The following is a 72089-nucleotide window of genomic DNA, read 5'->3' as shown; positions in this document are numbered from 1 at the left end:
AGCCCAACTGCTCTAAGTCCTTCCCCTTCTTCGGAATAAGCGTTATTGTAGCCTCATTGAGTGTTGCTGGTATATTACCAAATTTTTCCTTATGTCTCCTTCCGTAATTTCTATTCCTAAGGAATTCTGATCGCTCTCCGACAGTGTTGGTAATTGACATGCATTTAGGAACTGTTTTAGGCCTCAGGTGCATGTGCCTGGGAGCTGTATAGAACTTCATAATATTGGCGAAATGCATTATTAAAATCATTGTGCGAAGTGACAGGCGTGTCAGTGCCTGATCTTATCTTATGAATAGCCCTATCACTTTCCCTTTTCCGCAGTTGTCTCGCCAACAGTTTGTGAGGTTTATCCCCAAATTCAAAAAAATTCTGTTTAGTGAAATTAAAGGCTTTAGAATTTTTTTCCGAGAGAAGTGTATTGAGCTGATCTTTGAGGGCTGATATTTTATTGTATTTCTCTGCGGAAGGCTGGGCTGCATTTTCTGCATCTAAATTTTGTATCTGCCTCTAGATCTGTCTGCTTTTGATTGTTGCGTTTCTTTTGTGAGGACTGATATGAAATAATGTATCCTCTAATATAGGCTTTGAAAGACTCCCATAAAAGAACTGGGGAGATGTCATCTTTATCATTTGCTTCAAAAAATACTTCCATCTTGGTCTCCAAATATTCACAGAATTGTTTTCTTGTTAGCAATTGTGGATCAAGCCTCCAGGATCTAAAATTTCTCCTCAGCTCAAGCAGCTTCAGTGATACAGAGACCGGACAGTGGTCTGAAATTATTATGTTGTGGTATTTAACATTATTTACCCCAGATAGCAGTTTGCTGTCTAGCAGAAAAAAATCAATTCTGGAGTACACATTTTGAGCTCGAGACTGAAACGAATACTCTCTGCCAGTTGCATTCAAAATTCTCCACACATCCACCAAATTGGTATTTTTAATAAATGAATTCAAAAAATTGGAAGCATTAGATTGGGGTGACCTCTGATTGGATGATCTGTCCAAATAGGTATCTAAAACCAGATTAAAATCCCCACCGATAATGAGATTTGTGCTTGAAATATCTGGGATCAGACTAAAGGTCTTTCTAAAAAATTCTGGGTCATCCCAATTTGGTCCATATACATTCAGTAATGTAATTGGTATGGAGTGTATCTCTCCTGCAACCATAATATATCTCCCATCTTTGTCAGCTATTATAGATTTGTGTAGAAAGGGAACATTTTTACTAATTATTATGGCTACTCCCCTTGCTTTGGCTGTAAATTTGGAATGGTATACTTGACTTATGCATCTGGCTCTAATTTTATTGTGTGCTTCATTTGTCAGATGTGTCTCTTGTAAAAAAATTACATCCGCTTGGATCTGCCTCAGTTGAGATAGTACCTTCCCTCGCTTTACGGGTTCATTAATTCCATTTACATTCCACGAGCAAAACGTTAGATCTCCCCCCGTTCTCATGTCTCCCCCTACCATGTCAGTATGTGTAGTCATGACGACACATCTGCTCCAACTGTGATCCCTGATGTGACATCTCTATTTCAATGTATTTTGACCCAAGCAGCACTTTTACCCACCCTGCCCTTGACCCGATACGCACCGTAAAGAAAACCCAGACAAAAAGAAAAAGCCAGTCAACCTACAAGAAAAACTGTTCTTGATCATTACCCTCCTACTCCTAACTGTATAACTGTGTTACAACCAAACCTTATTAAACTCTGGCTATATTGATTCCAACGGGGAATATTCATATTCAAATGATCAGAAAAACCTTGGAAGAACCTTAGGACACAGTATTTAGTTCCTCTCCTGAAGCCATCAGTTCATGTGCCTATGAAAATGAAGAATTATTCATAAATACATATATATATATATATATATATATACATACACATGCATACCTACACATATATATACACACAGACAGCATCACATGAAATGGGGAGAGGTTCTGACCCAGTCGTTGGCTCATCAAGAGAGCCGTTGAGACCTCCATAACTAACATATATGTGCAACAGGACCACTCTATGTGACCTTTAAAGTCGAGATGAATACATCAAATACAAATACATTTCATGGGTATTTTTTATTGTGCAATCAGTTATAACTAAACAAAAGCTTTACTATAATTTATAAATACATGTAGAGGCATGGACATACTCTCATGCTTCAGGGAATCCAAAAATAATGTTTCAAATCAAAGTTTCTTGAAAGGCCCCTGCAGTTATTTACTGTCTGTCAGTTTTTTTGTTTGTTTTTTACTGTGTAATCTGTGTTTGGCTGGTTTGGAATATGATGGTCAGTATAATTATTAATATTATAATAACAACAGGAATTGATGCAGTCTGTCACCTGAGTCAGTTTAAGGTGTCGTTGAAATGTTCTAGTTTTGTTTTCGTGTATGCTTTCGCACATCATTTTTTCTCGTCAGCAAGCAGTTGAGAGTTTACAAGCAGTGGTGCTGAGTGAGCATAGGAGAAAGTGTGTGCTCAGGAGAAATTAATACAAAATGGATTGTGATGAAAACCCGACCCAAACTTGTGCCGAAAAAAGGTTTGCATCTGGCTTGCTGCTTGCGATCGCTGGCTTTCAGCAGAGTTGTCAAATCCACCAGACTCCTCTGTTAAATGATGAGATTTGAGACATTTCCTTTGCTAATTGTTGTAGATGAAGTCTCTTTTAAGTCAGTTTAAGGTCTGAACACAAAAGCCTGACAACCCAATTTAAATCAGGTGTGTTGGAGCAGAGAAACCTCTAAAACATGAACCAGCAGAGTTGAGTATGTGGGTTCCACCCATGAAAAACTTGCCAAATCTTCTCTGTCAATGCCAAACAGATTATTGTGCTATTGTTTGGTGTCAGAAACAGGAATTTGGTCTTGTGAATGATTTACAAACAACCTATGTCCATAGTGGAAATCCGTGATTTTAAATCACAGCACACAGGAGAAGCTGATCCTCTGCTGCCTCCATCACTAAGTTCAAGTTAGTCATTTTGTGATTTCACTATTAGAAATCCTTTGTTTACCGCTGACACAAGCTTACCACATGAGGCAGCATTGGACCAGCAACTCATGTGTCCCCATGGGCTAAAATGTTTATTTTCTCTATGGACTTTAAAACCAATCCAATTTTATTTATAAACACATTCTTAACTACATAGAGAGCGCTAAATTGCGTGCGGAAGCCTAAAGACTGCGCCTGCTGCTGGTTTGCATTTTGCGTGTGACCTACTTAGATTGACACCGCAATTGACTGCAGGCGCAGAAGTGGTTAAGACCGCCCTATTTAAATGAGGATTTTGCGCTAGTCAAGGGTTGTCACCACGGAAGCGCAAAATGATATTTACAGCCACTGAACAGAAAGTACAGCTGACGTTCTGCGATGAGCAGATAACTGAGATCGAGTGATGACATCCTTGAAGGGGCCGTACCTATGTTCTCCAGGTCCATAGGACATCCTGCGTCGGTGTGACGGACAGCTCCATCATTGCCTAACATATCAAACTAGAAAACTATGGATGTTTCCGTAAAAAAACAAAAAACAAAAGGTGCCGCATTCTCCTCCTGACTCACCTGCAGATCACTGAGAGCTGCCAGGGAGCGCTCTGCTGTTTCTCTAAAGATTACACATAGGTCTGTTAATAATAATACATTTAATAAAATCAATCTAATAATAAATCAATTATTGTGATTATTTATTGCATTTAAATGTGCCTGGAACTGTGGAAACCTGCCTGTGAGGTTTTGGCGACGTTTGTGCACCGCTCAGCCAAACTACCACTGCGCTTTTTGCATACGCAAAGCTTTAGTAAATCAGGCCCTAAGTGTTTTGTATGTGAGGAGGAGGATTTTTAAATTGAATTCTAAGCTGTATGGAGAGCCAATGTAGAGAAGCCAACACTGGAGTTATATGATCTCTCTTTCTAGTTCCTGTCAGAACTCATGCTGCAGCATTTTGAATTAACTGAAGGGTTCTAACAGACTTGTTGGAACATCCTGATAATAAGGCATTACAGTAATCTAGTCTAGATGTAAAAGGCATGAACTCGTTTTACAGCGTCCTTTAATTAGTAATTTTCATAATGTTCCGCAGCTGGAAGAAGGCTGTTGTGGAAATTAGTTTTATGTGTGAATCAAATGACATGTCCTGGTCAAAAATAACTCCAAGATTCCTCACAGTGGAACTGGAAGCCATGGTAATGTCATCTACAGTGACAATGTGGTCAGAGAGTTTTTCTCTAAGATGTAAGTATAATGATCTCAGTATTTTATGAGTTTAAAAGTAGAAAGTTACAGGTCATCCAGGACTTAATGTCTCTGAGACATTCCTGGAATTGAACAACCTTATTTATTTCATCCGGCCTTATTGTTAAATATAACTCTGTGTCATCTTCATAACAATGAAAGTGTTGTGCTTTCTAATAATGTTCCCTAAAGGAAGCATATATAAAGTAAAAAGCATAGGCCCGAGCACTGAGCTCTGTGGCACTCAACACAATTAACTTTTGTTTGTAATGAAACATTATCATTTACATGAACAAACTGCTCCAGTCTCTGCAGTAGAATATCATGATCAATGGTGTCAAATGCAGCACTAAGATCTAACAGGGTATTAAAGAGACTAGACTATTATCTGAGGCCAAAACAAGGTTGTTACGAACTTTAACTAGTGCTGTTGCCAGGATGTAACCTGACTGGAAATCAGGCCATTAATGCACAAATATTCACATAATTGATTAGCAACTGCCTTTTCTAAGATTTTAGAAACTAAGGGAAGATTAGATAAAGTGCGGTAATCTTAGCTTGATCAATTTCACACACACTCACACACAAAAAAATAAACTACATTATAATTTTTTTTTTTAAAGATAGATAGACGAGAAATGTAAGCTGTCTTTTCAATTTTATTAATCCAGAAAGTGGTTTGATAAACATGTTTAACTTTAAATAGGCTTTAAAATTGTGTGTTTTTGTTATTGTTTTTATTCTTCTACAGACTTCCAGGGGTCCGTTTCACAAAGCAGGTTCAACAAACTCTGAGTCTAGTCTAACCCTGAACTCTGAGTTGATCTACTCTGAGATAGAGAAACTCAAGGTTTGCGGAGAAAAACCTGGTCCCGACCAGGTTAGTTTCAAAGAGCATGTGAAACTAACCCTCATTTCAGGGTTAACAGACTCAGAGTTTTCACTAAACCTGCTTTGTGAAACGGACCCCAGGTGTCCGACTTTCCACGCTCACACATCCGATGATTGTCGTTTTTGGTTGGTTGTGTTTACTTCTTCAGTTTGCGCAGCACCTCCTTGGTCAACTGTTTACTGTAGCGGTTGATCTTCTGGTGCCCTGGCATCCATCCCAGCAGCATTCGATGGAAATCCGTCCATGCAAATGCAAACATCTCCCTCCACTCTCTCTCCAGGGCGGCAAAGTCCACCTCCTTTTTCACAGCTAATTTCAGTTCTGTGAAATAGTAGTCAAGTAAGCCTTGGGCCTTCTTCTCACACTCCCTTTCGTCCATGCAGCTTCCTAAAAAATACACCACATCTTTCATTCCACAGCCCCCACCGACATACTGAAAATCTACGGCAGCTACTTCCTGTCCACTCTGGGAAAAACAGAAGTTGGCCAACTTGGCATCTCCATGAACGATGGTCTTAAAACGACATTCGTTGAGAACCCTGTCAATGTCGCCTGCTGCTGCTTTGAGCTGTGAGTCGTCCATGGCCTCCAGCTCATCTGGACGAGTCTCCAGGTGCCAGTAGGTGCCGACAGGCCACAGTCCCTCTGGTTCCACACCCAGGAAGAGAGCGTGGAAGTGAGCAAGCCAGCTGAGGCAAGCCCTCATTTCCCGGTCCTTTATACTGGTTCTACAAGACGGAAAATAAATAAATAAATAATCCAGCCCAAAATCCTGTGTCTCACATCTTCATGAAGACTAATTTATGAGTTGGGCCAAGTTTAGCAATTCTTTAATAATGTGCTCTGGCTGATTATCATCTATTTATCTGCTAATTATTAAAATGTATGATTTCTTGTTAGAAACTTGATAGCTGATGCATTGTCACCAAAACTTTTTTTTAAAATTTCATCCAAAGGTTTATTATCTCAGTTTCATGATGACCCATTTCATGTATTTGATGATTACACTGAAGTGCAGACACAAATGCAGATTGGAGAGACAGATTATTAGTGTTGTTTAATAACTGGAAATTGGAGTTTCAATTTCTTTGTTATGCTTATTGTATCAGATGGCAGGGGAAAAGGAAAATCAGAGAAATATATGGGTCAAAAATATCTGCATCAATTGTTGGCCATCAGCTGCACTAATTTCCAAAAATCAGCATCGGTGTTGGCCATAGAAAAATTGTTGAGCTTGACTTGAAATGGAAAAACAAATGAAAATGAAACATCAGATCATGACTGCCACTCCTTCACTTAAGCATCCATTTCATTTTCATTCTCTTCCAAAACACTGCATTTTTTTACATATGCTATATCAGCATTGAGTGTGTTTACACACTCAATGCTGATATAGTCCTTTTTATTCTGACATCCAAAGTAAAATTAGTGGTGGAGACACGTGTGTTGGGTTTAAATAAAGGCCAAAAGCTTGGAAAAGCTGGGATTTTTCGACACTGTTCTAGAGCTTTATCTGTTAATAAGGATAATAAAAATAAGTCCTCAGCGTGTAAATATTTATTTAAAATCAGCTATTAACAACCTGAGAGAGTTTATTGCACTACACTGTAGTGACTACTGTGTTTACGATTTAGTGACATTCACTGTCATCTAGTGGTTAGACTGCAGAGTGCAACAATGTTGTGTTACTTTGTTTTACCCATCACTCAAACATCTAGGTGTATTTTCTTCAGTTTTCTGTTGTTTTTATTTCACTATGAGCACAATTTTTTCCCTCTTTCCTTCACATTTTTTCATAGTTAAAAAAATGAAACGCTTTATAAACATGAGGTAGAAACAACCAGAAACATTGCAAGTTTTCCCAAGTATTTCAACATCATACCTCCTCCTGTCATATCCAGCAACATCCAGATCCTCCAGCACTATCAGCATCTCATCTCCATGGGAACAGGCAGCCAGGCAGGCAGGGATGCGGCAGTTTGGACTGGTGGAATAGTTCTGGTACCAGTGTGTCTCCACCTGGTAGGATCTGACTTTACGCATGTGTGACCGGTCCGTGTTCCAGCCACCCGGGTGCTTAGCCTCCTGTGGAAACTTGACGTGTTTGACGACCACAGAGGGCCGCTCGCAGCCCCCCAAGTGTAACCTCACTATCTCCCCATAACCGCTCCACAGGGACTGGATCTTTGCTCCAACACGCAAGGATGAGGCCCCACACGCCTGCAGGATGAGATCCTGGTACTCCTGCTTCATTTTTTCCAGGTCAGTGCTGAAGAAAGAGGAGGCACAGAGTCAGTTCCAGTCAGGCACCATCAGGCATTCATGACCTTGTTATTATTGAGGATGATCAAATAGAGAGACAGACAGAAGGTTTATTTGAAAGTATCTCTCTATTATTTCAAGGAACATCCGTCTGTTACTCGCTTAATTGTCATAACAGGTGCATCATCTCAGACAGAGGAACGATTGAAGGCAACCACTTGAATGTGCTTTGTTAAAAGAACGCACCAGTGTGTGCGGTGTCAAATATTATGACACAAGAAATGTAAGAGACATCTGCCAAATGACCAGTAACCAGTAACGGAATTAACCAAGCCAGGGAGATTAAGGAAACAAAAGTTTTTACAAAGAAAAAAGAAACTTGAATAATTTTGTCGATTGGACACAAGCCATAAACTCTGCTGATAAAATTAAAAATTGCACGGTAAGATTATTATCATGTTTAATGAAGGTTAAGTTTACATCACTGCCTTTTTTCCCCATACTTCATAGATTAGAGGTTGATGGATTGAAACTGTGAAGTAGAGTGGCACCGATTAATGTACTTATTGATTATTAACCGGTTGCTAAATGAATCTGCATTTTTTTTCCTTCTTTGAGTTAAAATAAATGAATAATCTAAAATAATCAGCTTCTTGAATGTGAATATTTTCTGGTTTCTTTGCTCCACATAACAAAATCATGAATCAAATAACCCATCGATGAATCCAGAAAATAAGCCGCTGATTAATCTGTTATCAAAACAATTGTTGCAGCCATACTGTGCATTTTGAAGAATATCTCTCCAAATATGTTAATGACACAAAACTTCTGTGACAACAGCAATGATTAATCAAATATAAATTGATTACTAAATTAATCTCCAACTGTTTTGATAATCAATTAATTGGTTTGAGTGTTTTTTTTGTTTGGGTTTCAACAACTAAAATAAGCTCCATGACCTTTTAGCTTCTCAGCTGTGAATATTTGTGAACATTTTATTGTTCCATGTAACAAACAAATCATGAAAATCAACAACGATTTTTTTTTTTTTTGTTCTTAAATGTGAATATTTTCTGGTTTATTTGCTCCACACGACGAGTACATTAAAACTGAATAAGTTTGGTTTGTAAACAAAACAAAATATTTGAGAAAACCACCATCATTTCTCAAGCTTGGGAGACACAAATCAACATTTATGGACATTTGCTGACATCTTATGGACCAAACTTGGCACTCGATTGAGTGAGAAAATAAAATAATAGTCGCTATGCTTCCGTATGCTAATTTGTGCTCTATCCGTCCGTAATACCTGTCTGAATCCAGGCTTGTTCGGTGTCATCTGAAAGAGGAGACAGGCAAAACAAAACATGGCACAGGTCTGAGGGCAACCAGTTAGCCAGTCCGTTTTCTCATACCAGCTCCTGGAGAAAGAACGAGTGTAATTCCCTCTGTCTTTCGTTGCGAGAGTTTTCTTCTTTTGCACTGCGAGGGTGTGTCTATGTGCGTGTCTCACTCATGAATGTATGATAAAATCTAGATAGAGCACCGCCCATTGAGCTTCGTTAACTCCTGTGGAGCTGCTCATAGACACAACAATAACAATAATGATCTTTATTATGTCTATTGGAACTTCCGCTATTATTTCCGGGTTGTGGAGAAGTGAGCACCCTAGCGCATGTGCAGTAAGGGTGCTCCCATAATGCCTCTCGGCGTTATATATCCCAGAAAGCATTTCGCCGGAACATTTTTTTTTAAATTATTTTTATTTATTTATTTATTTATCATTTAAAGTACAAACTCTCAATGAGAACAACAATAACAACAATACACATGAAAAACCTAACAGTCGGGGAATCATGAAACAAAAAGGTAAATGGTAAATAAATCAAGACAAATAAATAATATACAATTTCTCAGGCAATACACATTCGACATTAAAAAAGAGCAGCAAAAGATAAATTAAATTCAAATATAGTTTAGAAGAGAAGGAGACGAGAAATACTTATACTTAATTTTTCAGCATACTTGTTGTTTGTCTTTTTAAGGGATGAAAAGAATAACTTAAACTCATTTATGAAACATGAAAAGGAAGGTTTAGATTTCCTCCATTTTGCACAATGGATATGATATTTACCCAAGAGTATAATAACGTTAATCGTGTCAGAAACAGCCACAGTAAGATGATCTAAATAAAAGAGAATATCATATAATTTAAGAGGCAGTACATCATTATTTTTTAAAGCAATCCAATTATATATGTCACACCAAAAAAGATGTGAAGTGGGACACAGAAAAAACATATGCTCTAGTGTTTCATCTTCTTCATTACAAAAAGCACATTTTTCCACCTCATAACCAAATCTTTTCTTGAGAAATTCTGCCACAGGATAAATTTTGTTTATAACTTTAAAGTGTGTTTCTTTTACTTTAGGTGAAATAGGCCATTTGATAAATTTGGAGTGTGCTTTGTCTAATGTGTTTGAATGAACAGAATCAGATTCCTGCAAAATTACCCTTCTGTCATAACCGTGAAACATTTTAGCTTTCAATAAACTTGTAATAAATTTGTTATTACATTTTTTTTCAGTCAGATTACAAGGTCCCAAAATTAACTTTGGTAGAACTGATGGAGCATTATTGTACAGCATAACATTTTTTATCAAATCAATCAGAGGCAGTGGCATACTATTACATAACTTGGAATATTCTCTTTGAGAACAGTTTAAATTGTATTTTTCTGTAAATTCTGTGTAGCTTAAAATGACACCATCATCGTCCATTAGATCAGTTATATACACAATGTCTTTCTTAAACCAATCACTTTTAAAGATTGATTTTCGATTCTGTGTTATTACTCTGTTGTTCCACAAAATTGAGTTATGGGGGGAGAAATTGTGGGTAAATATCATTTTCCAAAAGTGCAGTTTCGGGATCTTATTCACCTCAAAATCACATTTCAAAACAAAGTCCAAACCTCCCAGTTTTTCAAACAAGGACCTAGGAATGTGAAACCACATGGAGTTCGGCTGAGACAGGCAAGATTTTATCCAATTAATTCTAAAAGTACCAACCATTGATTGAAAATCTGGAGCTTTGATGCCACCTTTGTCATACTCCTTTACAAGCTGGGACCTTTTAATGTAGTGGGTTTTATTTCTCCATAAAAATTGGAAAATAACTGTGTTTGCTTTATTCAAGTTTTTGGAGGAAATGTAGAGGGAGTAGCAGGGATAGATCAGTTTGGAGATACCTTCAGCTTTAGATAGAATGGTTCTACCAAAAATAGTTAGGTCTCTGGTTAACCAGCGGCTGAGTGATTTCTTCATGTCCATAATACGGTTAGAAATATTGGTGTCATCTCTTCTGATTAAGTTTTTTGATATCGTAATGCCTAGATATTTAATTTCTGATTCAACCCTAATTGAGGCAATAGAGGAGTCAGAGCTTGTGTGAATAGGGAATAGTTCACATTTTTTTATATTAAGGGCTAATCCTGATGCTTTAGAAAAGGATGAGATGATGCTAAGTGTTTTGTCTACCATCGATTTATCTTTTAGGAAGATGGATGTATCATCCGCAAATTGACTTATTTTAAACTCTTTGTTAAAAATGGATATTCCTTTTATGTCATTTGAATTATTGATTAATAATGTTAACAGTTGTGTTGCCAAAATAAAAAGTTTTGGGGAAATAGGGCAATTCTGCCGAATTCCACTTAGCACTTTAAAACTCGGAGTCATTCCTGGGTTCAAGGAGACCATACTACTGATGTCAGTGTATAGCATTTTAACAATGTCACAGAATTTACTCCCAAATCCTAAGAACTGTAATGTTTTCAACAAAAAAGAATGTTCAATGGAATCAAAAGCCTTAAAGAAGTCTAAAAACAAAACATAACTTTCAGTTGTAATATACTCTCTATAATCCACCAAATCAAGAATCAGTCTAATATGATTGTGTATGCTTCTACCTTTCATAAAGGCTGACTGACACTCATCGACTAGTTTTGATAATCCCATATCCAATCTGTTTGAGTATACATGAGCAAGCAATTTGTAGTCATTACATAATAAGGTAATGGGTCTCCAATTATCCAACAATAATTTATCCTTCTTAGGTTTTGGAATTAAAGTGATAACACCCCTTTTCATGGTAGGAGACAAATGACCAGATGAAATGCATTCCAAGAGTGCATTATAAAACAGTACTCTAATGTCACTCCAAAAATGGACATAAAACTCTACTGTCAACCCATCCAGACCTGGCGACTTTCCCTTTGACATTCGCCCAATTGCTAAATCCAACTCTTCAATTCTCAGACTGTCCTCCATTAATTGCCTAAAATTCACGTCCATTGTTTTGTTATATTCTTTAATTTTTTCAAAGAGCATGTGACAATCTTCCTCTGAAAAGTTGGATTCATATAATTTTTTATAGAAATGTCTTATTTCTTCATTGATTTGGTTTTGGTTGTCAGTGTTCACATTATTAATAATTAACTTACTGATTTTCTTTTTAGATTGCCTTTGTTTTTCAAGACCAAAAAAATAGGAAGTATTTTTTCACCCTCCTCAAGCCAGCGAGCTCTTGAACGAATAAATGCGCCCTTTGCTTTTTCTATATATAGTGTCTAATTGAATTTGTAATTTATTTAATTCAATTTGTTCAGTTAAAGATAGATCTGTTTTTTGACATTATCTATTCATGTCATTAATAATGTCTTTTTTTTGTTTTTTTTTTTTCTTTAGAGATGCATTTACTTGTTTCAATAGCAACTTCTTTAATTTTAAATTTAAACCACTCCCATTTACCCAAGGGTGACATTTCTAGTTGATTAATTTCATATAACAAGTTTTTGGTTTTACAGCAAAAATCCTTATTGTCTAGAAGGTTACTATTAAATTTCCATGAAGAGTTGGGGATAACAATTACCATCATTAACCAGTGACCATTGATGTCACTCGAGTGGTTAACTACATTCCCAGAAAACCTGTTGAACAGGATCATTACTCCAGCTGAATGTGAAGTCCCATGACTGAAAAAAATATCGTCACCCCATTGTTGTTTCCAAAAATTAGTGTCCGCCTCCTGTGAATGAGTCACAGTACCTGTTATGGACCATAGAACCAATATAAACTTGATCCACACGGCGGTTGTCAATGAGAGCGTATCCTTCCTTCAGAAATGCTCTCTTACCCTTCTTCCTGGCTTCCTGGACCAGTGGCCACAGCTTGGATCGAGCCTCCCGATCTTCTTTGGAGAAATCCTCTTTGAAGCAAATATGTAACTCGCCGCACACACGCGCTTCCTTTGACCTTTTCCAAACTTCATCCCGCATGGTTCTCATCCCGAACTGGATGATGATTGTCCTCGGCATGTTGTTAGAGGTGGCCGCAGTGTTAGGTTTACCCAGGCGATGGACTGTATCCATGGTGTCCCGCAGCCGATCCACAGACAGAGGCACAACTCTTGTGAGTATCCCGATGACGATTTCTCTGGTGTTCTCACCTTCTTTCTCTGGCAGACCGGTCAGTCTCAGGTTCCATCTCCTTTTATAACGAGCCTGTTCCTCCGTTGCGGTTTTTAGTGTGCCGTTTTCTTTTTGGAGCTCATCAATCTTTTTCTTAAGCAGGATGATTTCTTGTTTATTTTCTTTTGTGGGTGTAGCATTTGCTTCAATACGCTTGTCAAGCCTTCTTAACAGTACAGTTTGTTCATCCACTTTAGCGGTCAGAGCTTGGACTGCATGGAGAATGGCGGCGCCGACGTTTTCAGAATTCTCTGTGCTGTTGTTCCCCTTCAATTTCTTGGGGTTTGGGCTTTTAACTGGCGTATGAGTTGGGTTAATCTTACTTGTTTTAGGAGAACTCTCTTCCACCTCGATGTCTTCAATGTCACTGTCTCCACAAGCCTCTTGGAGGTCAACTAAATTGTAGTTGTGGTCGGACATCTTTGCTTCCGTGACGTCTTCAAATCGTCGAGAGAAAAAAAAACTTAAACTTGTTTTTTTCCAGTAATTAAATGAAAAATGTCGGCAGAAAACAGTTTACATGGTTGAAAACCAGTCAAGTTTGTGGGTTGTTGCGTAAAATGTTGCTATCTGGGGCAAAACGATACTTTTTTAATCAGAGCCTGCAAAGTGCTGCCTCTCACTCCGCCATCTTGAGATCCTCTCTTTTCGCCGGAACATAGCAGCAGAGAAAACAAATATAAAGCTGAAATGAAATAAATACTTGTAGCAGTTGTAAGATAGTCTGAGGCGAAAAACAAGTCATTTAGAATTCAAAAATATGGTTTGTGTATTAAGATATTACGTATTTATAGTTTGGCAGCGACATTTGTCCGAGGTGATCAGCTCCGCCTCTGCGGACGCTCGGTTCTCATCAGCAGAGGGCAGCGTTACCTCGGCCTGTCCTGTTAAGATAGTCCTTTATTAGTCCTGCAGTGGGGAAATGTACATCGTTACAGCAGCAAAGACAGTAAAAATAAGGTTAATAAATAATAAACATGCATTACCCCAAAAAAGTACAATATATAAAGATATTGAAATAATGATGTCTCTGTCATTAGATTGGTGTGATTAATATATTTGTTGTTGATTCACTATTTTGTTTTTAATGTAAAAGTTTTAACCTGACAGTTTGAAAGTTTGTATATTATTGATATTTTATTCATTTTAACTTTGTATTTTAGATTCATTGTTCATATATATATATATATATATATGTAAAAAAAACCATCATGATGAGGAAAAAAACATATGTCGCATTCCAGCATAATGCTGTTCAAGAACCCATTTGTGGACTCATGACTGTTGAAAAAAAGGTCTGGTCATTGGTTCACATCTCTTTTGTTTATAGTAATGCAATAGCATTGGTGAAAATTTTGGGAATTGTTGAAGTGTTTTATGTTTTTTATAATAACGGTTTGCACTTCCAGGCCACTCTAACCCAGTTTTCCTACAGTTTTATCCTTTCAAATGACACACATCTCTTCTTTTTTTGTTTGTTGTTTTTTGTGGAGTAAAGACAAAGAAAAACCTGGTTTTTATTCTTGTTGTTGTTGTTAGAACATTACAGTCTGCACTTGTATCCAACCTGAATGTATGTTTACCTCAGTCCATGTCTCCTTGTTTCAATGTCCTTTTCCTATCTTATTTGATTCAAGGGCTCCAATGAACATCTCCTTTTCTTCTTGTTCAATCTCATTCACACTTTCTATGAAAGCTTCCCTTTGCTGTTTTCGTACAGCATATGTTTTCCCTGAACACTGCATGTCTGACCTAAAACACTTTTGTTTTGCTCATGTTTGCGTCCACATTTGCGATCTCTTATTAGTGACTCTGAGCTGGCCAAATTCACAGTCCTTTATTTTTCAAGTCAGTCACATATGCATCAATGTGTATAAAAGTTGCACACTTAACTTTGTCACTTTCCACGTCTAACTGGAACTTCTGGATCCATGTCGCCAGTTTTCTGCCAAATTTGCTTCAAGGCCTAACTGTGTGGTGGTTTAGCTGCTCCATTTCCAGTTGACCTCTGACACCGTGTGATATCTGCTTTATGCTGTGTGTGAGTTTGGGGGCATATAATAACAGAGACGGAGAGCATCTTGTGATTTCTCCTCACATACAAGTCAAGATCACCTGGAGGTTTTCTGGAGCATGATGTGGATTTAACAACAATCCCGCTAAGCAGTTCACAGCTGCTTACAAGTGTCTTCTGGTGAAGCTTCAGGTATGAAATGACACTGAATTCATGGGGCAAACGCCTGCGACAGGAAACGCTATGCGTAGGTTTGACCTGAAACCGGTTCAATAGCTACTGTCTGATGAAATGGTGAAGCAATCTCTGAATATAAGTAAGCTGCCATCAGTTATATTGCTGGAGCGAGTGTAAAGAAGTCTGCCACTACTGTTTACTACTATCCGCGGTGCTCACGCCAGTTGGATCAAGGACCTTTCTGCATGGAGTTTGCATGTTCTCCCCGTGTGTGTCCAAAAACATGCAATATGGGGATTAGGTAAATTCGACACTGTAAATTGACTGTAGGTGTGAGCATGAATGGTTGCTTGTCTCTATGTGTGTCCCAGTGATGGACTGGTGAACTGTCCAGGGTGTGACCTCGCCTATCGCCCTATGTCAGCTGAGCTAGGCACAGCAACCTCCTGCAACCCTCATATGGAGGATAAAAGTGGTTGAAAAATGTTCACTTTTAATTTAATCCATTTAATGGATGGATATTATGGTATAGAATATAGATTTATATTCTCTGATGTGAACATGAATACTTATAATGTACTATAAGTTTTTTTTAATTTATTGAGTCCACTCCTTGAGCGTCCGTGAAATGTGTTGTATGTTCTGTAAATAATAATAATAAAAAACTCTAACCTAATCAAACCTAATCTCTCTCTCTCTCTCTGACACTCTTTGAATTCTTGTAAATACAGAGGGAGGAGCAGTAAAAGCAAAACTCCTCTGTGTCTTTTGTTCAGATTCTACTTCACCTGTGAAGCAGAAGGAAAAACAAGTGAGTGTTTATCTGATTATGATGATGATATTTGATTATATATGATGATCATTTACTGTTATAAAGTCTGTCTGTCTGTCTGTCTGTCTGTCTGTCTGTCTGTCTGTCTGTCTGTCTGTCTCTCCCTCTCCCTCTCTCTCTTTCTCTGTGTGTGTGTGTGTGTGTGTGTGTACCTAAATCTGTTTACACAGTTACATGGCGACAAAAATCAAGTCCCTATAATGTAAATTAGTATTTTAAGGTGAAGACATATTTCAAAGTCAGGCTGAGGTCAGAGGTCAGGATTATCATGAGGGTTAGATTAGGTTAGTAGTAGTTATCGTTAAGATTAGAGTAAATGATCCAGGAAATTAATGTTAATCCTCTGGTCATGGAAACCATGTGTTTGTACTTAAGCAGACATTATTTCTGATGTATTAAATCTGTTTTTCATGAAGCTCATGAAAATAAGCAAAAATCTCTCCCCCTCTCTCAGACTGAATGAAGTCCAGAAGATGAGTGGCTGTGTGGACAAAGACGAGAACACAGCAGAGTCTCCAGGACCCAATTGTCTTTCTGTGAAGTGTAACAAGTCTAAACTTGAACCTCTGGACTTCAGTAATGAACCCGGAGCCTCAGACACAAAGTAAGAGAGCTGCTACAAACTTATAACAGAGAAAAACTCTTCCTGGTCCTTCAGTCATATCAGTATGATCATATGTGGCTGTGGCTCTGTTCATGTTGTGTGTGTTCATCAAAGAATAGAACAGAAAACCAGTTCCTCTACATTCCCACTGCAGCACAAAGTCAACTTTCCAGAGTTGACTTCTATGATTCATTTCGCGGAATTATCACCGTCATTACGCTGAGAAACAAGCAAAGCAGTTCTCAGAGAAAAGAAAAATCAAAGCTTTTTTATCCAAAGCTCCAGCAGCAGAGAGGTCAAATCACCCTGAGTTTTTTTGTCGGGTTTTTGTCTAAATGCAGCCTGTTATTAGACCTTATTTAGACATGATAGCAGTATGACACAGGTTGCTGATAAACTCACAAACTCCATGGCTCATGTAACAGCATGGTTAAAGCAATGCTGTTTGCAGCGTAATGTGTCTAAAACAGTATGTTTTTTACCAAGAAGAACAGTCCTGGTGTTGAAACGGATATCTTTGTATCAGGGGAGAGGCTACAGGTTGTATCTGAATACAAGTACCTTGGTGTTTTGATTGACTCTAAACTTTCTATCAAGGCTCAGGTGAAAAAGGTCTGTAACCAGGTCAAATTCAATCTCTCAAACTTCAGGTTCATTCGAGATTACTTGTCAACAGATGTACATGCACTCCATGGTTTTTTTCTCATATCATTTACTGTTTAACTGTCTGGTTGCAGGCTAGTAACAATTCTTTAAAACCAATAGAATCTTTGTATAAACGAACAGTTAAAATCCTTGACAAGAAACCAGTACATTTTCATCATTGAATATTAAGAAAATATAACCTGTTGAGTTGGGACAATTTGATTTAATATGTAAATGCTTGTCTTATGTACAGGATTATACATGGTTCCACCTCTCCTCGGCTCATACAGTTTGTCAACATAAGAACAACTGCATATGGGTTCACAAGAGGTACAGCAAGAGGAGACTGTATTATTCCACTTAGGAAAAGTTATTTTAGTCAGTCTTCATTCTCTGTTGGAGCTGCACTACAATGGAATTCCATCCCAGCAACTATTAGAGACCTGAATACCTACAGTTAATTCAGAGCTCATTTGAAGAGATGGTTAATTGGTGCTCAGCTCTGTCAGCACTAGCACTTGATTACACCTTCCTGTCCTTGGTCTGTCTGTGCTGAACCTGTAGCCATCTTGCTGTTGTCTGTCTGCCTTCATGTGTTGGCATGCATGTCTTATTGTGGTTTTGTTTTTATTGTGTTCTCTGATTGATGTTATATATGTTATTTTTGTCACGTTGTTAACTGCTGTGCATGTTTTGCAGGTTGCCTTGGCCAGTAACTTTGTCATTTTAATCTTATTTTTAATACACTGTTCTGTTTTTAGGGAGACTTTAACATCTGTCTAGGGACTACAGATGAAAAATAGCCTCTTGGCTAATTCTGGCACATTTACAGCAATGTTATTAATGTGCACTGTTCCTGTTGTCAAATAAACATATTATATATCTCAGATGGAGCGTGAAGAAAAAGTTTGTTAATTTGAAAGCACTGTCAAATTGAAAGCAAAGGCATATTCTTTTTGATTTCACTAAACAAACATGAAAGCATCGTGTCAACTGGCTAACTTGGCTAACAATTGCATACCAGACCGAAACCCAAATATCAGGTCAAAATGTTTGTGTGAACTCAGCAGGTCAGGTCTACTCATCGTCATCAGTGATAGATGTGGTGTTTGTGTTTGCAGATGTCAGAACCAGAGGCAGAGAGCAGAGTCTCCAGGACCCAGCTGTTTGTCTATGAAGAGTGACTTGTCCAAATTCCTACCTCCGGTCTTCAGTAAAGAACCTGGAGCCTCAGGTGACGGAGTCAGATTCATAAAAGCGTAGGTACACAACCAAACTTCTGTGTGCCCAAAGACACACACGCGCGCACACACACATCCACCTGTCTCTGGCATGTTAGTATTAAAGAAATGTCTTCACAGAGACGAGTTTGCTGTTTCTGTGGACGAGCAGACGTCCCAATATTCTCTGTGTCAGGATGTCCTGAACGTCCCATACTGGGACCAGTGTGGGACACCAGGAGTCTCCTGGTGTGGACTGAGACAAAGACCTGGACCTGGACCACAGACACAGAGTAAGACAGAACATCAACGTCTGCTGATGTCTTCACTCCTGAAAACAGGACTTGTTGTCTTCTGTCAAACAGCATATTTTACAGCAATATTTAAGATGATGATAAATAAAGTTAGTTAAAGTTAGTTTCAGTTGCTCAGATTCTTTCTTCTCTGACTTTGTCTCCTGTCTTTCAGCAGATGTTGGTCTGCAGGAGGTTCTAGATGAACATAAGATCAGTTTGAGGAGGATATTTGAACATGTGACTGAAGGAACTGATGGAAGAGGAAGTAGAACCCTCATGAATGAGATCTTCACTGAGCTCTACATCACAGAGGGACAGAGTGAAGAGGTCAATACTCAACATGAGGTGATGCAGCTGGAGAAGACCTCCAAGAAGAAGATTATCCAGGACACTCCCATCAAGTGCTGCAACATCTTTAAAGCCTTACCTGACCAGCAGGGGCGCATCAGAGTTGTCCTGACCAACGGCGTCGCTGGTGTTGGAAAAACCTTCTCGGTGCAGAAGTTCACTCTGGACTGGGCCGAGGGTTTGGAAAACCAGGATGTGAATCTGCTGATTCTGCTTTCGTTCAGGGAGCTGAACCTGATCAGAGATCAGCAGCACAGTCTTCTCACACTGCTCCATATTTTCTATCCAACATTACAGAAGGTCACAGCAGAGAAGCTCGCTGTTTGTAAACTTTTGTTCATCTTTGATGGCCTGGATGAAAGTAGACTCTCACTGGACTTCAACAACAGGATGCTGGTTTCTGACGTCTCACACAGGTCATCAGTCTACGTGCTTCTGACCAACCTCATCCAGGGGAATCTGCTTCCCTCAGCTCTCATCTGGATAACTTCTCGACCTGCAGCGGCCAATCAGATCCCTCCTACATGTGTTGACAGGGTAACAGAAGTACGAGGCTTCACTGACGACCAGAAGGACAAGTACTTCAGTAAGAGATCCCGAGATGAAGAGCTGTCCAGCAGAATCATCTCACACATCAAGATGTCCAAGAGCCTCCACATCATGTGTCAGATCCCAGTCTTCTGTTGGATCAGTGCTACAGTTCTGGAGCACATGTTGACCACAGAGCAGAGAGGAGAGCTGCCCAAGACCCTGACAGACCTGTACTCACACTTCCTGCTGGTTCAGACAAAGAGGAAGAAGAACAAGTACGATAAAGGACATGAGACAAGTCCACAGGAGCTGATGGAGGCCGACAAGGACATTCTTCTGAAGCTGGGGAGGCTGGCCTTTGAACATCTGCAGAAAGGAGACATCATGTTCTATCGAGAAGACCTGGAGCGGTGTGGTCTTAGTGTGACAGAGGCCTCGTTGTACTCAGGAGTTTGTACAGAGATCTTCAGAAGAGAGAGTGTGATCTTCCAGAAATCAGTTTACTGCTTTGTTCATCTGAGCGTTCAGGAGTTTCTGGCTGCAGTCTACATGTTCCACTGTTTCACCAACAGGAAGACTGAGGTCCTGAAGAACTTCCTGGGAGAAAAATACTCAGCCCAGATTCAAACACCTCGTTTCAACAAGCTTGCCTCATTTTTCAGAATTGTTGCTAAGAGTGACTTATCTCTGGATGTGTTCCTGGAAGGAGCCATGGATAAATCCCTTCAAAGTGAAAATGGTCACCTGGACCTGTTTGTTCGCTTCCTTCATGGACTCTGTCTGAAGTCCAACCAGAGACTCTTAGGAGGTCTTCTGGATCAGACTAAGAACAGTCCAAAAATAATCCAGAGTGTCTCGAAGAACCTGAAGGAGATGAACACAGACAACATCTCACCTGACAGAAGCATAAACATCTTCCACTGTCTGACAGAGATGGACGACCAATCAGTCCTTCAGGAGATCCAAGAGTTCATGAAGTCAAAGGATAGAGAACATGAACTCTCTGAGATCCACTGCTCAGCTCTGGCCTACATGCTGCAGATGTCTGAGGAGGTTCTGGATGAGTTGGACCTGAGCAAGTACAGAACATCAGCCCAGGGAAAACTCAGACTGATTCCAGCTGTGAGGAACTGCAGGAAGGCTGAGTAAGTTCAGACATGATCAATCACATCATCAATCAGTTGTTTGGTTTATCAAATGCACACAGAAGTCAATTATGATCATTCGTTTGTCAGCTGTGTTTTTTTTCTCGAGATGTTTCAAAGCTCACATAGAGTGGTCCTGTTGCATATACATGTCAGATATAGAGGTCTACTTACATACATTAACTTGTTTTTATGGTCAAAAACCTCCTAGTTGCTGTAAATGAGCCGATAGAAATCTCTCCTCACTGAAAATCTGTGAGGAGATCCGCGGTGTTTCAGACTGGAATCTCACACCCAGAAGACAGACTGTGTTGTGATTGGCCAGCCAGCGAAAGCGTTCCCAGTGGTCTTGTGATTGGCCAATACCCGGAAGTGACGTAATTAGCACACCCGTTCTCAGAAGCGCAGCTCCCCCCTCTGGAATGGTGGATGCCATCAATGCGATCCTATCAATCAAATTCCTTATCAATTCTGTTATTGATTCCTGAGTAGTTAATCAAATGGAAAAAAAAGCAATTCTACACAGTGTTCTGCACCAAAAGCAACCAATCAATTTTTTTCAGTGACAGAACATACCTACACCCACTTTAGATTTTTTTTTAATAATGTTACTGTAAGCTTGTCACAGTACACTTAAAGGGATACTTCACCAATTTGCATGTGGCTTTGTATTACTAGAATAGCAGTAATATTTCTTGTCCACAGCCACAGTTCAGTTCTCTCTGTCTCAGTTCGTTCGATCGCGAATCATGACTGAGTCAGTGTACTGACAGCGCGAACGAATCACAGCAGCACGGCAGACACAGTTCTTCTTACTAGTCACCTCCCCCCCGCTCGGCGCACGTTGGCTGGCGTCGTTTGCCGAAGAGTGAGTGACGGCGTCGGCGAACGACTTCACGAGTGATTCACAGAACGCGGCAGTTCCACTCCCGGCCGCCACGATCGCTGCTGAGCTCAACTGAACTAAGAAAGGAACGAATCAGTTCATGAAGTGATCCCAGTCAGTTCGTTCACTCAAATGATTTGTTCTTTCGAACGAATCACTCATGACCGACACAACACTACTTGAAACTACAACACTAGTTCTGCACTATTTAGACTCGCTTATAGGGGAACTAGACTTCATTCCCAGAATGTAAACACGGTGTCCGCCATCTTTGCTAACAGTTACGACCGGCTTTGGCTGGGACCGTACCTATGTTCCCCGGGTCCTATGTTCCCCGCTTTGTATGTGACCGGGGAACATAGGACCCTTTCTCTAACCCTAATCCTAACCCTACCCTTTTTCAAAAAAAGGGTCCTATGTTCCCCTGTCACATACAAAGTGGACCTTTTTTGGGAAAAACGGGGAACATAGGACCCGGGGAACATAGGTACGAACCCCTTTGGCTCCCTTTAATTTGGCCTTGAAAACTGAGAAGACAATATAGTTTTCAAACTGACTGCGAGGGGAAATACCTGCTTTTCATCACGGGCTCTGGCTACTAGGCGTCCGCGGTGGCTCCAGGCGCTGCTGGACACACTGCGGCGCACACAACACCCGTTGCCCGCTGGCATGGTGGAAATTGGATAAATGGCCGCCTGAGTATAAAGTGAGTATTTTGTTTTGTTTTTTTATATATATATTTTTTTTTATATATATTTATTAGCATCTTTAACAGTTCATTTACATCTATGCCACTGTTAGAACAGATACTTTGATTCACAAACGTTGCGCTCATTGTTTTGACAGTAATATCACCGAACAGCTTACTGTCACTTTGTGGAGTGGAACCAGAGAGACTGGGGAAAGACGATTGTCTTGTTTTAACTGCGTGTGTTGTTCAAGATCAGAAGAAGATACTCCTCTCCTGAAAAGCAGTACTGTGTCTATGAAGACTGTCGATGCTCACGATGAGCTATAATAAGTCAGATTTTTCTTTTTATGATTATTATTATTAAACATGTAAATTCATATATGTTGTGGTATATTTTCTAGCCCTTGGTGTTTCTCCATTAGAGTATTATTAGATGAAAAGTGATTTAATTTGGAGAAAAGGGTTGAGAAACACTTCAGAATTAGATCTACTTTGTTTACTGATTACAACTGCATCATTTTTATTGTGTAAATCTAACTTGTGTAGTATAGAAATATAACTCAATATAAATCAGTAAATATTCAGCCTCCTTCCACAAGTCTCTACTGTTGAACTGTGTACAGATGCATTCAGGGTAAGATGAAAAAACAACAACTTTATTATTCACAAAGGAAAATGTTTTGCCATCATATTCAAGGGTACACATTAAAATAAACAAGGAGACACATCTAGAAACACAATATGCAAACAAAAAAATTAATGAAACATGTAGAGCAGTGACAGAATCTGATGTGGGATAGCTGGAGGAGTCACAGTGGTGAAGAATAGCAGACGCTGGAGATTTTCTCCAAGACTTGATTAAACCACGCTTCTCCTGTAAAGGACAAGGAACACACGTACACATAAAATATGAACGAGGATTTGACTTTTTTCCAGGAAAACAAACCTTTCAGCAAAATATACCAACTGGGTGAGCTGTCAACATTCTAGTAATGTTTTCTATATAGGCGTCTTGAACAAACATGAATAACAATAAAACATTTGAATGAAACAGACATTATTCTCCAGCGAAAGCAAGGTGACTTTACTTTGCTAACAGATTATATGTATATACTTCGGTAAAGTTGGAAAGATATTCACAGATTCGGACTTTCAGCTTCAATAGCTTGTAAACGAAACGTTCTATAAACACAAGCGTAGTCTCTTCTCAATCAGAATTGTGTACTCAATGAGCTACAGTAACATTTTCATCCAGCAGACCTAAATTCCGGGCTGGAAGAATAACATTAGTCTCTATGAGCAGCGGCAGCGAGACGGGTGTGAGGCGATTGCCCAGGGACCGTCTACAAATTGCAACACAAGAGCAAGATGCTGCAAACAAAAATCCATAACTCTGCTGTTATTTGAATATTGGGGATTTTTTATTGGTATAAATCAGTAATATCTTCCTATAATAATCAATAACTCCACTATTATACAGACTCCAAAATCACTACACACATCTATGGCCTCCCTATCAACATACTACACCTGCTAATTATGGAAATGATGACTTGGCCTATTTACAACATATATATTTTATTGGGGAAAAAAATCAATAGGTTAACTCCTCTTAATCGTAGTGTTTTAAAAATCAGCACAGACAAAATATGTACTCACCATGGTCTCACTACACCTCTTATTTTGGACAAAATTGCTTTTAAACAATTTTGCTGAATTTTCTGTGAAATAATTTTCAATAACTTTGCTACTGTCCATTGTAGAGTCACCAAACTCACCTCGGTCAAAGATGACCTTCCCATGGTCACACTACACCTCTTATTTTGGACAAAATTAATTCTAAACAATTTTGTTTAAAATTTGGCCTGTGTTAAATATTAATATTAATGATTTATACAAATAAAAAATCACTTAAAATTTAAAAAAGGCACATTTTGACAAAACAGCTGTTGTAGTAGGACCATGAGGAGACCCTTGGTGTGTGTAGTTATTTTGGAGTCTCTGTACTGTATAACAGTGGAGTTATTGATTAATATTAGGAGATATTAATGATTTATACAAATAAAAAATCACTAAAATTTAAAAAAGGCACATTTTGACAAAACAGCTGTTGTAGTAGGACCATGAGGAGACCCTTGGTGTGTGTAGTGATTGTGGAGTCTCTGTACTGTATAACAGTGGAGTTATTGATTAATATTGGTAGATATTACTGATTAATACCAATAAAAAAATCACTAAAATTTAAAAAAGGCACATTTTGACAAAACAGCTGTTGAAGTATGACCATGGGGAGACCCTTGGTTTGTGTAGTTATTTTGGAGTCTCTGTACTGTATAACAGTGTAGTTATTGATTAATATTAGGAGATATTAATGATTTATACAAATAAAAAATCACTAAAATTTAAAAAAGGCACATTTTTACAAATCAGTTGTTGTAGTAGGACCATGAGGAGACCATTGGTGTGTGTAGTGATTTTGGAGTCTCTGTACTGTATAACAGTGGAGTTATTGATTAATATTGTTAGATATTACTGATTTATACCAATAAAAAAATCGACTCACACCCATCTAGCTGTCGCTGCGCATAGAGAATAATGTTATTCTTCCAGCCCGGAATTCAGGTCTGCTGGATGAAAATGTTACTGTAGCTCATTAAGTACACAATTCTGATTGAGAAGAGACTACGCTTGTGTTTATAGAACGTTTCGTTTACAAGCTATTGAAGCCGAAAGTCCGAATCTGTGAATATCTTTCCAACTTTACCGAACTTGTGTATATAACGTATGAATAATTGTCTATCAAATGTTACTTTTACAACTTGTCCCTTTACTGCCGACAACTATATCACATCGTATACTATGAGCAGAAATAGAGTGGAGTATTAGCGTCAGTCTTACCTCTCAGTCTTCCTGCTCGAAATGGTGACTGTGAACCCTCTGGGTTTCCAGGTTTGTCTTCGGTGTCTTTTCAAAAACTCCAAAGAAGCTTAACATAGCTTAGCATAGCCTTCCGACTTGAAGCTTTCACCGCTCTGAATCTCTGACCGGCAAATAATGGGAACTTACTGCTTGTCCTTTCCTTGTTTTTACTGCACGTCCCGGTACAATTTAGCACCATAGAAAAAGCATGTGTGAGTGACATAGTCTCGCAGGGGAGCGAGCGAAGTGCATTCTGGGAGTTGTAGTCGTTAGTGTACATGAGCGGAAAAATACATTTCTCTGCCTTTCTCGGCCAAGAAGGCACTTATTATTTCACATTTCTACTACATAGATGACCCAGTTTAACAGAGATTCATCTTTTAAACTGTTAAATATCTCTTTACTGAACATCAGCAATTCTTATGTTAGAATACAATCATGTCTGCCTTTTCTGGGAGGATTCTTGAGGATTCATGCTGCCACCTGCAGCATCACCACAGAAGAGGGACATAGTAACAGGACATCAGCTGCGGTGTGGTGACTGCGTTAAGGCTGCCCCTTTTCTATGGCTATCAAGGCATCATACCTGCGTTTCTGACCCACACCTTGTTAATACTGTCATCCATCGCTTGGGTTGCCATAGTGCCCATCGATGCTTCTGTATAATTTGGTACTATGACAAAACTCTCCTTTTGATGGGATGACCATAGAATTCATTGAAACCAGCGGGATCTTTCAAAATTAATTCTAGAAAAAATTGGTAATTTGATCTCTCAGCACATAACACAGGCAAGACAAAATCATATTCTGTAACACAATCAATAAGATACAAATATATAGCTACTTTGAATGAGATTTCCCAAAGCTGCCCTAAGAATGCAGTTCCCATGTCCCCATCATACATTTGGTTCATCAAATCTTTTATCTTTCCCATCCAATTCCTTCTGTGCTTTAACAATGTGACTGTCTTTCCTCTGAATTAATGATATAATCATGGAATCTAACTGAGGTAGGTCAAACTCAAATTCTGATATCTCTCCGACATACCCAAGCTGTTCCTCAGCATTAACATACACATTCTGTTGACTGGTATTTAACATAAGGAAAGTGATAATCCCCAATTGACCATGATGAATAAATCCCATTAATGTGCGTGATCCAGGAGCCATTTTCAGAATATTCTCTGTAGGGTAGTAATCTGGCTGATTGGTGGGTGCATCCGTTGCCACAGCTCCATGATATCTGAGGAAAGCTGGAGCCAATAAATCCTTGTATAAAGCTGACACACCTAATCCTTTACAATGTTCATCCACATCAGGTGACCACGCCGTTAGGTTGACCAGGACTGGAATATGGATCCACTGGATGTTGTTGATCAGCGTCCCCCGGCATGGTTTGGTTACCACTCCAGACTTGGGGGCGGGTTGTAGGTCTGGGCACCCTCTTAGTTCTGTTGCCAGACTGCTATTAGGATGGCTCACCACATCTTCGTCATTGGGACCCCTTTTTTTAAGAGAGAGAGATTAGACCTCCCCCACTCAGAGTCAAATATCACAATCAAACATGATACATTAAAACATCCATCCATCCATTATCTACCACTTTATCCTCCACTGGAGGGTCGCAGGGGGTGCTGTGCCTATCTCAGCTGACATAGGGCGATAGGCGTGGTACACCCTGGACAGTTCGCCAGTCCATCGCAGGGCTATATACAGAGACAAACAACCCTTCACTCACACTACGGTCAATTTAGAGTGACCAATTCACATTAAAACATATTATCCAAATGTTATCCTTCCCCTGGTTTTGATAGTGCACGTATGTCCTTTGTCACTGTGTAACTATCAAGAACATTGGGATTTGGTTGTATCTTTAATTGCTGTCCCATCTGGTCTGGTGTGAATGGATTCATTTTCAGGCCTTCCGTCTTCCACCTGTGCTAAATACATTTGATAACTTTCTCTACTGGTTTTGTGCCCCCTTCCTCCACATGAAAAACAAACAATAAGTTGTCTGTTCATTGTGTTCTGACACTTTCTTGCTAAGTATCCTGGTTGATGGCATACAAAGCAGACAAAGTCTTGTCGGTTTAGTCTCTTGTTTTGGCAATTTCTTGCCGTGGCTAACTATGCCACACGTATACCAGGCAAAATCCTGTCGTTTGGGCCTTTTGTCTTGGCAAGCTATAACAAGTAAGTTTCATGTTAAAGTTTTCTCTTCCTCTTACTTTAATAAAGGACTATCTTATCTTAAACTTCTCTGTGCTCTCATAGCTCCTCTGCTTTGTCTTAAATTCTGCGAAGTTTATCTTCTCATCACTCTGTGTAATGTGAACAGAGAATGGTTTGAAGGTATTTGGCAGGCCCTTTAAAATCATGGCAGACAGTAAGCCGTCACTTAAAGTCTCTCCTGCATTCCTCAATGCTATGATAGCAGTCTCTGCATGAATGATATAGTCTGTGACACTCTCATTAACAGCTTTCTGAGGAGATGTCAGTTCTGTGTATAAACTTATCACGCGTGGCTTCACAGGCAGGCAGTCACAGACCAAGACACACACTAAATTAGTATGTCATACAGTACAGACAGTGCACCATGCAATCTGAGAATATCAAGATTGTCGTACTGTATTATAACATAAACTTAAACTGTGTGTGTGAGTGTGCATGAGTGCGTGGGCAAATGCAGCACAAACATAGCACAGTAGCGTCAATAGGCAGCGTAGCGATGTGCTTTTTGACGTACATTTTACGGGAAACTGACTGCGCATGCGCAAATAGTCCCATACACGCTGATGAGACAGAAAGGCAGAGGAGGTCTGTGCCTTTGGTGAATGGCTTTTGCAGCCGCTGCCTGACCAGAAAACAGTGCTGTTCAGTCGCTTTTATTAGACCATGAAAATCACCAAATGTTACATTAAAACCTGTAGTAAAGTTATTTGAAATTAAAAAATACAAAATTAAGCAGGGTGAGCAGGTGGATCAGATTGCAGTAGAGTAGAGAGGTAGATGTCCATATATCCTGGGGGAGAGTGGAGTTGAGAGAAATATTTAAAGAGGGCTTAATGAAAGAATGGCAGAAATGGTGGGAAGAAGAAAGCAGGGATAGACACTATTTGGCTTTACAGCCTCAACCTGTGGAGGGCAGTAATACGCTAAACAGCGTCTAAATCACCAGAATTGCACAAGAAGAAGAAGAAGAAGAAGAGGCACGCACATAGACACACCCGCGCAGTGCAAAAGATAAGAAAACTCTTGGACGCAGAATCTTACGCTCTGAGACCTCCCACGGCCAAGTGGACAACGCTTAATTGCCGGTTTCATAATTGAAAAAGAAGCACCAAACACCTTTCTCTCGCCTGGATTCAGACAATATTACAGACTGAAAACAATTCTCTGAAAGAGCAATTGTAACATGAACAGACAAGACGCATATGGACAATGCTATGCAAACAAATGAATGATAGAGAAGCTTGTACAAGGAGAGATGGGCAACATTCAAATGCCTGAAAAGTGAAAAATTTTGTTGTGTATTTTTATTTTCATTCAAGTGAATCTTTTAAAATAATAAGTATCAGGTATGAGAATGGTGCTTTGGCATGTATAGCCCACTAGGACACGCCAAAGCACTATAAATAAATACATTTTATCTCAGCCTGTGCGTCACAAGTTTGATGTGGTGGTTTATTGTTTAGCGGCTTGGTGCTTGTTTGTTATTGTTGTTAAAGTAGCAGCATTAGCTGTCTGCTTGTTATTAGTAGTAATGACAAGACCAAGCTTTACTGAAAGATGAGCTTCACAGACTGTGGTGTCTGTTTACTGTTTCTAGTGATGATATGGTTCACATATGCGCTCAAAGTATAATGCCATTTATGTTCTTGCTGAAAACGACTTTCCTGCTGCTACACATGTAAACACTGCAGTGCATGTTCTGTTGTGGTATGTTTTTGTGTTCTGATTTCAGATCTGTTTATTTTAATTATAACCTGTGTGAGTATTGTAGCAACTACAGACCATACTTTTATACAGTGGCAAATAATTGGTCTTGCTAGTTGTAATGACTTTTTCATAGACAGGTTTATAGCAGATTTAATGATCTTTCTGAACATTTTTTAACTTAAGCAGTCAGACTTATTTAGATACTTCCAGGTCCGTCACCTTATTCATGGTTTGAGCCCAACCTTTCCGACTTTTCCAGCACATTTAGTGGTGGATGAGATTTTAATGATGCCTGCAAAGTATAAAAGCCAGATCACAAATATATCAAATACAATAATTTATCTCCAAGTGGTGTCATTGGACAGAATTAGAATAGAGTGGGCTCTGGAACCTGGGACTGAAAATGTTGATGCAGTCTGGGATTGTGCTCAGAACAGAGTTAACAATACATCCTCCTGTGCTCGTCTCAACCTGATACCAGCTACACTAAATCTATATCCAGACATAGAGGACAGGTGTAAATTCTGTAATTCTACCCCAGCAGATAAGGCTCACATGTTTTGGACTTATCCCAGGTTAAGAGTATTTAGGTTATCCATCTGCACAATGTTGAATGAAGCATCTGAGACTACTGTATAACCAAATGCAGAAATAGCCATTTTTAGTGTTTTTGTAAATGAGCTCCAATTGCTCATTTATAAGAACGAGGCATTTGCTTTTGTTGAAGTGGAATCTCCTGAACCACCAAAAGTATTTCTCTGGCTTAGCGATTTGATGTCATTCAAAAAAGTATTTCACCAGAGGATCGCTCAAAACTTTTCATAAAATGTGTATATCTAAACAAGATATTTTATCTATGTGAATGGATCTGTATTGTATTAATGCTGAATAAAAATATTATTGAAAAAAAGATGTTTCATGTCAAACACAACAAGAGATGTTCATGAAAAAAACATGAGAGTCACATTTGATACTTTCTATAATTATAGTCGTGGTTGAGAGACTCAGTGTGAAGTCGTGCTCTCAGCTCTGAACACATGATGAAACACTGACTGGTTTCAAGCAGCATCTTTGTCGTCTGAAGTCTCATGTTTTATTCTTTATTCAGGTTGACGAAGTGCAGTTTGTCAGAGATCAGCTGTTCTTCTTTGGTCTCAGTTCTGAAGTCCAACTCCTCCCATCTGAGAGAACTGGACCTGAGCAGGAACAAGCTACAGGATTCAGGAGTGAAGCTGCTGTGCTCTGGACTGAAGAGTCCACACTGTAGACTGGAGACTCTGCGGTGAGTTCACTTACTGAAGGTGCTGTTGTTTTTTTAAACTTTCATTTCATAATCATTAAACTAATTTTATTCACCGATTAATAAAATAAACTCCTTAAACACACAGACACACTGGTTTCCATGACTTCAGAGGACATTGCATTTAGATTAATTTCTTGGAGACCTACTCAAACCTTAACCATAATGACTACTGGCCTAAACCTAACCCCAACCTCGGCCTAACTTAAAAACATAGATTTAACAATAAATAAAGCTCTAAAATAAAGTTTAAATAAAGTAAATAAATAACACGTCCCTGTGTCAATTGGGACATGCCTGTTGCTGTGACACATTTGGACAAAATCCGGATGACGAATCCAGTTCAATTCAATTCAATAACATTTTATTTATATAGCGCCAAATCATAACATACATTGGAGCTCACATTCCTTAACAGGTTTGACCTTGGAGACATGGAATGTGGGATGTATCCTCATGAGTTGATGACTTTGCTGATGGGGAATGGCCCCAAAAATCTAGGAGCCAACTTCCAAGACTCCACCTGGAGGGGAAGATCACGCATGGACAACCACACCATCTGTCCAGGTGTGTAGCAGGGTGCAGGGATCCGATGTTGGTTGGCACTTTTCTGGTATCGGTTGGATGAACGTAGGATAGCAGAACGGGCCCACAGCCAGGTGCGACGACAGCAGCGGATGAACGCCTGGACAGACGCAACGCTGGCTTCTCACTCTTGCTCAGGAAACAGTGGAGGTTGGTAACCTGGAGAGCACTGGAAGGGCAAAAGCCCCGTAGCGGACCTCAGGAGGGTGTTGTGTGCATATTCTACCCATAGAAGTTGCTTGAACCAGGTGGATGGATTCTGTGACGCGATGCAGCGCAGGGCACTTTCCATCTCCTGATTCATCCTTTCTGTTTGTTCATTGGATCGGGGGTGATAACTGGAAGATAGACTGATGGTGGCCCCCAACAGCTGGCAAAACTCTGTCCAAAAATGAGAGGTGAATTACGGCCCCCTGTCTGAGATAATGTCACAGGTGAGGCCGTGCAGATGGAATACATGTGTATAACATGAGTTCTGCATTTTTTTCCAGATTTGGAAAACCTATCTACAATGGTGAGAATGGTCGTGTTACCTTCTGAAGGGGGCAATCCGATGACATCAGCAGACCTGGCAGGTGTAGCGTGTGTTTAACACCCGGGTTGCAGACAAAGGGTGAAGTATGCCCCCACTGGAGAACCTGAGAGCTGAGATTAGCAGGCACATACAGGCGATTATCTGGGCAAGCACTAGGGGCTGGGTGATTTACCTGGGACTGTCACACTTTGTCCTTGATGTCCCAGGTAACGACACCGATTACCATCTTGAATGGAAAAATCTCTTCTGGTGGAGTGGGGCTACTGTCGGACTGGAACTGGCAGGAGAGGGTATCAGGCTTGATGTTTCTTGAGCCTGGGTGATAAGACAGTGTAAACGATTGAAGAATAGTGCCCACCTGGCTTGTCTAGAGTTTAATCGTTTTGCTGATCAGATGTATTCCAGTTTTTGTGGTCAGTCCACACCACAAACGGTTATTTAGCCCCCTACAGCCAGTGCCTCCATTCCTTGAGGACCAGTTTGACTTTCTTTTTTTGGTTTTCTGGTGAAAGCCCCAGAACTGCCCCCACCCTAGAGTCTGATGCATCAACTTCCACGATGAACTGGCACTCGGGATCTGGAAGGAGCAGCAGAGAATTGTGACTTTAACTCATTGAATACCTTTTCTGCCACAGGTGACCACTGGAAGACAGTTCACTGAAATAATGTACACTAGAAATGTTACTTCAGTCGTGTGAAACTCTGAATTCTCTGCCTTTACAATTGGTTTTCTAGTAGCCTCTGGAGAACGCTACGGATGTGTAGCACATGCTCAGATTTTGAAAAAATCAGGATGTGGTCATTGAGAAAGTCTCTGAGCGCATAGTTAACCAGTGCCTGGAATACCGCGGGAGCATTAGTAAGTCCAAAAGGCATCATCAGGTACTTGTAGTGACCTCTAGTGGTGTTGAACGCCGCTTTCCACCCGCCCCACTCCCTTATGCGAACAAGGTGGTAAGAATTTCTGAGATCTAACTTGGTGAACACAGAAGCCCCTTGCAGCAACTCGAATGCTGAGGAGATGAGTGGGAGAGGGTACCTGTTCTCGGTGACATAGTTCAGTCCACGGTAGTCGATATATGGGCGGAGGGACTTCTTCTGAAGGGAATCCTTCTTGCCCACGAAGAATCCAGCTTGCTAGGGACACCGCTCTGATCATAGAGGCTACGGAGGAACTATGCAGGATATTTTCCTTATGGTTCATTGTTTACCTTGATTCAACCCAGTGTGCAAAATACCCATTAATAATCGGGGTGGTCCCATCTCCCATTTGTTGCGCAATTCTGTTTCACCACCCCAGGTGCCACGCTGCAGTATTGGCTATTTTCCCTGTCAGATGTGGGCTTGTGTGGGCCTTTTCCACAGAGCCATTTGGAAAGCAATTCATTAAAACATCCATCCATCCATTATCTACCCCCTTATCCTCCACCAGAGGGTGCTGTGCCTATCTCAGCTGACATTGGGCGATAGGCGGGTTACACCCTGGACAGTTCACCAGTTCATTAAAACATTAAAAATACAAAATTACAAATAAAATAATTTACAATTTGTCTGGTTATAAAGGATAATAAAGCATGCCAAGTGTATTATGTATGTAAGACTGAAATTACAAAGATCTTTAGGAAAAAAAACATGTTTTCCAATTACACTGGAACATGTTTAAACTGGGGCTGGACGATTATGGCAAAAATATTAGTCACAATGACTGATATTGAAATCATGCTTAATAGACACGATATTCATTGATTTCAAAACGTGAGTATTTATTGAACCACCAAAACTCAACAAAATATAATTTAAAAGAACAGCCAGAAATACATTACTAACAAGCCAAAAAAAAATATTATAGTAAATTAAAATATTGCTAATGATAGCAATAAAAACAAAAAATAACCAATCTACTTGCACTGCTGCACAAATTAAAAAAATTGCAACAATACATTACAATACAACATGCAAAACACACTAATAGCTTCTGTTATCTCTTGATGTCTGTGGGACGTGGTGGGATATGGGGCGGCATTGTAAAGAGTGGCCTTAATAGAGGACTGTGTTGCGGTGGCGCCGACTGACGAGCTTTATCACCTGGTCATAGATCACTTGATGACTGAACTTTAAGTGATTGAATAAGTTGGTCGTGTTGCCTTGAGGAGCAGACAGGAAATTGTTTGCAAAGTTTCTTGCGCTGTGCAAGAAACTTTGCAAACAATTTCCTTTTGCTCAACGTCCGTCAAATTGAAGCCAAAGTGTTCCAGGTAACTGATATTGTCCTACCTTTTCTTCTCAATCTAATGATGCCTTTCTGCCATGTTTTCAATCGCTCTCTCCTCATATTATTGATCCATACATGTCACACGCTTGCTGCAGCTGCACATAACACGGATGCATTCAAGGTGTTTTTCTAGCACAGGAAATTTTTTTTGCATTTGCAATACATGCAGCGCCGTGCGGCCCATTAATCGTTTTTATTCGATTATAATGTTTTTATGATCGTGAGAAGCAAAAATCGAAATCATGAATACAATTCAATTACGCACAGTGGTTCAACCGCTTCAGAGTAATAGTGCTGGTTAACGACCCAGCTCTCCTCTCTGCAGCGCCGCGACACAAACGCCCCGTAATGATAATCTCTTGTTTATGACAGATAAGACGACACAGATATACACGTGGTAATGTTTATGCTTCATTTTGTTCATATTTTGCAGGTCAGTGCTAATTAACTAGCGCTTAAAGCAATATCTAATGCTAGTAATGCAAGCACTGAGTGTCCCCAGCATGTCGTTAGCTTGCAAGCTAAAGCAGTATGTCTGTACGTCCATAAACTGTATTATTATTTAAAACAGTACAATTTCATGAAATACATAACTTAAATATAGACAAATATTGGATGTGTTATTGACTTTACCTGCGATGCTTCCCTCGCGGTGTCCATCGTTGCACTCGTCAGCAGGCTTTGGCGCATGTGACTTTCCTCTGTGACCTGCCTGTGACCTGTTTCGTAGTCGTAGAAATTAGAGTTTTTATTTGTATTTTCTCACTATTTAGAGTTTGACAATAACTGAAAAATAATAAATTACTTTATAAAGCCACTTTTTGTTATATATGAATCTTTTGAGCTGCCACAATAATGTAATAATTAATTTAAATGAAAATCTCAAGTTGAGGGCTTTTTTCTGCTTTTTCTCTTAGATTAAAAAATGCGATTAATTAGATTAATTAATTACAGCTCATAATTAATTATTGCAATATTATTTTAATCGCTTGATAGCACAAATTTTAACAGCTAACTAATGCATCGTCTAATCATTCACTATATCGTGTACATGTTACCTGGTTGAGCATTAATAAACTTCTTAATTAATCTTAATTAATCATTTACTAATGCTGTGTATGTCATCAGGTAGCCCTGACCTAACCTTATGTAAGGTATTACTAAACATAACCTGACCCAACCCTTAATAAGTGCCTCATAAGCATTAATTAACCATTACTGAATGCTTTTTGGACCCTTATTGTAAAGTGTAAACATGCATCCCTTAGGAAACACATAACAGTTGTAAATAAGCATTACTTAATCACCTTTAGCTGAAATGTAGTTGAAGAAATCAAAAAGTATTTTACACATTTTATTTAAAACACATTAAAACAGATATTTACAGATTATATCTCAAAATGCACAGAGAACTCTTAGCAATCTGGAACATCTGATCTCTTATTTAGTTAAGAACACAAAAATAACAATATGGTGACCATAAAATGTGAATTTAGCCAATAGTGGTTAAATAATGCTTATTTACCACTGTTATGTGTTTCCTAAGGGATACATGTTTACAATTTACAGTAAGGGTCCACTTATTAAGGGTTAGGTCAGGTTTCTGATGACTGACGACTGTTTCATGGACGAGAAGCTCGCAGCTCCATGCTAGCTTCCCTCGTAGCATCGTATTATTCTTTGTTAAATCTGTAATAAATATTGTTTATAACTTTACACTTTGGGTCCAAATATCTTTTAAACCGCTCTTTTAACAAGAGCGTAACAGACTCCCTCCCACATTTCAAATCCAAACTAAAAACTCACGTCATACAAAAATCATACTCTCTATGACCACACAGCACTCTTTATTTTTTCTTTTATTGTTATATTTTACTGTATCTGATTCTATTTTTTATGTTGCATTTGTTTGTAAGGTGACCTTGAGTGTCAGAAAGGTGCCAACAAATAAAATGTATTATTATTATTATTATTATTACAACAACAACAACAACAACAACAACAATTGACTGTGGGTAACTAATGATCTGACCATACGTTAAGACAAGATCGAGCGTGTGACTAAAGCAATGCGTATTCACATGTTGAGTGAAACTAATTAATTCTAACAGAGAATTAATCCACACTTGTGAGGATCCAGACCCTGGATTGAGACACTTTTCTGGACTGAACCCGACATTTCAGTCCGAGTCAGAAAGAGTATAAACTAAAGCTACTCATAACAAACAATAAAAGTTACTGTTACACACACAAAAACTGTTTCAAGCAGCAACTTTGTTGTCTAAAGTCTCATGTTTTATTATTTATTCAGGCTGAGTTGCTGCAGATTGTCAGAGATCAGCTGTTCTTCTCTGGCTTCAGTTGTGAAGTCCAACACCTCCCACCTGAGAAAACTGAACCTGAGTGAGAACGAGCTGCAGGATTCAGGAGTGAAGCTGCTGTGTTCTGGACTGGAGAGTCCACACTGTAGACTGGAGACTCTGTGGTGAGTTCACTGACTCTGTGTTATTGTTGTATGTTTAATCCACAACTGAACCTAATTTATGTTCACACATCAGTTGAATCAGTGATTGTGAATTATTCAATTCCATTTGAAACTGTGTTTGTTACATGTTTCCACGTTTTCTTCTCTAAGATGTAGACTAATTATTTTATTTCTCTTAAATTATTTCATGAAGACTGATGTTCGTATTTGATTACATTTTTTTTATTGTGATATATTTGTGCAGATGTTTTGATGATTCGAAAACAGCAGAGGTCCTAAAAGTGGTTCATATACATATATGCATATATAAATAAAATACTCATTCATGTCCTGTGTTTATGTCACAATGAAGTTTTACATGATGAAGCTCTGATACTGAGACAAACTTTCTGACAGGACTTTTTTTAGATTAGTGTTTCATTATCCAGTGATAGTTTCCAAAATTAATCACAAAGCACAAAGCCATCAACTGACGTTATTTTATTATGTTATTATTGCAAGCTGCATACTTTATATTTAAATGGACAATTGGAGAATATCCTATCAGAATCAGAACTATGTGATAAAATCAGTGATCATGTATTGGTGATTTCTCTGAAAATCAATACATGAAACTTTATCTTTCATTCAGCTGTTTTTGATGCAGGTAACGTCTCTTCAATAACTGTATACTGAACACCCTATAGCACCTCCTACTGCCATAATGAGGAGGTAAACGAGGTGCTCATTTTCAGAAATGAATAACAAAAAAGTATTTTTTCCCCCATTTTTTTAGTTTCATTTTTAGGATACCTCTGCCTTTTATATAAAATCCTGACGTATCCAACCTCAGTTTACAGGACAGAACAGTAATAAAACAGTTTTGTTAAAATAAGCTCTATTAGTGTTTATATAGTGTTACTTACTGCGTCAGAGAGATGTGAAAGCACACCAGGAAGTTACACCTGGTTTGATCAAGCCTCGCCTTCTCATCCTGGTTTGACGTTTGTGTAAAAGACTAAGTCAGAATACATTTTGTAGCATAGATAAAGACTCACTTTTTCACATATCCTGGATTTCATGCAACAGGCTCCTGATCTTTAGATCTTTAAAACTAATTGTTGGCATAATCCAACCATGGTTGTTTATTTGGAGTTGTTGTGGAGCAAAAGGATAAACGTCCACCATGGACCACCTTAATACTCTGTGTGTTGTGTTCACTGATCTGTCATAAATAGTCATCTCCAGTTCTCAAAAAAACACTATCAGTTTCCACCTATTATCACTGAGGTTTACATGTTAGAAATGTATTTATTAAATGTTTACACGGTATTTTCAATAAATTCAGCATATTTTACTCTATCTTTCATAAAAGTGGACCGACGTGACTGAACCTGACCTGGCTCAGGTATCCATGTGCTACATAATGACGCTGTGGTCCGTCCTTGGTGCAACACATTAAATTTGACTCCTGTAGAAACAGAAACAAAGACATTCATGTCAGTCCTTAACATCTGTGTTGCTCTGTGGGAGAGCGAATCGTCTTCCAACTCAAAGGTTGTGGGATCAATTCCCGGCTCCACTAGTCTACGTGCCGATGTGTGCTTGGGCAAGACACTTAACTCCTTAGCTCCTGATGGCTGTGTCGGCAGCATGTGAATGGGCTTGAAAGATGAGTTGGTAGAAAATGTGCTGCACATGTAGATGGGCTGTATGAAAGTGTAAATGAATAGGTGAATGGCAAAACCGTAGTGTATAGCAGCTTTGATCATCAAGACTAGAAAAGTGCTATATAAATACAAACCATTTACTTGTAGTCTCATGTTTTATTCTTTATTCAGGATGAGTTACTGCAGATTGTCAGAGATCAGCTGTTCTTCTCTGGCTTCAGTTCTGAAGTCCAACCCCTCCCACCTGAGAGAACTATACCTGAGTCTGAACAAGCTGCAGGATTCAGGAGTGAAGCTGCTGTGTTCTGGATTGGAGAGTCCACACTGTAGACTGGAGACTCTGGGGTGAGTTCACTGGCTCTCTTTTACTGTTGTAAATTTCAGCTGTTTAATCCACAACTGAACCTCATTCATTTTCACACATCAGTTGAATCAGTGACTGTGAATGAACAAATTCCATTTGAAACTGTCGTTACATGTTTCACTTTCTTCTCTGACACGTTCACATGTAACCAATCAGAATGAGTGTTGTCGATGATGTCACAGCTGTGACTTTTTACAAACAAACCGGAGCTCCCTTTGGAGCTTGTTGCACACAACTATGTTCAGGGATTAAGCCGGGCTATGTCACTTATCCAGGCTGAACTTGAACCTGAAACTGGAACCTGATGTCAATTGCACAAAAGCAATGGCACATAAATCAGAATCAGAATCAGAACCTTATTGGGCAAGTTTGTGCACACAAACAAGGAATTTGACTTGGTTCTTCTCTTCTCTCCTGAGAGCTGAGTCTGCTTGTGGAATCCAGAATCTCACTGACCATGGGTAATTTCTCCCACTGTGTGTTAACTTGTGAACATGTGAGGATCAATGCAGAGGCATGATGAACTTTAGGAAGTATCACAGGATGCTTAAAATCTATGCTTAAAAGCCCCCCCACCCAGGGTCAGCCTGGGGGGGGGGCAGATGGCGCCAAAGTGAATTGAAGAAGCCCGGGCCTCCCGCACCCAGAGCCTGCTAGCGCCCCAGGGCGGGGCCAGCCCACCATCGGCGGGAGCAGAGTCCCCCCAGACCGCCCTCTGGGGAAGCGGGCCAGAGCCCGCCACAACCACACAACAGAGACCGACCACACTCCCCCCATACCCAGGGAAGATCCCCCTAGCATAGGTCCCACTGCTGGCAGACATTGGAAGTTGACATGCCTCCTCATCCACCAGACCCTGCTGTTTATGATTATCTCAATCTCTGCTCTAGCAACATTTTCAACAGTGAGCAAATATCCCTGAGTGATTGATTGCTGCATAACCATTTCAGTTTTCTCATCATGATTCTGGAAATTGTTGATTTGTTATGTGAGAGGGTTGCTTGTTTGAAGCAGCTTTTTCAATGAAATGATCAGAAACTGCCTTTTTTTTTAATTCACACTTCTCTTTTGACTTCAGTGTCATCTTTCTGTCGGGAAAAACTGGCCAATGTTCCCTGTCTTTTGTCTAAAACTCTGGCCCTCCAATCCAGCTTTGACTCTTTGTGAATGTCTCTGCATTTCCTTGTGAAGCATAGTCAGCTGAATTTAACTCGGGAATTAACATACATCCATAGGCTTGGTGTCCCTGATCAGTCACACTGTGATTGCAACAAATGTTTTGAATCTCACATTTTAACTGGCAATGTACTTTAGCACAGTGGCACTATCACACCAAAACATAGATGTGTCTCTCTATCTTTATTTTTCAAGCAAAGGTAGCCAACGACTCCATAACCCCTTTCTCTTGCATCAGCAAAGTGGTGCAACTTTGGATTTGTGATTTTTCCAAATCCAGCTGGTTTCAGACACCTGTCCACAGTGAAACCATGACGTTTTGAAAGGTCAGAAAGCCATCTCAATGATTCCTGCCAGTTTCCTGAAGGATGACAGGAGCCAACAATCCCAAGGGATCAAAAATGACACTTTTTGTCTTTTCTGTGGTGTTTGTTTTGTATTTATCCTTAACTTAAATACATCTGACTCAGTACACCAGTTTACTCCTAATACTCTTTCATGAGGTAGAGTGTCATGACTAAGATCCAAGTCTTTAACATATTTTGCCTTTTCTGTTTCAGAAATAGAGGCAATCACTTCTCTACTGTTCATTCTCTTTGTTAAATGAAATCCACAACTTTGATACTGCTGTTAAATCCCTGAGCATAGCACATGCTGACAAAAGACAATCACCTACATAAAAAATGTTCAACACTGCTTGAGTTGCAGCAGGAGCCATTTTGGCATCTTCAGCTGTCTTTCTCAGTGCAAAGTTTGCACAGCTGGGAGAGGAAGTGGCTCCAAACTAGTGGATAACAATTTTTGTATTCTTGAAGAGGTTCACTTGAGTTCCCTTCTGGCCACCAGAGGAACCGCAGTAGATCACTGTCTTCAGATGGTACTCATACTTGATGATACATAGCTTCTGTCTGACATCAAGGGTGCATGACCCTCATCTGGACATGTTTTATGCACCGCTTCTGCATCGTGCGCTTCTCCGTCTCCTAGAGGGCTCTCTGTATCCAACGCAGACTAGATCATTTCTCTACGTGCATCATTATCACCACCTCGCAGTAATGATCTTTATGATAAGGATCGAGTACAGTCGTCATGAAGTGCAGGGGATCCGAGTAGATCTAAATAGAACGTGTTGACAGACTCTTAAGAGCGCACTTTTCATTGTTTTCACTCCGTGGTCTCAATATTTGTGTAGAAGACGCTTTAGTGCTGCAATTAAGGGAATAAAAGATGCAACAGTTGAGCTGATCTCTTTAGTTAACTGGTCTGCGCAGCTAAGTTTTGCGCAAAGAAACTTTCCAGCAATTAATAGGTGCTGTTTCACCGTGTTTTCACATTTTGTTGGAACCATTTTCTAGGTGTTCCAAACTGATGTTCAACAGACTCAAAGTGGGAATAGACAAGCGCGTGCTGGCCACAGTTTTTTCATGCATTATTACAACATCTTGTTTCGGTCATGTTGTTTCGTGATGAAGTATTTTGGCTGAAAACTGAAAATGGCCAAAAAATGTTAAATTGTTTTGGTGGCCGAATTGTTCTTCGCTTGCCTTTTCTGGGAAATCATGGTTAAACTGTTACACCAACAGGTCCTCCACACTAGCAATGGAAATGCGATCCAGCACACTTTCAAACGTAATAGTGCAGCCATCTCTCTTAATGGGACCATTGATAACCCAACCCAGAATTATTCGGACTGCATATGGACCCTTATCTTCACTGTGAATTTCCCACGGTTCCATAGCCTTATAAACATCACTTCCTATCAAAGGTCGTTCATCTGCATCCATGTATGGAAGTCGAATTCCTTCAAGGTGAGGCCATTGAATGCTGTCTTTGGGAGTGAGCTCAGGTATGTCAATATAAACATTCTCCTTCAAAACACACACCCTTAAATATGTGTGATGGTAACTCTGCTCCAACTTTTTCGGACCCATACGAAGCAGGATTTGAGTTTTCCTGCCTTCCTCGCCAAGCTGTCTCATTAAGCTTTCAGTTCAGTCTGCATACGAGTCCTTAACTTAGTACAGTTTCTCCTTTATTAGAGGAGAAACGTAACATTACACTCTGACCAACAATGGACTCGGCAGACAGTGAGGCAGTAGGCCGAGCGTTAGCCGCTCATGGCGTTATTATCGGGAGACATGACACTCTACTCGCCGAAATGGCCGCATCCCTACGTGAGCTAACCACTAGCCTTAGCCTGCTGCTTCCTTCACCTCCACCCAGTACAGTTCCCATTAGCATTGCACCCGCTAGTCCAGCTTCCGGGCCCTCTGCTCGGGAACCTTTTGTTCACATTCCCGAACGTTACGCTGGGGAATTAAGCCACTGCGCTAGCTTCCTGTTCCAGTGTTCTCTGGTGTTTAATTTGCAACCGGCTACTTATCCAAGCTAAAATGGCGTTCCTGGTTGATTTGCTCTCAGGCAGGGCCGCTGCTAGGTTTAGCAACCCAGATGCTAGTCCGGCTTCTTACCTAGCGTTTGCTAACGAGCTACGCCGTGTGTTCAACCATCCCTCTCAGAGTAACGACATATCCAACCGTCTGCTAAGCCTTAAACAGGGTAACTCTTCTGCTGCCGACTTTTCCGTCAATTTCCGTATTCTCCCCGCAGAGAGCGGGTGGAATAGCACAGCCCTTCGGGGGGTGTTTTTTCGAAGTCTTAATGATGACTTACGAGATGAATTGGCTACACATGATGAAGTTACGGACCTCGATGAGGCCATTGAAATTGCGATCAAGTTGGACAATAGGTTACGGGAGAGATGACGCGAGAAGCGGCGAGCAGTACAGGCACCTCCGGCCCCTAGTCAGTCTCTACCAAACACTCATCCCACACACTCACTCCACAACACTCACGTTCCTGAACCAGAGCCCATGCAGCTGGCACGGACCCGTCTCACCCCTTCCGAGAGGCAGCGGAGGATCAAGTCTGGGGCGTGCATCTACTGCAGACAGTTCGGCCATCTCATCGCCGCCCAAAAGACTGAGCTCACCGGCACACGCAGGAGTGCTGGTGAGCAGAGCCTCTTCCTGCTCAACCAACTCTCGGGTTATCCTGGCTGGTCAAGTACGGTGGGGACAGACTACCCTTCCCCTCTCTTGCCTTATTGACTCTGGTGCCGATTAACATTTTATTGACTCCCAAGTGGTGAAACAGGCTGGGATTCCTTGTGTCCCTCTTCCCAAACCCAAGACTATTTGTGACCTAGACGGTCGACCGCTGGCTGAGGTCACACATTTTACGGCTCCACTTTCCATCACCTTATCCGGTAACCACCGTGAGGAGCTTCAACTTTACCTGATTCCCTCATCATCAGCAGCAATCGTCCTGGGCCTTCCCTGGTTGGCTACCCATAATCCATCCTTCAACTGGGCCACCGGCAAGCTCTCCAGTTGGAGCATCAACTGCCATGCTCGCTGTCTTCGTTCCGCGCAGCCTGAACCTCCAGCCAAGTCTACTGCTGTTCCTGAACCTCCATGTCTCTCGGGGGTCCCTAAGGCGTACCATGATTCGGCAGAGGTTTTCTCCAAGGACCGGGCTCTCTCCTTGCCACCTCATCGCCCTTAAGACTGCGCCATTGACCTGCTTCCTGGGTCGTCCCTCCCATCACGGCTTCTCTATAATCTTTCCCGCTCAGAGAGACAAAGTATGGAGGACTACGTCAACCAGTCGCTGGCTGCCGGACTGATTCGTCCATCCTCCTCTCCGGTCGGTGCAGGGTTCTTCTTTGTACAGAAGAAGTACGGAGCCCTGAGACCATGCATCGACAACCGGGGGTTGAATTACATTACCATCAAAAACAGGTATGCCCTCCCCCTTCTTGATGCTGGCTTCTGTCCCCTGAGCCGAGCACGGGTCTTTTCGAAGCTGGACTTACGCAACGCGTATCACCTCGTCCGGATCAGGGAGGGCGACGAGTGGAAGACGGCTTTTAAGGCTGAATCCCAATTCCACCCCTTTGTCTTTGTGTTTCCAGGTGGATCGTCCACCAATGTACTGCAGGGTGGATGCGACTGTGCCCATCCTGCGCATATGGCGCGATGAGGGGGCTGAACTGTGGCAAGACTTTCGCTTGTCCAGACGTGCCATGAACAGCCTGCAGAGGCTCCTGGACCGGGGGCAAGATCATGGTTGGGGGAATGGCCTTGAAGTCCTGATCTATACATATTGGCTCGCCCACGGACTGTCATATCGGGTGGTATCAAGTGTATTTAGTGTGCCCAAGGCAACTGTGCACAGAATCATTCACCGGGTGGCACAGAGCATCTGGAACAACATTAACAGGGTGATCTCCTTCCCACATGACAATGAGGAGCTGCAAGCAGTAGGTCAAGGATTTGCAGACCTGGCAGGAACCTCTTCTTTTGCTAATGTCGTCGGGGCAATAGATGGCAGCCATATTCGTATCAAACCACCGCAACTACATCGCCTAGATTGTCTGAATTACAAGAACTTTTATTCAATCAACATGCAGGCTATATGTGATTCGAAAGGGAAGTTTTTGGACATTTATGTGGGCTATCCAGGATCTGTGCATGACACACGGGTAATGAAGAACAGTACCTTTTATGTGACTGCCAGGTATCCGCCGCCGGGTTACATACTACTAGGTGATGGTGGGTACCCCTGCCTCCAGACCCCGATTTGTCTGTTAACGCCATATAAAGAGCCGGTGATTGGGCGGGTGCAGCAGCGCTTCAATTACCACCAGTCCAGGGCACGCAGTGTTATAGAGCGGGCCTTTGGCATGATGAAGACAAGGTGGAGGTCAACCCTTTTCCGGGCCCTAGAAGTGAAGCCTACCTTTGCCCCCCAGGTCATTGCTTCCTGTGCATTCTTGCACAATGTTTGTCTGGATAATGGGGACACACTGGATCCTGATGAGGACATCACCAGGGATGACCTTGACCCTCATCCCCCTCAAGATCAAATGGCAATCAATGAAAGACCAGGGAATGATGTTCGAGACACACTGGCTGCTCAAGTCTGATGAGAGTTGTACGTTGATTCAGCTGTATATAAATATTGTGTATCTATAGTTACCTGTTGGTTTTTATGTGTTCTTACAATTTTGTACTGATCTTCATATCATATCTGTTATTTATTTTTCCAGGGGAGGGATGAGATTGTTAACAATAAATGTTTTTAAACTATCTGCTTCATGTAGCATTTATCACTCTTAGAAAACTTTTTTTTAACAAGAATATTTAATTATTCAACAGAGTAGAACCTTCAATAACATTAATATGAAAAATCAACCGTAATAAATAACAATAGTAAATAAATAATAAATAGCAATAAATATAATAACAAATAACAATAAATAAACAATAAACAACTACATCTTTTCTACCATCCTTTCAAAGATGGCCAAAAAACGGGCTGTCTGGGCCTCACTCTCCTCATGGCGCTTCTGCTCCTGAAGGGCCTCTTCAGCCAGTTGGTCTGCGAGGGATCTGAACCTCTTTCTGGGTGGTGGCAGAACAGGGCTGGATGTGGCTGGGGTTGTAGGGTTTGTTGAGGTGCTGGGTGCTGTCGGGGGTGCTGGGGTGGAAGGCTCCACAATCTCCTAAAGAAACAATACACAGTCATGTGTTAGAAGTTATTTCATTAAGTGTTTAGATTAATTAAATGTTTAGCTATTTGCTCCTCATGAAATATGTGTGCATAGCAGTTAGTCATTCATGAAACCTCACCATCAGGATAGTCATGGGATCTTGGAGAGATGACACGATGACTGGTGGGTCAATTGCTGGCCGGGCACCCAGAACTTCATGCATCAGGTCAAAATACTGCCATGTCGCCACGGTCACCTCTCCACCATCAGTTCCCGACCCAGTTTTGGGGTTCCTCAAATCCTGAAACGTGCGCATGCGCGCTCGCGCGCACACACACACACACACACACACACACACACACACACACACACACACACACACACACACACACACCAAAACATTCAATAACAACAAACACAGCAGGCTGGTTGATAAATTCATTTATGTAATCCTACAAAGCAAGTTAGACATATCTAGGTTATCGAGACATATCGAGGTGACACAAAGCCAATTTGGGGTATTAATTTATTAAGTATTATTATTATTATAAATGATAATAATAATAATGATTATTATAATAATTAATTAATTATGTATTATTATATATACTATATATAACTATTATTAATAGTATAATTATTATTAATTTTATAATATTGAGTAATATTTACTTGTTTATAATATTTCCAGCCCTTAACCCAAATGATATTATTAACCGAGCAGGTTTGGGTTGGCAGCATAAGACACCATGGTGATAGAGCGACGCTCAAACGAGCTTCGTAGGAAACCCCACAGGCAATTGATAATCGTTTATTTTTAAGTTTAATCACATACCTTATACTTCTTCTTGAGGTTCTCCCACTTCTTTGAAGCCTGTTGCCCGGTCACTTTCCCCTCCAGCCCAAATTCTTCCAGAAAGATCCTGCATCACAGCACGACACAGCACAGGCATTCATTAGGCTATTTAACTCAACACAGATAAATGTAGTAAAAAAGAGGCAAGAATGAAAAGATTGAACAAAGAAAGACTCACTCCCACTGTTTCTTCGCCACCATTTTCGACTTTAAAAAGTCCTTCTCCTTGGCCACCCTGAAACGGATGAGCCGCCTCGTCTCCTCTGGTGTCCCTGCGGTAAAAAGGGGAAAGGAAAATAGCTTCAAGACAGCGAGTCACGTAGCACAGGTATACTAGTTATACCGATATCAAAGTAGTGCGCCGGTATAATCAACCAAGGAGTAGTAGTAGTTACTTCACTGCGCACTAATTTCACTTAAAACCTATACGATAACGATAGCAGCTAGCTAACCACTTACGAAAGGAACACCGGGATATTAGCATCGGCCACGACAAGCTAGTAATTCAAAACAAACTTGACTAGTGATTCAGAAAAAACGCTGACAATACAAAAATTAGCAATAGTATCATTACACATGACTGTCGTAATTAAAATGCTGAAAATACTTACATTTGTGTGAGTCCTTGGCTTGAGCCATCGCTTCCAAAAAGATTTTTAAAACTTCGCTGACAGGTGCCGCGGGGAATGCTGGGAGATTCCTCAAAACCCTCCGTTTCAAGTGTGGTCCTGAGGAAGCTTCGTTTCGATGGCTACGTAGCCCTTCGGCTTGGTAGGGGGAAGGGGGAGGGCTAAGGGGTGGAATTGGGATTCAGCCTAACACACCTATGGGGCACTTTGAGTACCTGGTCATGCCGTTCGGCCTTACCAACGCCCCAGCCGTCTTCCAACATCTGGTCAATGACCTTCTCCGGGACATGCTGGACAAGTTCCTCTTCGTATACCTAGACGACATCCTGATTTTTTCCGAGGACGAAGAGGAACACGTCTAGCATGTCTGGTTAGTCCTCGAACGTCTGCTGGAGAACAGACTGTTCGTCAAGGCCGAGAAGTGTTCGTTCCACGCAAAGTCTGTACCTTTCCTAGGCTTTATCGTGGAGCAAGGCAAGCTGTCCCCCGATCCCTCAAAGATCTCGGCGGTGAAGGACTTGCCTTCCCCTACTACACGTAAACAGCTCCAACGGTTCCTGGGGTTTGCCAACTTCTACCGTAGATTCATTAGAGACTTTAGCCGCATCGCTGAACCTTTAACCAAACTCACTTCTCCCAAGCAGACATTCCACTGGTCCGACGCATCCAGCTCCGTCTTCCAACACCTGAAGGAGAGATTCACCACGGCACCGATCCTGTCACATCCCGATCCAGAGCAGCAGTTCACGTGGAGGTTGATGCATCGGACACCGGAGTGGGGGCAGTTCTCTCCCAGCGCGATCCTGTGGACCAGAAGCTTCATCCCTGCGCCTTCTTCAGCCGCCGTCTATCTCCAGCGGAGAAGAACTATGATGTGGGGAACAAAGAGCTCTTGGCGGTGGTCCTGGCCCTACAGGAGTGGCGACACTGGCTTGAGGGGACCGGCGACACTGGCTTGAGGGGACCGCCCAACCCTTTGTGGTCTGGACTGACCACAAGAACCTGTCCTACCTCCGGAACGCCAAACGACTCAACTCCCGGCAGGCACGGTGGGCGCTCTTCTTGGCCAGGTTCAACTTCACGCTGACTTTCCGTCCTGGGACCTGGAACGTCAAGCCTGACGCCTTATCCCGCTTCTACTCCCCTGATCCTCCAGACCAGCAACCGGACCCGATTCTCTCTCCCTCCTGCATCCTGTGCGCAGCATCCTGGCCGGTGGAGGGTAGAGTGCGTAGAGCCCAGCGAGCAGAGCCTGATCCTGGTGGGGGTCCTCCTGATCGGCTGTTCGTTCCATCCACCATGCGATCCGAGGTGCTGCAATGGGGACACTCCTCCAAAGTCGCCTGTCATCCTGGAACGGCTTGCACGGTCCAGTTCATCAGGCAGCGGTTCTGGTGGCCTACCCTGCCTCAAGACACGGCGACGTTTGTCTCGGCTTGTCCCATCTGTGCCCGAGGGAAAACATCAAACCGTCCTCCTGCAGGTCTTCTCAACCCCCTCTCCATCCCTCATCGTCCGTGGTCCCACATCGCTGTCGACTTCGTCACTGGTCTCCCTCCCTCAGAGAAGAACACCACGGTCTTGACAGTGGTCGAGCGATTCTCAAAGACTGTCCACTACATCCCCCTCCCCAAACTACCCTCCGCCACTGAGGCTGGTGACCTGCTGGTGCAACATGTCTTCCGCATCCATGGCATCCCCACAGACATCGTTTTCGACAGGGGTCCGCAGTTCTCATCCCTGGTGTGGAAGGCATTTTGCTCGGCTTTGGGGGCCACCGCCAGCCTATCGTCAGGATACCACCCCCATTCGAATGGCCAGACCAAACGCTCCAATCAGAGCATGGAGGTCGCTCTATGGTGTGTCTCCGCGGTCATCCCGCCGCCTGGAGCTCTTTCCTCCCCTGGATCGAGTACGCCAATAATTCCCTCACATCAGCGTCTACCGGAGACTCTCCCTTCATGGCTTCCCTGGGTTACTAACCGCCACTATTCAACTGCCAAGAGAGAGAAATGGCTGTCCCATCTGTCCAGGCCAACATGGAGCGTTGTCAGGCGGTGTGGCAGGAGGATCGAGCCGCCCTCCTCCGTGCCTCTCAGACAACCCAGAAGCCGGCCAATCGTCATCGCCGACCAGCCCACGAATACCCACCAGGCCAGAAGGTGTGGCTCTCCACCAAAGACCTCCCTCTCCAGGTGGAGTCGAAAAAGTTTGCACCCAGGTTCATTGGTCCCTTCCCCGTCGACAGGGTCATCAATCCCACGTCTGTACGTCTGAAACTGCCTCAATCCCTCAACATCCATCCCACGTTCCATGTGTCCCTGCTCAAGCCTGTGGTGGAGTCCGATCTGCCCACGGACCTTCCCGTCCTCTGTGTGCTTCCGCCGCCGTTGTCATCGTCTCGGCTGAGACGTCTTCTCCCTGCCGCTTCCCTCCGTGGAAGCGACATTCTCCGCTTCCTGTCTTTGTCTCCAGACTACGGACGGATACCAGAGTGAGTCCGTTCCATGAGAACGATTCCACGAACTTTAATATCTGCCACGAAGGAACGGCTGTTCCTCCGACTTCCATCTGCAGACTGACTCACATACACATACATACTCACCGTATCTCCAGTTGTTGTCTACTTACCTTTTTATAATAAAACCCGTAAAACTCTCTATGTGTCCTGTCTGCATACGAGTCCTTAACTTAGTACAGTTTCTCCTTTAAAAGAGGAGAAATGTAACAGAGTCGTGAAGAAGCTATTTTTTAACACTGTTAAAACAATGTTTTGATAATGAGGAGCAGTGCATCCTCCGTTCCAGAGGGGGGAGCTGCGCTTCTGAGAGCGGGTGTGCTGAATAGTACTGGCCAATCACAAGACTCTGTCTTCTGGGGGTGAAAGTTCCCTCTGAAACATCGCGGCTGACGAACAGCGTCAGAAAAGAGGATTTCAATCGGCTCGTTTACAGCAACTAGGAGGTTTTTGACCATTAAAAAAAGTTAATATATGTAAGTAGACCTCAATAACTAACATATATGTGCAATAGGACCACTCTATGTGACCTTTAAAAAACTAATGACCTTCTGCCACACACGCACGCACGCACACACACATATTTGAACATTTTACAGACTACGACAGAGCCAAAACATATTTTAGCACTGCATAATAATAATTAGAACATTAAACTACAGTGAGAGTTTTTCTGTTCTGTGACAGTCACATTTGATATTTTCTATAATCACAGACCACATGATCAAACACGTCTGAAGTCTCATGTTTTATTCTTTATTCAGGTTGAGGGGCTGCAGTTTGTCAGAGATCAGCTGTTCTTCTCTGGCCTCAGTTTTGAGGTCCAACCCCTCCCACCTGAGAAAACTGAACCTGAGTCTAAACGAGCTGCAGGATTCAGGAGTGAAGCTGCTGTGTTCTGGACTGGAGAGTCCACACTGTAGACTGGAGACTCTGGGGTGAGTTCACTGACTCTCTGTTACTGTTGTAAATCTCAGATGTTTAATTGTGAAAAGTGAACCTCATTAGTGTTCACACATCAGTTGAATCAGTGATTGTGAAAAAATGTATTCCATTTGAAACTGTTGTTGTTACGTTTCCACTTTTTCACACCTGACGTGTTTTGTCATGACATTTATTTTCACGTTAATCCTATTTGTTTTCAAATCTGTATCAGTCGCTGTAGTTTTCATATCAGTCATTGAATTTCACTGAGCAGCTTTGACTTTTTTCTGACTGAAGTTGATGTTTTTCACTTTCTTCTCTGACACGTTCACATGTTACCAATCAGAATGACTGTTGTTGATGTTGACGTCAGTTTTAATTTCCTGCTGCAAATCTTCCACAGTTTCACAGCATCCCCTGCTAATAATAATAATAATAATAATCTTGAAACCAAGACTGGCATCAGAACATTATCCAAACACTACAGTGAGTGTTTTTCTGTAACAATGAGTCACATTTGATATTTTTGATCATCACCGACTTTATGGGTTTATAGGTTGAGAGTGTGAGGTATCGGTCTCAGCTCTGAACACTGACTGGTTTCAAGCAGCATCTTTGTCGTCTGAATTCTCATGTTTTATTCTTTATTCAGGTTGAGTGACTGCAGTTTGTCAGAGATCAGCTGTTCTTCGCTGGCCTCAGCTCTTAAGTCCAACCGCTCCCACCTGAGAGAACTGGACCTGACCAACAACAATCTGCATGATTCAGGAGTGAAGCCTCTGTCTGATCTTGTGAAGAGTCTTTCCTCAGTTAAACTGTGAGAGCAAAAACAGTGACAGGCTTCATGATTGGACACAAAGACACAGAGACACAGTCGACCAATCACATAAGCCACAAACTGCTGGTGATCATGTGATCACAAACTCGATGTTAGTAGTTTGACTTCATCACTGATGATGAGTGTGATGACTGTTGTCAGCTCAACACACACACGCATGCACGCACACACACACGCACACACATGCACGAGCAGACACACACGCACACACAAATAACTAGTTTTCTTGGTGGTTTTGTGTAAGGTGAGAAATACCTTGGTTTCTGTATGTTGCTTAATATCACAATTAACCAACAGCCAAGCTGTGAATAAATGCTGGGGGGATTGTAAACCAGGGGTCAACATGAGGGTACATGATAACATCGATGGGTCATAAACAAAGTCTGTTTCCTGGTTGAAACTTTGATGTTTTATTGTGTTTTTAAGGTACTTTGATGTAACTGTATATATAGTGGAGCTATCTGGAGGAAAGGCAGAGAACAGGACAGAGTCTCTCCTCCACGCATGCAGTAAAGACATGATTTACCCAACGCTGATGATGATAGAATTTTTTTTCACAGTTACCATATCTTATTTTAAAACAATGTTAACAATAAACAACGAACATCAACAACAACTTAATGTCCCTATAATATATTTACTAACAAATAATTTCCGTAAAACTACACAAAGTACAGATTTAGGGTCTTTACCTGACATCATAGCTGAAAATGTGACCATTACTTCCATGTAAACAGAGATGAACATCAAGAAACAGCAGCCCCTGCTGGTGAGGAATAGTTCCTGCCAGTACTATACACTTTATGGACAAAAGTATTTGCTCACACCTGTAAAGTGTTGAATTTCCATGTTTCAATCGGGCTTTGGAGTCTCGGCCATCTCCAATATGAACACTTCAACAAACAGAGACATTTTCGACAATGCTTTGCTTCCAACTTTGTGTCAACAGTTTGAAGAAGGTCCTTTTCTATGCCAACATGACTGTGTCCCAGTGGACAAAGCCACAACAATAAAGACATGGTCTGACTTTGAGTTTGGTGTGGAAGAACTTGACTGTCCCACACAGAGCCCTGATGTGCATGTGCTGCATCACTGACTCACTGCTGTGACTGTGACTCTGAAGTGGGAGGCACAACTGAGCAAGAAGACAACTTCTTTAGAGTCTCTAGTTTGAGAAATAGGTGCCTCACAGGTCTTCAACTGGCAGCTTCATTAAATGGTACCAGCAAAACGCCAGTGTCAACATCTACAGTGAAGAGGTGACTCTGGGATGCTGACCTTCTAGTCAGAGTGGCAAAGAAAAAGCCATATCTGAGACTGGCCAATAGCAGGCAGCTGGTATTCTGTCTGTAATGGAGAGGCTCGTGCAGTCACCAGGGGCCTCATTTATAAAACTGTGCGTAGGAGCGACGTCAAAATTGGCGTACGCACGAAACACAGAAAGTGTTTACGCACAAAAATATCCTGATTTATAAAACAGCGCGCACGCACGTCCTACGCCAATTTCCCTTTTATAAATCACAATCCACTCTAAATGTGGCACACCTGTTTGCGGGTCATACCACGCCCATATTTGGCTATAAATATTCAGAGAAACGCCCCTCATGCATATTGATTCATGACTGATATCATGCCAAAGTCGGAGAGAAAGGCCAAGAAACAATTTCACCGAGTGTGAGGTGGAAGTACTTGTCAGGGAGGTGGAGAAGAGGAAGGCTTTATTGTTTGGTGGACACAGTGTTGGGGTCACCAATGCCAAAAAGGCTCTAGAGTGGCAGCGTGTGGCGGATAATGTCAATGCTGTTGCCTCAGAAGGTCGGAGTGCGGCCGAGGTGAAAAAAAAGTGGTCAGATATTAAAGTAGACGCAAAAAAGCACCTGGCGTCACACAGGCAGAGCGTCTGTGCCACGGCCGGGGGAACGGGCCAACCGGAGCTCACCCCGCTGGATGAAAAACTGGCGGGGATCATCAGGGAATCCCTCCTGAGTGGAGTGGTGACGGAGGTGGAGGGGGAAAAGAAGGTATGTAATTTGTATTCCCATATTTGAAATGAGTGTAAACCAAATGCATTAAAGTTGTGTTCACCCATTTATGTACAGAAACGATTGAGACTCCGTTCACAAAACAAGTGACTTTATTCAACATTTTTTTGTAGTTGCTGCGGGTCCAAGCGAGGTCAGTGGTGCTGCAGCTGAGCCCTGTGCGCCCAGCGTCTCCACTGCACCTCGTGCATCCCAGCCCTCCAGCAGCCTTGTCCTCACAGATGCAGTCCTGCAGACGCAGAGAGACACAATCACTGCAATAAACCAGGTTGCTGGAGAACTGCGGGAGATAAAACATGTCCTGTCCGAGCTCAACACCACCTTGAAGGAGTTCATCAATAAATTATTATTTTGAATTTGTTTCCATACCTGTATTTTCATAAGCGACGCATCACATCCAAACGCTGGCGCACGGCAGCAGTGTTATCGTTTTATGTGTCATGCATTGAGAGCGAAGGTGAAACGAAATGGGCTATATGATATAGGATGTTAATATATTGAACTGCATTCATATCAGTGTAAACATAACTTGCCCTACTGTTGTGTTACTATTGTCCTGAATCATATGTTTCCCGTTTGCACTCCAGGGATTATGTTTGTTTGTTCATTGTAGAAATGTAATTTTTTTTAATGAACTTCTTGCAAATAAACTGTTCGTATGACGACGCTGAAGTTGGCACCACATTCGCCTACGGTTCTCTTTAATTTTCCGTTCCACCTTAAAAAGTGCAAGTTTCGGCCACTGGGTGGCAAGCTATTCCAAGAGTGTATGGCTGCAGACCGGAGCCCCTCGTTTCGAGCCCTCCCGTTTCGAGCCATGAATCCACGCCCCCAAGGAAAATAATTTTCAAAATAAAAGCTCGCGTCGGGAACCGCTCGTCTGTTGCCATAAACATAAAATGACACTGGTAAATTGTATAAAATATATTGTTCAACATGAGATGTATGCTCCACACTTTAACCTGCCTGGATATGCCTCAATAAAGGCCAAAGTGTGGCTGCAGTCTGGAGCCTCTCGTCTCGTGCCAACGAGCTGCAGCTTATTTTATAATTTCAAAATAAAAACTCGCGTCCGGTATTGTTAATAATTGTGTTTTAAACAAAGGGTAAAAGTAATCATGCTAATACTTATTAGTATATACGTATACTAATACTTATAAAAATACCAGACGAAAAAATGGAATGGAAAAAATATACAGAACATAAAATGAATAGTAAATACTGCAAAAAAAAAAAGTATTGTTCAACATCTATATCAGATAACCACATCATTGGAAGTAACATAAGAGTCGTGGGAAGTCATTCTTACACAGAATACAGAATACCGTTTGTGCGTAAAATATCATTAAAAAAAATCACATACTATTAGAGTTGGATTAAATTGTTTTATTTATTTTGTGTTTCTATACTGCCAGCCATTTTGAACGGCAGCCAATGAGTTCATTCCGGCAGAACTGGCTGCAGAATCCAGGGTGGGGATCTTCGGAGTAGATCCCCCGCAACTCCCCTCACCTTCCTCTTCCAACATACCCTGTGGGTATGGCAAAAACAAAACAAAAGCATACTTGCGAACAGCACACTGTGCACCTCGTCACCTGCGGTGGGCTGTTCCTCTTAAATACACTGGTGTGTAGCTTGAGGAAAATCATACAAACAAACCATCAAGTTATGCGACCATTAAACTAACTTTAGCTGATATTCACTGACAAACGCTGATGCCCTTTCGAATGGCTAAGGAATCGCATGTTTCCTCAAATAAACAAAGATATATGTAACTATATAGTCCAGAAATCTGCAAACTATATGGACATAAAAAACGTTACTTGAAGGGTTAACATGTTTTGAAATGAACTGCAGAAAACAAGCTCACAAACTTACCTGTGACTCAGTCATCCTCCCTGTCATCACGAAAGATTAACTTCTTCTTCCTTTTCTTTTGGTTGTCACTATTGCTTAGGTTAGTGGAATACCGCCACCTAACAGCAAATCTCCCTGAGATCTAATACGCAAATTGTTTTTTGGACTGCGTGTGCTTGCTGTACACTCTGGGTTGTACACGCCGAGGCCTGAGACTGGAGGGCTAGCAACGGGAGGGCTCGCAACTGGAGGCTCCGGGCTGCAGCCATACCCGCCTCAGCTATTCTGCAGAGCAGTGCTGATCACACAGCTGTTGATGTGGGGGTGTTTTTTTTTTTTTTTCTGTTAAAAAAAACTTGCCAGCACATACAGGTGCATATACATACAAAAGATAAAAATATGCTGGTGCAAACTTGTATTTATTAAACAACAAAAAAATTAAAAACTTTAGAAGAACAGCATTCCATAATATTTAGTCATTTTAATTTTGATATATTTTTAGTTTTGTGAGGGGGAGATTGTTCATATAAATTTTTATAATGTTACTGATATAACACATAAATATGTCCATATTTACTGTGTGTTTACAACATTTTGACGTTTTTATTGCAACAATTGCTGACTTTGCAGTGCCACCTAATGGACAAATAAGGTTTCCCGTTGAATGTCTCACCTGATTCACATACTACACCTTCTCACCTTTCCATTGATGCCCCATATATATCCACATTTACTGTGGAATTGTGGAGAAAATGCATTTCAAAAATCAACATTTTGACGTTTTTATTGCAACAGTTGCTGACTTTGCAGTGCCACCTAATGGACAAATAAGGTTTCCCGTTGAATGTCTCACCTGATTCACATACTACACCTTCTCACCGTTTCAGTGATGCCCCATATCTCCATATCTACCGTGGAATTTTGGAGAAAATCCACTTCAAAAATCAACATTTTGACGTTTTCATTGCAACACTTGCTGACTTTGCAGTGCCACCTAATGGACACATAAGGTTTCCCGTTGAATGTCTCACCTGATTAACATACTACACCTTCTCACCGTTTCAGTGATGCCCCATATGTCCATATTTACTGTGGAAATTTGGAGAAAATCCACTTCAAAAATCAACATTTTGACGTTTTCATTGCAACACTTGCTGACTTTGCAGTGCCACCTAGTGGCAATGCTTGGCAAAGTGTTCACTTTGTTGATTGATGTTATTACCTGCCAAGGTGCTGAGTGAGGCATCCTGTTTCTTGGTGTGCTTTGTGGGTCCGCCCATGTCTGCTTTTCCAACAGGTGCCTCAACTCAGCAATCAAGTGGAAGGCCATAGAGATGAGGAAAATGTGGGATGACTCTCTCTCTCTCTCTCTACCCATGGTGTCACCCTGTGAGCCTGCGAGCCACTGAGCGTGTGTTCTCTGTGCAGCTTGGAAAGCTGTGTGTTGCTGTCTCAGTGTGTTTTAACCATTCAACTTGGTACGTGAGATACTTTCTCCAGTGAGAAAGGGTGATCATTTTACTTAAGTGGTTTACGTCTGGTTGTTCTCCAAGTTAACAGCATTTCTTCTCTGTCTTGTAGGCCCAACAGCTCCTTTTGGAGCAGCTCAATCTAAGTTTATATTATGTTTGTTTATTGTAAATAAATTGTTTATATGCGATTACGTTTTCGTTTCGTCTCAGCTTGTCTCCTTTTAAAATATCCCAATATCTTATTTTGTACCTTGTTACCCCTTCCCCGTATCCCCTAGACTTAACGGGGACGTAACAGATGTCAAAATATTATCCTATCCTCTTCCAAAGAACCCACTTCAAACTGTTAACTCCCCATTTCAGTTGTGACGTGCAACCACATAAACTCTAGATTTTTCTCACTTCACAATTGCTCATGAATGCACCTAATGACTTAAAGAAAGAAGGCACAGCAGGTTGCTTGTGGTAGTGCCAATTGCAACATGTAAACAATTCCCGATGAAGTGTAATACCTGAAACAGTTAATACACAAAGACCTATTAGTTTTTCAATTAACCAGTGTGTTTATTGAACTAAAGACACATACATTTACATTTTTGTAGACATTTATTACACATTTCGAATATGCATTTCTAAATAAACATTTATAACAAGAGTGGAGATGTGTACATCTGTAGAAAGACCTGAGTGAGTGAGTGCACACATTCCTAATTAAGCAAGTCTCATCACTTGTGCATCAGTAACTTTAACAACTCCACCCCATTTCAGGAGTGCCATCCTTTATTGTAGTGCACATAACTATTTACTGATTAAACCTTAATTCTGGTCATAGATGACCATTTGGTTCATTTCTTTCCTCTTCTTCAGACCATGTGACGATCGTCACCGTCACTTGCATTTTGTTTCTGTGAAGTATGTGAAGCAAAATGTCATGATGAGAGAGTTTTTGTTTTTTTCAATTTTTGGGGTATCTGTGTGTGGAGGGCATAACGGAAGGTCTGGACAATGCTTACTGATACAAGGACCAAGTGTCCTGCTATCCAGCTGTGTAACATGAGTCTCCTCACTTCCGCATCACTGACTGCAACAACTCCACCACCTGGTTTGGATGTCTCTTTCATTCCATCATAGTAATCCCATCCCTGATTTGCCACGATTAAAGCTCACAAAATGGGCTGATGTGTTTTGATGGTAAGTCATACCAATAGGCATGTACCTGCGGAGGGGGCATGCATTTTGAGATGTATTGTATTATATGTTATTTAAAATAAAACTCTACAGGGAATACTAAACCCACCTTTCACCCAGGATGTTGACATTGTCTGGCAATTGATTAGGCCAAATGTTCTGGTTTCTTCTGGTATTATCTATACACAGCAACCTCAGCACCAGCAGTGTTGGTCTGCCAATTGCAAAATCCTTCCGTACTATGTTTCTCTTTCCCTGGCATGGTAATCCTTTGTTGCTGAGGTAGGATCAATCAGCATGATTAGTCACACTATGTGGTGAACATGATCAAATCAATGTTGGTCACATGTCTTACTTTGTCAGTTTGCAGTTCTTTGTAGGGGGATGAAACCACTTCTCCAGGCTTTCCTGCAATCCAGCGAAGTTGTTGCACCTGAAAGCGTTGAAAGAGAATTTGTTACACATGATTTTGAAAAATAGCTAACACATTAATATGTTACGGTTTTAGTTATTGAAATATATACTTACACAACTTCAATGACTGTGTTATTTCTGTGAAGTTCTGGAAAGGCACAGTGCTGTTCAGCACGTCGTAATCTCCCTCATCAGTTGTAATGTGCTCAGGCGAGACACTACAAAATGATTTTCCGTTCCAAAACAGTCCCAGACAGTTGAGTTACTGAACTGCTGCATGTTCTTGAGCCAAGTAACTTTTCCCTGGCACCACCTCCTTCCTAGGAACTCTTGGTGTACCTGCAGCAACACCTGAAGCCATTCATCGGTAGAAGCATCTTCCACCTGCCTCAAAACATGTGGATGTTTTGACAATGCCAGATGTAGAATGAACAACAAATTGTCAATTGTGCATGTATTGGTCATGGTGATTTTTTTGTTTTCCAGTGAGCCTTCACCAGACCAAGGTGGGCAGGTACTTGTCGTCCCCATAGATTTTTGCACTTTCGGAGGATTGTAGTATTTGCTTTTCTTTCTTTCCTGTCTTTTTCCCCTTTTCTGCCACTGTTCTTCCTGGGTAAGTGGCTGGTCGGTTGGATCATCCACCACCTTTCCCACAGCTGCTTGCCGATCAGAATGGATTTCGGTCCCTTTTAGGCGGCCCAAAACAAATTCTTCCATGATCTGGATGAAATTTCCTGGACGCCGATGCAGTTTGTTCCTCAACACCACAGTTTTTGTGGTTTGGAACCAATTCTCCGCATATGCATTTGTGTCCCTGGTTTTACCCAAATGCTCCAGCATGACTCCACTCCAAAGCGGGAGTGTCCCTACATATGGCCTCAGTATCTTGACAAGGTCAGGGCAAAAATGTGGGTTTGTCGGCAGTCCACGGTCCATCTCACCTTTGACGTTTCCTTGCATTTGGGGGGCACTGCAAAGTCAGTGTTGCAATGAAAACGTCAAAATGTTGATTTTTGAAGTGGATTTTCTCCAAAATTCCACAGTAAATATGGACATATGGGGCATCACTGGAAAGGTGAGAAGCTGTAGTATTCGAATCAGGTGAGACATTCAAGGAGAAACCATGTTTGTCCATTAGGTGGCACTGCAAAGTCAGCAAGTGTTGCAATGAAAACGTCAAAATGTTGATTTTTGAAGTGGATTTTCTCCAGAATTCCACAGTAAATATGGACATATGGGGCATCACTGGAAAGGTGAGAAGCTTTAGTATTCGAATCAGGTGATACATTCAATGGGAAACCATGTTTGTACATTAGGTGGCACTGCAAAATCAGCAAGTGTTGCAATGAAAACGTCAAAATGTTGATATTTGAAGTGGATTTTCTCCAAAATTCCACAGTAAACATGGACACATGGGGCATCACTGGAAAGGTGAGAACCTGTAGTATTCGAATCAGGTGAGACATTCAACGGGAAACCTTATGTGTCCATTAGGTGGCACTGCAAAATCAGCAAGTGTTGCAATGAAAACGTCAAAATGTTGATTTTTGAAGTGGATTTTCTCCAAAATTCCACAGTAAATATGGATATATGGGGCATCACTGGAAAGGTGAGAAGCTGTTGTATTCAAATCAGGTGAGACATTCAACGGGAAACCATGTTTGTCCATTAGGAGGCACTGCAAAGTCAGCAATATCCCCCTCTCAGAACTAAAAAGATATCAAAATTAGTAATGATTAAATATTAAAATGAGTAAATATTATTGAATGCTGTTCTTCTAAAGTGTTTTTAATTAATACACACAAAAAGATAAATACAAGTGTTTTTATCTATTGTATGTGTATGCACCTGTACATGCTGGAAAGTATTTTTGAAAAAAAACACCCCGGGCAACAGCCGTGTGCTCTACAGAGTAGCTCGCCACCCAGTGGCCGAAACTTGCACTGGCAACAACCGTGTGCTCTGCAGAATAGCTCGCCACCCAGTGGCCGAAACTTGCATTTTTTAAGGTGGAACGGAAAATTAAAAAGAACCGGAGGCGAATGTGGTGCCAACTTCAGCGTCGTTCATATATGAGAGGTAATCTAACTATTTATTTTACACGATCAGTTTCACACAGTTTATATATATATATATATATATATATATATATATATATATATATATATATATATATATGAGTATATATATATATATATATATATATATGAGTATATATATGAGTATATATATATATATATGAGTATATATATGAGTATATATATATATATATATATATATATATATATATATACTCATATATATATATATATATATACTCATATATATATATATATATATGTATGTATATATATATATATATATATATATATATATATATATGTATGTATATATATATATATATATATATATATATATATATATATATATATATATATATATATATATATATATATATATATATATATATATATATATATATATATATATATATATATATATATATATATATATATATATATATATATATATATATGAGTATATATATATATATATATATATATATATATATATATATATATATGAGTATATATATATATATATATATATATATATACATACATATATATATATATATATATGAGTATATATGAGTATATATATATATATATATATATATATATATATATATATATATATATATATACATACATACATATATATATATATGAGTATATATATGAGTATATATATATATATATATATATATATATATATATATATATATATATATGTATATATATATACATATATATATACATATGTATATATATATACTCACTCAGAATCAGTTTTCAATACTTATCCTTCAACAATTTAAAAGCCACTGTTTAGATAGATAATAGTAAACAGAGATATTTGTATTTGATTCAGCTTTTAAAGAATGTGTATTTTATAATAATTCAATCTAACCCAAATGTTGGAATGTATGTCACTTTATGAAAAGCGTGTTCAGTTCCAAAATGGCTAAATTGAAGGTGAGCAAAATTAATAAAAACATTTATTTATTTATTTGTTTGATTATTTAACAGAGACAGTGCACAGCTCTCTTCCGTACCAGAATTAGTTACTAGCTAAATTTCATCTGAGTTACCCTATACACTAAACTAACATCGGCAAATTTTCAAAAGTCAACAATTTGTGCTTTTGGATGATGTTACAGTGATGACAACTTGATGACTTTTTGTCTAATACCTTGAGAGTTTGTTTGTAGAGCATTTGTAGTGGAGCAAATGTTGTTTTTCCAGTTTGTGACCAACTTGTGATGCAGTATTGTTAGGGAGGTGTAGCAATGCTTGGATCCAAATGCAAGAGACAGGGTGAATGAACAATGACGTGGCTTTATTTGCTCCTCAAACAAAATGGAAAGACAATCGAAGTTGAGGATGAACTGGGTCTTAAGAAAATAACAAAACATAATCTAGCTCTGAGCTTTCAAAACTACTTGCGAACAGACTTGAAACAATGACTTCTTCACGTAGCATAAACGACGCACTGACACCGACTGAGGGAAGTGGGGACATTATAAAGGGGAGAGGAAGTCAAGGGCAGGTGTGTGTGATTACTAAGGATCACCAGGTGCAGTGAATGAGGGAATTAGGAGGAGGTGTGTCAAGGTGGATGCAGTGCCAGCGCGACAGGATGAGTGACTGCATGTTTACCAAAATAAAAGGGGAAGTGAACCTAACCCAACACCAAAACGTGACATGAACTTTAACCTGACTTAAGACATTAACTAAAAAAACTGACTAATCAACAAAAACTAACAGATCTGCCTTCTCGTGACAAGTATGCAATATGTGAGAAAATCATTGAGGGCAGATATAATTTGGCGGCATCTAATGGTAGCTGATTTCGATTGTATCTGAAGTTTCTTAGGTTGAATTTGACAGTATTACACACCTGCTAACACACTGTCCTCAGATATGTTTTTACGACATGATGAGGTCCATTGACACAGAGGGTTCTCATGGAATCCAGTCTTTTCCCTTGACATTTGGTCCAGATGGGGACCAGTACTGACCCACCCCCAGTGAGCAGTGAATTAACGTAATGACCTCTTTATGAACATTAGTCCTTATGCTTCTACAGTCACACATTTAAACACAAACAAAGTTGAGCATGATGTCCACAGGGACATTTGAACATGTTAAACAGATCATTAGGACCATCTGATGTGTCCAAATTCACCAAAGTAGTGAGTGAGTTGGTGAGTTGGCCTGACTAAAAGAAGGTCAGTGCAAGCTGATGTACAAGCTGATGTATGAGGCAGTGAAGGGACTGCATTTTCGGGGCAATAGCCGACATTCGTGAACACAGTCCTTCTGCTTAAGTTGAATAGCTTTGATGCTGAATAGCTTCAATTGATGTAGACACTTGTTGGTGCCGACTTCACACTGAACAACAGATCAAACTCACAACAGAAGCTTTGGAGACTTTAGTGTGACAAATCTTACCAGTACAGTAAAACATAATAAAGGTTTGTCTGCAGCCAGAAAGAACAGCATCTAATGTGCGATTTGGTTCACTTTTTTATTAAACTTTCACATGTTCCATGTGGGGCCCACGGTTGGTGAAGTGGTTAGCAGTCTTTTGCCTTTGCAGCAAGAAGACCCGGGTTCCTGGGTTCGAGCCCCGTTTGGAAGAACTTCGGAACAAGGGCCTTTCTGCAAGGAGTTTGCATGTTCTCCCTGTGTGTGTGTGGGTTTTCTCCGACTTTCTCCCACAGTCCAAAAACATGCCATATGGGGATTAGGTGAATTAGTCACTCTCAACTGACCGTAGGTGTGACAGTGTAAGTGAATGGTTGTTGTCTCTATATGTGGCCCTGTGATGGACTGGCGAACTGTCCAGGGTGTACCCCACCTATCGCCCAATGTCAGCTGAGATAGGCACAGCACCCCCTGCAACCCTCTGGTGGAGGATTACGGTAGATAATGGATGGATGGATGTTCCATGTGTTGGCATTATGAAATTTGAAAATAAACAAGAGCTCCTGCTCTCAGTTGAAAATTAAAATCTGAGCTACACACTGAGCAACAAACCAATTTCTCTTAGCTCTAATCAGTATAAAAGTAAAAAATGAATGGGTCAGTTCCAACATGTGAAAATATGAACATTTGTAACAAGTATGAAAGTAATGTCAGCACACATAAGAACAAGTTCAAACAGTCATACGTTTCTATTGCTACTATTATAATTTAATACTTAAAATGTGAGTTATGGAGGTCTACTTAGACAAACTTACAACCCAAAACTGAGAAACTGAGGCGAGGGCATGGTCGAGCTGATGCTCTCATGTTTGTCTTCTGGCTTCCAGGACTCCAGCAGCGAGGTTTGTCTCGCTGCTTGAGAAAAAGAAAGTCTCCTGACTTCCTGTTAAAAGAAGTTTTAGCTGTGAGGATGCAGCAGGAAAACATCTTAGCGCTGGTTGAAGAGGTGAAGGTGCTCCATATGCAAAATGCAGAGAAGGACAGGCAGCTTGCCTACCTCGAATGTTGGGTCCTGGACCTCGAACAATACATCAGAGTGAATGATGTCATCACTGGATTACCAATTGGACCGCAGTCCTATGCGAGGACGGTGACTGCAGACAGTGAGGGGGGAACCGGCTGTGAGCTCAACCGAGCAACAGGTGGCTGAATTTCTGCAGTCAAAAGGGAATGCTCTGGACTACAACCAGGTTGAAGCTTGCTGCCCGCTACCCAGGAGAAACAGCAATGACAAGCCAGCTGTTATACTGAGATTTGTTAACAGGAAGCACAAGGTTGCGCTCCTAAAACAGGGCAGGATGCTCAAAAGCACAGATTTTTACATTAATGAACATCTGATTAAGACCAACGCTGACTTCACAGTATATGACAATAATTGCAGAATTGAAATAGGGGAGCATAAGCAACATGGATGAATTAGGACAGATGAGCCAATAGCTACTCTAAAATGAATGATGACGCAGGTGTGAATAATGCATACAATAAATTATTTATTACATTTACTTCATTATACGATAAGCACTGTCCCATTAAGGAATATAATAAAACACTAGTATATAATAGTCCATGGTTAACTAAAGGTTTAAGAAATGCTTGTAAAAAGAACAGTTTACTCATAAAGCAGAGAACAGAACATGGAGAAGATATATATATATATTAGGGCTGTCAAAAGATTAACATTTTTTATCAGATTAATCACAGGGTAGCTGTAGATTAATCACAAATTTTAGTTTTATATTGTTGTAGGAACAGAGAGATAAATAAAGTATGTGAAAATCTAAATGTAAAGAACAATAAAATACTGTAAATAACTTGTAAAAACCTATACAAACTTAGTAAAAAAGCAACATTACATTGTAAAAAAAAACACACATTATAAGACAATATAAATAAATAGAAAAAATAAAATGCTGTAACTTTAAAAAAAAAAAACTATAACTATAACACTGTAAATAACTCACATTATAAACAAAATATAAAGTATAGAAGTTAAATAGTTTTCTTACTAAACCCACAGCAGGATATTCCTCATCATATATATATATATATATATATATATATATATATATATATATATATATATATATATATATATATATATATATATATATATGAGTATATATATATATATATATATATATATATATATATATATATACATACATATATATATATATATATATGAGTATATATGAGTATATATATATATATATATATATATATATATATATATATATATATATATATATACATACATACATATATATATATATGAGTATATATATGAGTATATATATATATATATATATATATATATATATATATATATATATATATGTATATATATATACATATATATATACATATGTATATATATATACTCACTCAGAATCAGTTTTCAATACTTATCCTTCAACAATTTAAAAGCCACTGTTTAGATAGATAATAGTAAACAGAGATATTTGTATTTGATTCAGCTTTTAAAGAATGTGTATTTTATAATAATTCAATCTAACCCAAATGTTGGAATGTATGTCACTTTATGAAAAGCGTGTTCAGTTCCAAAATGGCTAAATTGAAGGTGAGCAAAATTAATAAAAACATTTATTTATTTATTTGTTTGATTATTTAACAGAGACAGTGCACAGCTCTCTTCCGTACCAGAATTAGTTACTAGCTAAATTTCATCTGAGTTACCCTATACACTAAACTAACATCGGCAAATTTTCAAAAGTCAACAATTTGTGCTTTTGGATGATGTTACAGTGATGACAACTTGATGACTTTTTGTCTAATACCTTGAGAGTTTGTTTGTAGAGCATTTGTAGTGGAGCAAATGTTGTTTTTCCAGTTTGTGACCAACTTGTGATGCAGTATTGTTAGGGAGGTGTAGCAATGCTTGGATCCAAATGCAAGAGACAGGGTGAATGAACAATGACGTGGCTTTATTTGCTCCTCAAACAAAATGGAAAGACAATCGAAGTTGAGGATGAACTGGGTCTTAAGAAAATAACAAAACATAATCTAGCTCTGAGCTTTCAAAACTACTTGCGAACAGACTTGAAACAATGACTTCTTCACGTAGCATAAACGACGCACTGACACCGACTGAGGGAAGTGGGGACATTATAAAGGGGAGAGGAAGTCAAGGGCAGGTGTGTGTGATTACTAAGGATCACCAGGTGCAGTGAATGAGGGAATTAGGAGGAGGTGTGTCAAGGTGGATGCAGTGCCAGCGCGACAGGATGAGTGACTGCATGTTTACCAAAATAAAAGGGGAAGTGAACCTAACCCAACACCAAAACGTGACATGAACTTTAACCTGACTTAAGACATTAACTAAAAAAACTGACTAATCAACAAAAACTAACAGATCTGCCTTCTCGTGACAAGTATGCAATATGTGAGAAAATCATTGAGGGCAGATATAATTTGGCGGCATCTAATGGTAGCTGATTTCGATTGTATCTGAAGTTTCTTAGGTTGAATTTGACAGTATTACACACCTGCTAACACACTGTCCTCAGATATGTTTTTACGACATGATGAGGTCCATTGACACAGAGGGTTCTCATGGAATCCAGTCTTTTCCCTTGACATTTGGTCCAGATGGGGACCAGTACTGACCCACCCCCAGTGAGCAGTGAATTAACGTAATGACCTCTTTATGAACATTAGTCCTTATGCTTCTACAGTCACACATTTAAACACAAACAAAGTTGAGCATGATGTCCACAGGGACATTTGAACATGTTAAACAGATCATTAGGACCATCTGATGTGTCCAAATTCACCAAAGTAGTGAGTGAGTTGGTGAGTTGGCCTGACTAAAAGAAGGTCAGTGCAAGCTGATGTACAAGCTGATGTATGAGGCAGTGAAGGGACTGCATTTTCGGGGCAATAGCCGACATTCGTGAACACAGTCCTTCTGCTTAAGTTGAATAGCTTTGATGCTGAATAGCTTCAATTGATGTAGACACTTGTTGGTGCCGACTTCACACTGAACAACAGATCAAACTCACAACAGAAGCTTTGGAGACTTTAGTGTGACAAATCTTACCAGTACAGTAAAACATAATAAAGGTTTGTCTGCAGCCAGAAAGAACAGCATCTAATGTGCGATTTGGTTCACTTTTTTATTAAACTTTCACATGTTCCATGTGGGGCCCACGGTTGGTGAAGTGGTTAGCAGTCTTTTGCCTTTGCAGCAAGAAGACCCGGGTTCCTGGGTTCGAGCCCCGTTTGGAAGAACTTCGGAACAAGGGCCTTTCTGCAAGGAGTTTGCATGTTCTCCCTGTGTGTGTGTGGGTTTTCTCCGACTTTCTCCCACAGTCCAAAAACATGCCATATGGGGATTAGGTGAATTAGTCACTCTCAACTGACCGTAGGTGTGACAGTGTAAGTGAATGGTTGTTGTCTCTATATGTGGCCCTGTGATGGACTGGCGAACTGTCCAGGGTGTACCCCACCTATCGCCCAATGTCAGCTGAGATAGGCACAGCACCCCCTGCAACCCTCTGGTGGAGGATTACGGTAGATAATGGATGGATGGATGTTCCATGTGTTGGCATTATGAAATTTGAAAATAAACAAGAGCTCCTGCTCTCAGTTGAAAATTAAAATCTGAGCTACACACTGAGCAACAAACCAATTTCTCTTAGCTCTAATCAGTATAAAAGTAAAAAATGAATGGGTCAGTTCCAACATGTGAAAATATGAACATTTGTAACAAGTATGAAAGTAATGTCAGCACACATAAGAACAAGTTCAAACAGTCATACGTTTCTATTGCTACTATTATAATTTAATACTTAAAATGTGAGTTATGGAGGTCTACTTAGACAAACTTACAACCCAAAACTGAGAAACTGAGGCGAGGGCATGGTCGAGCTGATGCTCTCATGTTTGTCTTCTGGCTTCCAGGACTCCAGCAGCGAGGTTTGTCTCGCTGCTTGAGAAAAAGAAAGTCTCCTGACTTCCTGTTAAAAGAAGTTTTAGCTGTGAGGATGCAGCAGGAAAACATCTTAGCGCTGGTTGAAGAGGTGAAGGTGCTCCATATGCAAAATGCAGAGAAGGACAGGCAGCTTGCCTACCTCGAATGTTGGGTCCTGGACCTCGAACAATACATCAGAGTGAATGATGTCATCACTGGATTACCAATTGGACCGCAGTCCTATGCGAGGACGGTGACTGCAGACAGTGAGGGGGGAACCGGCTGTGAGCTCAACCGAGCAACAGGTGGCTGAATTTCTGCAGTCAAAAGGGAATGCTCTGGACTACAACCAGGTTGAAGCTTGCTGCCCGCTACCCAGGAGAAACAGCAATGACAAGCCAGCTGTTATACTGAGATTTGTTAACAGGAAGCACAAGGTTGCGCTCCTAAAACAGGGCAGGATGCTCAAAAGCACAGATTTTTACATTAATGAACATCTGATTAAGACCAACGCTGACTTCACAGTATATGACAATAATTGCAGAATTGAAATAGGGGAGCATAAGCAACATGGATGAATTAGGACAGATGAGCCAATAGCTACTCTAAAATGAATGATGACGCAGGTGTGAATAATGCATACAATAAATTATTTATTACATTTACTTCATTATACGATAAGCACTGTCCCATTAAGGAATATAATAAAACACTAGTATATAATAGTCCATGGTTAACTAAAGGTTTAAGAAATGCTTGTAAAAAGAACAGTTTACTCATAAAGCAGAGAACAGAACATGGAGAAGATATATATATATATTAGGGCTGTCAAAAGATTAACATTTTTTATCAGATTAATCACAGGGTAGCTGTAGATTAATCACAAATTTTAGTTTTATATTGTTGTAGGAACAGAGAGATAAATAAAGTATGTGAAAATCTAAATGTAAAGAACAATAAAATACTGTAAATAACTTGTAAAAACCTATACAAACTTAGTAAAAAAGCAACATTACATTGTAAAAAAAAACACACATTATAAGACAATATAAATAAATAGAAAAAATAAAATGCTGTAACTTTAAAAAAAAAAAACTATAACTATAACACTGTAAATAACTCACATTATAAACAAAATATAAAGTATAGAAGTTAAATAGTTTTCTTACTAAACCCACAGCAGGATATTCCTCATCAGCACTTTGAAGCACTGCTTCTACTAGTTAGCGTTAGCGTCAGCTAGCATTCTGACGCTAATGTTAGCTGCTGTCTGTGTCCCCATTACTGTTAATGTTATGATTATATCATTATCTGCGCCAGTAGCGCCACTTACAACTGTGTGTCTTTCTTTCTTTTTTATTCATCCTCTTTTTTTCTTCCTCTTCTAACTACCTCCTCTTCATGTTCCTTCAGCTTCACACAGGTTAACGTGAGGTGACGTGGGGCTCCTTTAGGGGGGTTTCCTAATGAGATGTCATTGCAAATCAACCCTTGTTGTTTAAGGGGGACGGGGATGTGGCTGCTCACTGATGCATTTAGGCTACGACTGTCGGGAGCCCCCCATATCGGCTTGGGGCCCCATGCAGTTGCCCGCTGCCTTGCCTGTTCATAAACTGCACGTCTACCCGTAGCGCGATGAAGGTGAGAAAGTGCGTTAATGCGTTAAAAAAATTAACGTGTTAATTCCACAAATTAATCATTTTGCGTTAACGCGTTCATTTTGACAGCCCTAATTAAATGTATATGTGGGTATATGCGTATATGTTTGTATTGTATATAATGTATATAATATGATATTTGTAAAACTGAAAATTGCGTTTGTGATTCTGCATTTGTGGATCGCCAGTACACACATTCCTCGTTTTCCACAGATACAGATTTTTGAGAAGTTATATATAACAATTATTTGTCTCAATAATGCCTCATTTCACCAGCAGGTAGCAGTGTTTTAAAAGTAGAATCAAGTGAGTTCAGCAGTTTGACAGAATAAACACGTCTTGCCCCCGCCCGTCCCAGCGCATTGGTGAATACACACAATAGTCAAAACGTGATCCAAACAATGAAATTGTTGCTAAATCAAATACTGAGTGTACAGAAGTAAGTTTAAATAGATGTTAACTTATTCGTTGTGGTTTATAATCATGGGACAGTAGAAAAAAGGAAAACAATTGGAAATAAGTTGATCTCAAGTCTAATGCGGACAAAAAACACACACCAATACAGCAACACATCCAAACAATGACTCACGAGGGATGTATCCTGCATACATCCCTCATGTAGTCATGTAGGTGTAGTGGTCGGAGGACGTAGGGGAACAGCCAATATTTTTTTTTTTTTGGCAAGATACTTTTTTTTATTTGTCTAATAAATATTTTTTAAAAATGCCTCTGTTATCATTTTCGCAATTGTATAGCTTGTAATAAAATAATAATACATACTGCAATTCACAAATATTATGAATAAAATTCTTATTGTGTTATGGCGGGCACGGTTATGGCACAGCGGCCACGTCAGTGCGTGGGCGCGCCAATAGCAATTAGCAGGAGTTGGCAGGTGTATGGCTTCAGTTATGTTGCATTTTTGACGTTTTTGACAATGGCTTGCAAAAAAACTTTATTCGATTGTGTGTGTGTGACACAGAGAGAGGAGAGCCGTCTAAAAAATTATTATTATTTTTTAGAATAATTATTAGTTATTATCATTAAAAAAGAAGTCACATAAAACAGGTTTCCGGTACAAAACGGAAATCATCCAGATCTCTCAGGATGAATGTTAAAACCAGGACTTTGTCACAACCGCACTTTAACTTCGTATTAAGTCCATTAAAACCTGTAAATGAATCACTGCAAATATAAACAAAGAAAAAAGCCAATAAAAAAGTAATTGCACATTTTTAATTGAATTAGAATTTCTGCCGAGGAAAAGTTTTATTTCTTTATTTTCCTCCCACTCTCCATCTTCTCTGCCCTCATTCGTCTCCAGGAGATAATTAATTAGTTCCACCTGTGGAAGTCGCTTCTCTGCCTCTCTCGTTGTGTCTTCATTTTCTCCTCTGCTCCTGGCCACAGCACTCACAGTGTTTGTGAGTGGAGGGGAGAGGAGGGGAGGTTCTAGAGCACTAATTTGTTTTTGTTTTTCTGCGCTAACCTTGGGGGGGGGGGGGATCTTGGGTCGGCGACGTGGCGCCGTTTATTAGCTTCTCCTGCTCTTCTGCCTCCACACATTAGACGCGGGTCGACACTGAAAGCACTTTTCATTTAGATTTAATTCTCCCTTTCCCACTTCAGACCCCGAGCACACACACGCACATCTAATTAGATTTGAGGTGGAAAATGAACTCTGATTAAAATCATGGTCCTTTCTTTGACACACACACACACACATACACTCTGCACACAAACATATACCACCTGGCACAGTCCACTGACAACCCCAGTGCATGCTGGGAGGGCTGTGAAATATTGGATGGCCAGACAGTTCCTCCTCCACCTCCCCTAACCTCCTCCACCTTTCTTCATTAAGACCTCCATTAGTATAGATCAGATCAAACTGTCAATCAGCCCGGCTTGCCTGCCTGCTCTGATCTTGACTCATGATTTCTCTGTTTCCCACCATGCATTATTAACAGCCATTTTTCTCATATCCTGAGAGGAAATTAAAAATCCTTTGTGTGTGTGTGGGCTGATAAGAATCTGTTGTGCCGGCAGTTTTTTTGTTTGGACAATTTTGCATCATCAGTCTCAAGGTGGCTGGTCAGTTTTGTATAGTTATGAAAATATAGATATTATTATTTTACTATGATTTGAAAACAATATATATCATGAAAGTCCTGAAATTCTGCTCACTGGACATTAAGCACCCTCATCTCTCAAGCTCTCAAGTCATACAATTATTATGTTTTAATGACAATCATCAGGATTGTAAACATGGCTTCAAAAATCATAGGAAAAACACAAAGACACAAACACTATATACAAGGAGCAATACAGAAATAAGGCAGATAAAATCACTAGTGATCCCTCCCACCCTCTACATGGGGAATTTGAGCTACTACCCTCAGGAAGGCGCTTTAGAGTGCCAACAGCAAAGAAAAACATTTTTAAGAAATCCTTTGTGCCAAATGCTGTGACACTTTTAAACGAAAGCAAACAGATAATACATAGATAACGAACTTTAGGATGCAGGTTTTTGCGACAGCTGTGCTCATTTTTATTTTATCTATTTTTATGTTTTTAATTTATTTATAATATTGTACCCATGACTTTGCAGGCCATATGAAATGTGTCGTCCCCCCTTTTTCGTCCAGTTTTATGTCTATTGTGCTTTTTATGTCTAGTTTTTAATGTTTTGTCTACATGTTTGCTGTGGTGGAACCAAAGACAAATTTTCACTTTGTCGACAATAAAGTATTCATATTCGTATCTGTGACCCACAACACTGTTCTTCTATTTCTTTTATTTACAGATTATTTTAGCAGCATAAACATATTTTCATTATGAACTATTTATATACTTTCCATTAATGACAAACACTTTTATTTTGAAATTCTGCAAACTATTGTCACCAATAGCATTATTGTGTTATTATGATGGATTTGTTCACTTGAGTGGCCCCTCCTGACAAGACTAGACCCCCAGATTATCTGCGTTTGAGATCGCTGATTTAAAGGCTTCTTCCAAAAGAAAAGTTGCTTGAGTTTGTCTTTGTGTGGAAGTAAATGATATCAAAGTAGAGTTGTCACAATACCACAATAAGTACCC

General features: G+C 40.3%; 1 protein-coding gene across 1 annotated transcript; it reads left to right on the top strand.

The window, feature by feature from the left end:
* Positions 1-16429: 16429 nt before the first annotated feature.
* LOC310934313 (NLR family member X1-like) lies at positions 16430-56120 on the top strand (the record flags this gene model as incomplete). The annotated part of the gene is made up of 11 exons (XM_083898007.1): positions 16430-16560; positions 18327-18464; positions 18567-18718; positions 18894-20745; positions 30288-30461; positions 36183-36356; positions 38177-38350; positions 49870-50043; positions 50682-50846; positions 52507-52888; positions 56064-56120. The coding sequence occupies 11 exons, from the start codon at positions 16430-16432 to the stop codon at positions 56118-56120; spliced, it is 3573 nt and encodes a 1190-aa protein (XP_083754133.1).
* Between the last annotated feature and the right edge of the window lie 15969 nt (positions 56121-72089).

The sequence above is a fragment of the Microchirus variegatus genome (genome assembly GCF_963457635.1).
Source record: "Microchirus variegatus genome assembly, chromosome: 11".
In the NCBI taxonomy this organism is placed as follows: Eukaryota; Metazoa; Chordata; class Actinopteri; order Pleuronectiformes; family Soleidae; genus Microchirus; species Microchirus variegatus.
Note: the sequence above shows the minus strand (reverse complement) of the source record. Positions and strands in the feature narration are given on the sequence as shown.